The sequence below is a fragment of the Pygocentrus nattereri genome, chromosome 13 (genome assembly GCF_015220715.1).
Source record: "Pygocentrus nattereri isolate fPygNat1 chromosome 13, fPygNat1.pri, whole genome shotgun sequence".
Classification (NCBI taxonomy): domain Eukaryota; kingdom Metazoa; phylum Chordata; class Actinopteri; order Characiformes; family Serrasalmidae; genus Pygocentrus; species Pygocentrus nattereri.
In genome coordinates, this window is record NC_051223.1 from 2,406,956 (window position 1) to 2,477,110 (window position 70,155).

General features: G+C 40.9%; 6 protein-coding genes across 6 annotated transcripts; 3 read left to right on the forward strand and 3 right to left on the reverse strand.

The window, feature by feature from the left end:
• The first annotated feature begins 712 nt into the window (after positions 1–712).
• Positions 713–11,054, forward strand: aarsd1 (alanyl-tRNA synthetase domain containing 1). The gene is made up of 12 exons (XM_017723810.2): positions 713–834; positions 1,108–1,236; positions 2,653–2,812; positions 2,951–3,008; positions 4,191–4,347; positions 5,661–5,777; positions 6,023–6,153; positions 6,246–6,312; positions 9,273–9,364; positions 9,469–9,523; positions 9,624–9,718; positions 10,357–11,054. The coding sequence occupies exons 1-12, from the start codon at positions 796–798 to the stop codon at positions 10,493–10,495; spliced, it is 1,239 nt and encodes a 412-aa protein (XP_017579299.2). The 5' UTR covers positions 713–795; the 3' UTR covers positions 10,496–11,054.
• Positions 11,055–12,092: 1,038 nt separating this feature from the next.
• Positions 12,093–15,139, reverse strand: g6pca.2 (glucose-6-phosphatase a, catalytic subunit, tandem duplicate 2). Its single transcript, XM_017723811.2, has 5 exons — positions 14,846–15,139; positions 14,441–14,550; positions 13,906–14,014; positions 13,668–13,783; positions 12,093–13,315 (listed from the first exon to the last, which is right to left on the reverse strand). Exons 1-5 carry the CDS (start codon positions 15,073–15,075, stop codon positions 12,813–12,815), a joined length of 1,068 nt encoding a protein of 355 aa, XP_017579300.1. The 5' UTR covers positions 15,076–15,139; the 3' UTR covers positions 12,093–12,812.
• Positions 15,140–16,864: 1,725 nt separating this feature from the next.
• On the forward strand, positions 16,865–20,672 carry LOC108443262 (glucose-6-phosphatase-like). The gene is made up of 5 exons (XM_017723812.2): positions 16,865–17,295; positions 17,514–17,623; positions 18,249–18,354; positions 18,477–18,592; positions 18,686–20,672. Exons 1-5 carry the CDS (start codon positions 17,078–17,080, stop codon positions 19,189–19,191), a joined length of 1,056 nt encoding a protein of 351 aa, XP_017579301.1. The 5' UTR covers positions 16,865–17,077; the 3' UTR covers positions 19,192–20,672.
• A 2,776-nt stretch (positions 20,673–23,448) lies between these two features.
• On the reverse strand, positions 23,449–29,586 carry ptges3l (prostaglandin E synthase 3 like). The gene is made up of 7 exons (XM_017723814.2): positions 29,240–29,586; positions 28,899–29,012; positions 28,705–28,771; positions 27,407–27,505; positions 27,011–27,100; positions 24,114–24,173; positions 23,449–24,021 (listed from the first exon to the last, which is right to left on the reverse strand). The coding sequence occupies exons 1-7, from the start codon at positions 29,266–29,268 to the stop codon at positions 24,013–24,015; spliced, it is 468 nt and encodes a 155-aa protein (XP_017579303.1). The 5' UTR covers positions 29,269–29,586; the 3' UTR covers positions 23,449–24,012.
• A 2,936-nt stretch (positions 29,587–32,522) lies between these two features.
• On the forward strand, positions 32,523–42,577 carry kat7b (K(lysine) acetyltransferase 7b). The gene is made up of 14 exons (XM_017723813.2): positions 32,523–32,712; positions 33,553–33,703; positions 36,864–37,109; positions 37,580–37,662; positions 37,756–37,839; positions 38,047–38,145; positions 38,375–38,485; positions 39,145–39,336; positions 39,626–39,715; positions 39,833–39,973; positions 40,136–40,229; positions 40,552–40,698; positions 41,037–41,143; positions 41,653–42,577. The coding sequence occupies exons 1-14, from the start codon at positions 32,698–32,700 to the stop codon at positions 41,749–41,751; spliced, it is 1,659 nt and encodes a 552-aa protein (XP_017579302.2). The 5' UTR covers positions 32,523–32,697; the 3' UTR covers positions 41,752–42,577.
• On the reverse strand, positions 42,573–44,634 carry LOC108443266 (protachykinin). Its single transcript, XM_017723815.2, has 6 exons — positions 44,095–44,634; positions 43,626–43,722; positions 43,410–43,442; positions 43,184–43,234; positions 42,917–42,991; positions 42,573–42,810 (listed from the first exon to the last, which is right to left on the reverse strand). The coding sequence occupies exons 1-6, from the start codon at positions 44,206–44,208 to the stop codon at positions 42,776–42,778; spliced, it is 405 nt and encodes a 134-aa protein (XP_017579304.1). The 5' UTR covers positions 44,209–44,634; the 3' UTR covers positions 42,573–42,775.
• Positions 44,635–70,155: the final 25,521 nt, after the last annotated feature.

Sequence of the window (70,155 nt, forward strand, 5' to 3'; positions counted from 1 at the left end):
GTCACGGGGGAGATTGCTGGAGCCTATCCCAGCGGTCATCGGGCAGAAGGCAGGATACACCCTGGACAGGCCGCCAGTCCATCGCAGGGCAGACAGACAGACACAGACAGTCATTCACACACAGGGGCAAATTTAGCACGTCCAATCGGCCTGACTGCATGTCTTTGGACTGTGGGAGGAAACCGGAGAACCCCCACGCAGACACGGGGAAAGCATGCAAACTCCACACAGAGAGGACCCCGGTCACCCAGCTGGGGAATCGAACCCAGGCCCACCGCGCCAGCCTGATTCATTAGACATAATATTAGACAGTTTATTAGACAGTTTATTTATGGCAGGTTCTGAGAAATGCTTTTGGCCTAAAATTTATGACATTTAAGGCAATATAGTACCCAAAGTTTTATTTATTATTATTATTTATTATTATTATTATTATTATTATTATTATTATTATTGGTTCACCAGTATATTACCATGATCAACATTGAAAGATTAAATATTTAAAAAATAAAATAATTACAATAAAATTTGGAATTGGGACATGACTTGATACCTTCTTTTCTCTGAGTACTGCTTAGCAGTAAGGAGCAGTGTTTCTTGTTTAAAACACTCCCGTCATCTAATGTATGTAACTTTTTGCTAATATGGAGGCGCATCAACACGTGAAGCTACTTTAGAAACGGAAGATACTTTAGGACTTTTATTTTGAAAAGTGACTGGCCATGCCTTAATACGATACCACATCTCCGTATTTAGACCTTTCGTGGCGGATTCGTCTCCGAGGGCAGGGAAGTCATGGCTTTTCAGTGTCAGCGAGACAGTTATATGAAAGAAGTATGTGAACATACCGTATTGACAATATTTACGTCGTACTGAAAAGCTCAGCACGTCTAAATCTCTAGTTATGCTTGGCTAAATAAACGGCGCGCGTGCCGAGTCCAGCTGCCTGGACCTGCTCCTGCGGGCCAGTCTGCCCAGATCTCAATGGCCTGCTTAGCTGACAGTAACTGCTCCGTTAGCAGTACTTGTGCGCACTGGAAGCGCTGGGGTTAGTTAGCCAAGCTGGCCAGCAGATCTCTGAGTGTTTTTATTTCTGTTTCTCTCTAGTTCGTCACTTCTGTCGTGTCCTGTTCTGCGGCGGAGCTGAAGTTGGAGAGCAACGGGAAGAAGGAAAAAGTGAAGGGTTTCAATGTGATATTAAAAGACACTATTCTTTTCCCTGAAGGAGGTGGGCAGGTAAGCTTAACCTCCTTTTGGGACTTGATCTGAGAATGCAGGCTGCCAGCTGGGGTGATGTGCTGTATTGCCAAATGTTTTTGCTCCCCCATCCACATCATTGAATTCAGGTGTTCCAGTCTCTTCCATGGCCACAGGTGTATAAAGCCGAGCATCTAGGCATTTGTGAAAGAATGGGTCGCTCTAACACAGTGGAAGCGATTGGGAACGACAGCAACTCAGCCACGAAGTGGTAGGCCAGGTAAAGTGATAGAGCGGGGTCAGCGGATGCTGAGGGGCATAGTGCGCAGGGGTCACCGACTTTCTGCAGAGTCGATCGCTACAGACCTCCAAACTTCATGTGGCCTTCAGATCAGCTCGAGAACAGGGTAGAGAGTTTCATGGGATGGGTTTCCATGGCCGGGCAGCTGCATCCAAGCCTTACATCACCAAGCGCAATGCAAAGCGTGGAGTGCAGTGGTGTAAAGCGCCGCCACTGGACTCTAGAGCAGTGGAGACAAGTGCTCTGGAGTGACCAATCACGCTTCTCCATCTGGCAATATGATGGATGAGTCTGGGTTTGGCGGTTGCCAGGAGACGGTACTTGTCTGACTGCAAGTGTAAAATTTGGTGGAGGGGGGATCATGACATGGGTTGTTTTTCAGGAGTTGGGCTCGGCCCCTTAGTTCCAGTGAAAGGAGCTCTTAATGCTTCAGCACCAAGAGATTTTGGACCGATTCATGCTCCCACCTTTGTGGGAACAGTTTGGGGACGGCCCCTTCCTGTTCCAACATGACTTGCGCACCAGTGCACAAAGCAAGGTCCATAAAGATGAGTGAGTTTGGTAAGGAAGAAATTGACTTGCCTGCACAGAATCCTGACCTCAACCTGGTAGAACACCTTTGGGCTGAATTAGAGCGGAGACTGTGAGCCAGGCCTTCTCGCCCAACATCAGTGTCTGACCTCACAAATGCGCTTCTGGAAGAACGGTCAAAAATTCCCATAAACGCACTCCTAACCCTTGTGGAAAGCCTTCCCAGAAGAGTTGAAGCTGTTATAGCTGCAAAGGGTGGGCCGACATCATATTAAACCCTATGGATTTAAGAATGGGATCTCACTCAAGTTCATATGCGTGTGAAGCCAGACGAGCGAATGCTTTTGGCAATATAGTGTAGCTAACATTGGTATTGGGTGAAGCTGAACTGGTACGTAGCTGACAGTCTTTCTGCAATGGATGTTAAACTCGGCACATAAACTCTTTTTCAGAGGACGTGCGTTTTAATAGTTTTTGAGGGACTGTAGCTTTTATTTTGCTCTATGGCCACACAAAATTTGTGCCGTCTCCGCCAGTGGGCTCTTTATGTCCTGACGTTTACACTCAAGCCTGTATGAACAAATGAACAGACAGATTCACTCATGTTGTGACCTGTTCTATAGCCTGATGACCATGGGACAATTGAAAATATTCCGGTTCTGCGGGTCACGAGGCAAGGACCAGAAGCGGTGCACTTTGTCCGCTCTCCTCTAGAGGAAAGCCAGGAGGTCCAGTTGAAGTTGGACTGGGAACGGAGGTTTGACCACATGCAGCAGCATTCAGGTGAACATGGAACAGACACTATTTTACTCCACATAAAACACGTCTGCTTTAAACCACTAAAGTAAGCTATTTCTTTAATACGTCAGTGGTTAGTGTTAATAGGGGTGGTGACCTTGTTTTCTGCTCTTTTTTGATTAGGGCAACATCTGATAACTGCCTTGGCAGATGCAATGTTTGGATACAAAACAACTTCATGGTAAAGTTATCTTTGAAATGTAATACACAATATTAGTTAAAACTAATTAACAATTACAATAAGTCATTTTACAAGTACACACCATAGTATATTTATAAAGCACAGTGAGCATAAGGCGGGTGAAAGCTTAAATGATTGATAATTTATTCAATTTGGAATGTCAAATGGCTAAATGAGATGCGATTGTTAGTGTTTATGCGCTGAGCATATCCATAACCATATCCATAACCATATCCATAACCATATCCATAACCATATCCATAACCATATTAGCAGGTGAATGTGTCTCAGCAGTCGGATTATCCACTGTGCTGCCCGTTTGTGTGAGGTGGAAAGAATGGAAATTAAGTTGTTAAATTATGAGTATTTAGGAGTATAATGATATGCAAGCTTTTCAATTTTGCATCACAATATGATAAATATTTGTATATAACTGAATATAACTTTTTTTTTTTTTTTTTTTTTTTTTGGTAATTCCCATTTTTTTCTAAAAGTTTGAAAGACAACTGCCTTTTGCAGGAATAACTGGCACAAGTTATTTTCTTAGTAGGCATCACATAAAAATAAGTGCAATGTCTGTATAAAAATAAGCAAAAAAAATGTAAACTATAAAATTGCATATCAATATTGAATGAACTAAGCATTACTAGTAAAATTGCAGTTTTATGGTTTGGTTCTACCCAAAGTGTGCCTCTTAGTTCTAGATGAAATGAGCCTGAGAGGGGATCCTTGCATTAAGCAATATCAACACGCTGCTGTTTGATCGATATCACTGCCCATCATTACTGTACCCAACTGAGAAACCTCTCCTTTTCCAACAGTTTGGCTAATCAACCCTCCAAATTAGGTCAACCAAAATATTTTTTTTCCAGTTCTGAGAGCTGCTTGTCAGTCTTGTGAGCTCTGTATTGAAAAAAAGTCTATTACCATCCGTATTGTGGCACCCGCAGTTGTAGTTAGGTGATACTTTATTAATCCCACAAACGGGGAAATTCCACCTCCGCATTTAACCCAGCTGTGCATAGGGCTGCCCACCGCTCCGGGCAAGTGTGCTCACTGCCCCCTTGTGTGTGTGTGTGTGTACACAGATGGGTTAGTTTCCCTGTTTATGAACAAGTAAAGCATTGGATGCCAGTGTATTATGCACCCGGTGTATGTGTTAAAGTTTTTGTTGTGTGACAGGGAGTTGGGACGGCAGCGCAGCAGTATTGAGCTGGACACGGTCACGGTGAAGGCAGGAGAGATGGAGGCCTTGGAGGCTGCAGTCAATGAAAATATCCGTGCACATGTTGCAATCAATGTCCAGCTCCTCTCTCTAGACGACCCTGCTGTGGAAAAGGTGTGTGTGTGTGTGTGTGTGTGTGTGTGTGTATATATGTGTGTGTTGTCTTTTGAAACCTAGTTTAATGTTTAGAGCAGTGTCTCTTAGCAACAGTCCTATAGTTCACCATCCCTGTCCTAAACACATCTAGTTCAGCTCAAGAAAATTGTTAGCTAATAACTTAATTCAGATGTAGGGACACTGAACTGGTGATGATAATATTTATAAGGCACAGGTTCAGTTTTTTCACGATTATCACAAGTTTTAACTTTTGGCTGAAAATGTTTGGTGAACTGAGGAATACTGCTCTGTGAAATATGGGGGAACGCTGGTGTTGTGTGTTAAATCCAGTTTGCTTGGATTTTCCTCTGTAGATTGAAAACAGATATGGGCAATATCATTGTTTAGTTTTTAATGATGTTAGGACGGGAAACAAGGTTAAGGTTTAAGTTTGATTCAAGGTTAAGTATAAAGTTAGATGGACTAATTTAATTAAATAAAAATTTATGGTGATATTTAGTTAACTATAATGACTGTGTAAGAAAGCATCTACAGCGGATCATCCAAATAAAGTGTAATGTGCCTTCTTGCCTTCTTAAGGGGAGAGAACTTGCCCCAGTTGGAGGAGTTTAAGTGTCTTCTTAAGTAGGAAGAGGGATGGTGAGATCGGCTGCAGGCTGGGACAGGCGGCAGCAGTAATGCGGTCACTGTACCGGACTGTAGTGGTGAAGAGGAGCTGAGCCAAAAGGCAAAGCTCTCTGTTTACCAGTCGGTCTAGATCCCGACCCTCACCTGTGGTCATGAGCTGTGGGTAATGACCTAAAGAATGAGATCGTGAATACGAACGACGGAAATGAGCCTCTTCGCCGGGTGGCGGCTACACTCTATTTGATAGAGTGAGGAGCTCGGCCATTCGGGAGGAGCTCGGAGTAGAGCCGCTACTCCTCCGCATTGAGAGGAGCCAGCTGAGGTGGTTCGGGCATCTGATCCGGATGCCCCCTGGACAACTACTGGTGGGGGTGTACCAGGCACAGCCTACCGGGATAAGGCCGGTGTCGTCCTAGGACCCACTGGAGGGATTACATCTCCAAGTTGGCCTGGGAGCGGCTTGGGGTCCCTGGGAATGAGCTGGAAGAAGTTGCGGGGAACAGGGTCATCTGGGATTATCTGCTCTCCCAACTTCTACTGCGACCCTTCTGGATTAAGCGGTGAACGACGATGATGATGATGATGATGCCTTCTTGCTGCAAACACAAAATATGTACTTGCAGTTATGAAGAATGAACCAAATAAACCATCAAACTAAAGTCTGTGTCTGTGCCTGTTAACAGGTTAGAAGTAGAGGTCTCCCAGATGACCATGCAGGACCCATCAGGATAATTGACATTGAGGGTATTGATGTCAACATGTGCTGTGGTACCCATGTGTCCAATCTCAGTCATCTACAGGTCAGAATGCTGTGTACTATAATGTGGCATCTGTATAATACGGTGCACTGTAATGATGAAACTGTATAATATTGCATAATTTAACGCTACAGGACAGAATGATATTCAGTAATGGTCAAATAGTCTGTAATGTAATTATACATATTTCAATACAGTGCATTTTAAAAAGAGTGGTATTGTTAATAAGGCTTCTAGTTATGCTCAGTTTATTGCATAAGGCTGTTTTTGCTTTATGTAATCAAAAGGTGATTAAGATTCTGGGGACCGAGAAGGGGAAGAAGAATAAGACCAATTTGATTTTCATAGCTGGAAACAGAGTGCTGAAATACGCAGAGAAGAGCTACAGCACCGAGAAGTCTCTGACAGCCCTGCTGAAGTGAGTCTGTCAACAGAAACCGAACGTTTGATCATTATTTGTGATTCTAGTGCTTGTCAAACACAGTAATTCCGATTTCTGTTGTCTTTCAGGACTGGGCCAGATGAGCATGCTGATGCTGTGGATAAACTGCAGAAAACGGTCAAGCGTCTTCAGAAGGTGGGTTACTGTAGATGCCTGCGTATGATCAAAAAATGTTCAATAAATTACAGCTTTACAAAAATGAGTCTAGATTTGATTGATAAGGTAAACTAAATTACAGAACTCAAAACTTGCTTTTGCAAGTGCTTGTGTAGTTCAGGCAAAAATGGCAGATTATCATATTTTAAATAGGTTTATATAGGTTTTATACAGCATGTGCATCCTGGTTAAACATAGCTTAGTGTGCACAATCACAAAATCTGTGTTTATGACATAAAATCTCTGGAACCGTACAACATACCATGAGTAAAATATGGTTTTGTTTAACCCTTCTGTTATGTTTCAGGTCAAATTGACCCATTTCAGAGCCTTTTCTGCTGGACTTATGATGGTCAATTTGTGAATATTATTGCTGTTCCTTACAGTTGAACATAACAGGACCGTAATGCCTGACCACCATGGTAGATAGCTAACAGGCCTCTGGTGTAATATCCAGAGTAAAGGCTTTAGTGTTGAAGATTACTGGAGCACTGCCACATACAAAGTAAAGAATACATTAACATACCGTATTTTCCGGATTATACGTCGCTCCGGAGTATAAGTCGCACCAGCCAAAAAAATGCACAGTAAAGAAAAAAAACATATATACGTCGCACCGGAGTATAAGTCGCATTTTTGGGGGGGGGGGGGTTAATAAAATCCAAGTTAACGTAACATGAACAGTTATTCAGATAACAATGACAAACTATAACAAAGAACATGCTAACAAGTTTATCAAACCATTTTTATCAAAGTTTATATCACTCCAAATCATCAAATCCATTGAACTCATCCTCAGTGTCACTTATGAACAACTCCGCTAACTCTGGAGGTGGACGAAGCGCCGCTTCCTCTTCTTGGTCGCTTTTGTCAGACTCGTCGTCAGTTACATTTGCAATTATTCCAGCCTTTCTGAATCCCAGCAGGATGCTTTCGGTTTTCACGGAAGCCCATGCTTTGCTGATCCATTCAATGACTTCCGAGAACGTAGCGTGGCGCAGTCTCCCGGTTGCCGTGAAGTCCGTATTTTCCGGACTATAATTCGCTCCGGAGTATAAGTCGCACCCCTGGCCAAACTATGAAAAAAAGTGCGACTTATAATCCGGAAAATACGGTATATGCCTTACAAGCTTCAAATATCCTTGTTAGTAGAGCTGCTGAAAATAGTTTTAAATCTAGTGCAGAAAAGTGAACATACTTTAGAGTCAAGCTAACGGCAGTCTAACATACAATAGCAGTTCCTTTAGAGGTGCCAGTTGAAATTGCTGCATTTTTATGGCTGTGGTAAATGAATAAAAAGAGAGGCTTTTTAATCAGTTGTTCTAAAAAGCAGCAAAATTAGTGGAAGTTCCGGGAAAAACGCTTCCATCATAATGAAATCTAAACAACTGTCTACAGATGACATCGCAAGTGGAGATCATTGGCTTCCAAGCACAGTGTGCCTTATAGAGCCAGCAGAACACACATGATGGGCAACGTCCCCATGTAAATTAGAAACGCCCTTCTTTCCATAGGCGATGGCTTTCTCTCCAGCTGAGCTGCACAAAAGATGTTTGGTTGTGCTGTTTAACAAATGAGCTTCAACGTTTTATGCAGCGGTAGCTGTACGCACACTGTTTATCTGCAAACACGTGCGCATGCAAGTTTAAGCTTGAGGTGTAACTGTTTGTGAACATAAAGGTTGCCTATGTTTCCGAGTGGATAGTTTGCCTTTAGTCTGCAGTAGAAGCAGCTTTTAAAAAAAGTTCTTTTGATGCCCATCAGGTCAGGAAAGAGGATCAGAAAAGGTCGCCAAGAACGTATCAGTTCAGGTTGAATTTTTCCTGTTTTCCAGCTTCCGAAAGCTGGTGAGTAAGGTGGATGCGTCGTTATCTTCGAGCTAACAATGACGCAAATTAAAAATATGCCGCACAGAATCCTGTTAGTTGTGATGAAATGGAAGATCTGGTTAAAAATAAAATGTAATGGCCAACATGCATCAGCTCAGCTTTCGTAGCACACGGGTTTGGCAGCATCAGTGAAAATCCAGCATCGTTTGTTAAATATTAAGTAATGAATGTGTAGAGGGGCGCACTAGTTCACAAAATCACTGAAAACATTCGATTTTCCTAGCACCTCGGTTAAATAGCCATCTAATAACAATCAGAATTGTTCCAAAGTCCTGTTGTTACCAGTTCATCTGTCTGGAAGTGTTAGGAAGTTCTTTGTTGTTGAAGGTGAGTAACCTGTATTCAGCAGTCCGTCCTCTCTTGCCAGTTTACACCTTGTATCATTAATTGAATTTGGTTATTGGAACTTGATGGGATTTAACTTGAATGAGCAACAGACCCGGTGGAAACGCCCCCAGGATGCAGTGCGGTCAGATTATGGTTGAATCACTCAAACCACATTCAGAGGTGGCCAGACAGATCTTGACCACATTTAACACAAGTGTAAATAAAATGTGTTTTTATTGTAACATGGCAGAATAAACAGTGAAATGAAAGATTGAAGATGCGCAAACCAGCAGCCTTTACCGATGGATACTAGCTGATGAGTGTCCAAGCCAAGCTTATTGACTTGTATCATAAAAAAACAACAAACTAAATGAAAGAAAACTGTAAGCAGCAAATACGCTGATGTGCTTTTAACACGGAAGAGTGAAATCGAATCTCGTCTGGAAACACATTTTCGTGTAATGTGTAAAAGGAATCTGGCCAAGCATATCCAGATATATAATATGGGTAAAATCAAGGTCAAACGTAAACAGGCTCTAACAGACGATAGGCTATTAAAAACAAGGTCAGTTAGTCATAAATTAGTGATGAATTTGTGGTCATTGCTAAGCAAATGAGGACAAACCTGGTTGAGGCCTGTTGACCTCTAAACTGGCTAAACTGTAGTTCATATCCGTCACTTTGGTCTGTCTGCATTACACGCTTAATGTGTTTTCTCGGCAGAGTAATCTCACTCTCTTGCGAGACATGGCTGTTCTCATAGCGCAGAACTTCAAGAACCAACCAGACAAAGACGACTTCTTCAGCTTGCACAAGTGTGTATCCACCTGATAACAAGATATCGAACAAGCTTAATACATTTGAAGAGTTTTTTTTACCCTGAAAAGCAAACTAATATTTTGTCTCTCTGTCTTCATAGCAAAGATGGTGACAATGAATTCATGAACATCATTGCCAATGAGATTGGATGTCAGGTGAGTTGTTTAAGTTGTTTATACTGTGTACATAATGTCTTCTCAACATGCATAGTCGGAGCATTAGCTGTGATGGTGTGTCGATGCTCTTTCTCCACAGGACACGGTGATTTTTCTGACGGTGGGAGAAGAGAAAGGACCAGGGCTTTTCCTGCTTGCAGGCCCTGAAAATGTCGTAACTGAACTGGGGACATGGTAAGACAAGTCTTGGTACAACACTAGGGCTGTATCTAGTGTTATAGGTTTCTCCTAATTGATTCATTTTGCTGTTATGTCATCACACAAACTCATGGCGCCAGCCAAATAGGGATGACCTAATTGCTGTGGAGTTGCTTAAGGACAATCAAGACAGGCCTTAGTAGGCTGTGAAGACGCGGAGTAGTTTTGTTATTGTACGACATTCAAAGGATTCTACAAAATGAGATAATGCGGTTGACCTTGGCGTTGTGACACATCTGGTGTTCAGTCAACAAGCAACGAGCTCGAATATCTCCTTTTATAGTGCAGCAAAACAATAGAAGCGATATCACTGCAGCAAGTCATGTAGTGTGGTGCAAAATAGCCATGTGCATCATATGTGGGGGGGGGGGGGGCTCAAACTGTAATCCATTGGTAGACCAGGGTTTGGCACAGTTGAGTAGTTTTCCTGCTCTTAACACATCAGCTTAACCTAGTAATTGACTGCCAGGTCGAATCAGGTGTGTTTGAGTAGGAGAAACACCAAACTGTGTGGAACTCTGGCTCTCCAAGACTGGAATTTGCTACCCTGTTATAGAGCACTGCAGAGTGATTTTTGAGCATTGATGTAGTTGTGCCTATGTATTCACTTGCAGTGTGATGGAGCTGCTACAGGGGAAAGGTGCAGGAAAGAACGGGCGTTTCCAAGGCAAGGCCAACAGCCTGGCTCAGAGAGCAGAGGCCGAGGCTTTACTACGGGAGCACAGTCGCCGACGCAGCGCAGGAGAGGAGTGAGAGGGTTTCACCTTCAGATGGTTCAGACTCACACATAGTGGTGAATCATACAGCAAATAAAGTCATAGGCCCAAGCAAAGGGATGCATAACACAGCAAGTGAAATGGGAGGTAGTTCTAATTTAAGATAATGAGAATTTAATTTGAATAGATTGTTGAATTTGTGGTTTTGTAAACTCCTCATGCTGTTAGTGAATGCAAAGAAAAGCAAGTCATGCCCGTGTACCCAGTCACAGCCATTCTGTAAATGTTTAATAACTACAAGTCTAATTCTGTATGCAGTGTCAGTGAGTAACAAACCTTAGTTAAGGTTCAAGATAAATAATTAATTTTTCAACTTATGCACAGTGTAATGTGTTACAGACAGAATTAACTTTAATTGGAACAGTAATCTGGAGGAAGACTGATGATTTTATCATCACTTTAATGGTAACACAAAGCTACAGTAGCAGCTACTGTAGCTCTTAGGGCTGGGTGATTTACATCGATATTGACAATATTGAAACGACAGCAAGGCATCAGAAATAAATAAAATGAATAAAAATGCTGTCAAACTATGACCGTAATGTTTTTATTTCATGTTTCCAATGCAGCAAATCCATAACATATGCATAACTACTAGTTGCACAGTTGTGCCCCCTTGATAGCCACACTCACAAATTTGTGTGTAATTTATGATCTGCTCAATCAGTTGGTAAATCATTTTATAGTTTTCCATGGTGGCGCAGTGGGTCGCCTCACAGCAAGAAGGGCCTGGGTTCGGTTCCCCGGCCGGGTGTCCAGGGTCCTGTGGAGGTTGCATGTTCTCCCTGTGTCTGCCTGGGTTTCCTCCCACAGTCCAAAGACAAGCAGTTAGGCTGTTTGGACATGCTACATTGGCTCTGAGTGTGAATGTGTGTGTATGTCTGTCTGCCCTGCGATGGACTGGTGACTTATCCAGGGTGCATGCTGCCTTCCACCCATTTTATTTATTTATTTACTTTTTAATCCCACAAACAGGGAAATTCCACTTCCACATTTAACCCATCCATGAAGTGAAACACCACATATGTACTAGTGAGCGCGCACACACACTAGGGGGCAGTGAGCACACTTTCCCGTAGCGGTGGGCAGCCCAATTCACAGCACCCGGGGAGCAGTTGGGGGTTAGGTGTCTTGCTCAAGGACACCTCAGTCATGGACTGTCAGTGCTGGGGATCGAACTGGCAACCTTCCGGTCACAGGGCCAGTTCCCATGACTGCTGGGATAGGCTCCAGCATCACCCCCCGTGACCCTGAGGGAGAAGCGGGTTAGAAAGTGTGTGTGTGTGTGTGTGTGTGTGTGTGTGTGTGTGTGTGTGTGTGTGTGTGTGTGTGTGTGTGTGTGTGTGTGTGTGTTTTCCATGTTGGGTGGAAAAAAAAATCAACATTTTAAATAATTATTTACAATAACTCAAAAGTTATTTTGAGATGATCAGACCCTTTAAAAACCCCTTAAAAATGGTAAACCGATTCAGTAAAGTAGCATCATGGCACTTAGAAAGAGCATAGTGTAATCAGTGTAGGCCTTAACTGGATATTACTAGAAGAAAGACATGGAAGAAGAGAGAAACGTGAAATAATGATTTGTATGTTTTAAATGTTTTATTAAAAATGGAAAAAAAATTCAAAAATAGAATTTGAAGGAATGCACTTGCAACAATCACAACTCTATATACACAGACAAACAAGGAATTTGGAGATGGGGAAGTATTTTCTCTTTGAAGGAAAATACCGTTTACATCTCTGTCAGTTCTTAAAAATGAACCTCCTCTAAAAGCATTCATGCTCTTGGGCTCAAGGCCAAGCCTTTCCTCAACACACCCTAAGGGCACTAAGACATAAGTTATGAGATTAAATAAAACACTAATCTAAATACAACATCGTCCTGAGTAATAAACAACGTCTTAACAGTGCTTAAGTAAGGCTTTCTTCTATGAGGATAGAAATAAAGTCTCTTGAATTCAATGCAAGCGTGTAGAATACCTACAAAGGTCGGCTACACGTTGGTGTTTGACATTGAGCTTGCTACTGTCGGACTATGATGGACTATGAAGAATGAAGCACCTCCAAATACTGCTAATAGTTTGTGTTCAGTGGTTCTCAACCCTGGGCCTGGAATCCTCTGTCCTGTACGTTTTTGTTTTCCCTACTGAAGCACACATGATCCAACCTGTCACTTAATTAAGAAACCCTGACCAGAAGTAGGGCAGACAACACAACATGTGCAGGACAATGACTCTACCTCAGGACGAGGTAGGAAACCCTATGGAAGCCTCATCGTTTGTCCTTCTGAGACTTCAGAGCTGCTTCTTGCTCGGTAAACTCAGGGCTCCGGACACGCAGTAGGGGATTATGCTGACTGTGACCAGAGGAACAGTTGCACTCTTGCAGAAGGAAAGCAAATAGAAGAGGGCGGCTGTGTGGGTAGGGGGCTTGATGGAATCGAAGAGGTGCAGGAGAAGAAGAGAGCTTATGATGCAGCTGATCCTGAAGGGGGCACTGCCGCTCTTCTTGCTTTCAGTGTAGAGTGGCGAGTGAAGCCCAAGTCCCAGGCCAAAGAGGGTGCCCATGTTGCGCAGCAGGCTAGCGAAGGGTGTGGTGTCCATGTGGACCCAAGCTGGGTTGACGCACCATTTCTGGGCCTTTTCCAGGGTCCACAGCAGGTCCACACCCACAGCTTTTAGGAGCAAATAGAAGCCCACAGCGAAAGAGAGCAGGAACAGTGTGATGTTGAAGTACTTCTGCAGACTGGCCCGGTAGATCCACTGCTGTCTGTTGAAGACTTCGGCCACAATCATGCCTGTAAGAATGATAATAAATGGAGTCTTTGCAAAGGCTGTGTATTCCCAAACAGGTCATGATACAGTGCTTGTTGTGATTCATCTGTCACAATGCTAAAGACAAATTTTGAAGTAATGAGACTACAGAAGGAGCCTCACAGGACTAGTAGGTACTTCAACCACATTGAATTACACAGACAGGTAGAAATACACACATCAATAAGCAATTAATTGCTTCAGATAATGCGAAATTATGCGAATGGAGAGGCAATTTCCATGATTGATTGTAGTGTCGGTTCAGATTTAGTGTTACCCTGTTTTAACCCTTCTTTCTACATGCTGTTTTCTTCTTATGTAGTTACTATGACTGACCTGTAATAACGCCGGCAATCACTTGATGAGGGAAGTGGGCACCGATGAATACCCTGGAAAGACAGACGCAAATCTGGACAGTCCAAAAAAGCGCCCAGAGGCTACTTCGCAAGTACCTAAGACAAACAGATGGCAGAAAACCACATAAACATCCTGGGCAAACTCTTCAGAGTTAATCAAAATATAGGATTCGTTATTCATGCCTGCTATGACTGAAATGAATTAAGGGTCCTCTTACAGGGCTGTGCTGGACATGGTCTTCTTGTTGCTCAGCATGATGGCAAGGATAGAGGTGACCATTGCATAGTAGACTCCAGCAGCTCCCATGGCATGTCCAGATGGGCTACCTGCATTGGCAAACCACACACTCAGTTGCAGTTCATTTATTAAAAGGCCCATATTTTTCTTTTTACTTCCCTAATACCTTTGCTAGTATGTGCACAAACAACTTTATCAGTTCACGGTGAATGAGCTGGTCACAGCCAGAGTGAATTCAAAATATCTTTGCAGGCTTCTCATGTGTGCACTGATGAATTGACAGCATAATTAGAAACTTTGACTTCATTGTTTGCACTGTAACCTCCTGTGTTTAAAAAATTAATAATGTTTTTTGCAGCAAAAATTGCAGGAGTTTTCCTGGACTGTATTCAGTGACCAAAAACAATTGGTAGAGGGTGTTCTGTATGGGATAGGAGTGCAGATAAGGTGTGTATTTATATGGAGTGGTGAAGGAGGAGGCCTAGGTTAAGTGTGTTAGTGTGTTTTGGGCACACCTGGTCCTGTCTCACAGGTCATGGGAAACTGCTCGATCTGTGGCTTGGAGGTGTTGCTGTAGTAGGGTGTCTCATGGACCCACCAGTATGGGCGCTCTCCAAAAAGGATCCTGTAGTTCGTAAATGAATAAAAATAGGGGGAATGTGTGTTAGAAATATATGTGCATATAAGGATATATAATAATAAGAAATATATATATAAGAAAGATATATAAGAAAGATATCTCACATACACACACACACACACACACTCACACATATATATATATATATATATATATATATATATATATATATATATATATATATATATATATAAAAACATGCATTACATATTATACTAATTAATCATTCACACATTAATATTTTTCTAAATCTGTTTTTGAAATACGTAATTCGTCGTACCATTTGAAGACCAAGTTAAGCCAGTCTCCCACCACAGCCACCCAGATGAGCTTGATGCCCACGGACTCCCTCAGATGGAACCAAATGGGGAAGAAGACAAAGAAGGTGTTGCGCAGGTCTGCGGCAAAGGAGACGAAGAGGAACCAGCCCTGGGCGTCACTGTAGTGAGTCTGCAGATATTGGGTGGCGCTCACCCCGTAGCCGTGCATAGCATCCATGACTGTATTCATTCAGAAGGTTTTCTCTTTAAAGCAAGCTGTCTTGATTAATGAGACACAACTGACAGTCTGGAGCCTACCTGCCCTGGTTTTTATACCAGTGGGCCCACCACCCAAACGCATGGACAACACTGATCTTTGGACCTTGCACATGTGTAATAAAACGCAAAGGGGGGCAGAAAAGAAGTTAGACGTAGTTAACAGCAGTGTTTGTGCAAAGGAGACAGAACACAAACAAGTCGAGGGAACAGAAACACGTTATGGCAGGGTTCAAACTCGCTTCAGAATCAAAATCGAGGGTTTTGATTTTAAATTGGTTCCCATTTTAACAGACTGCACGCTTGGCTTACGTTCCAGAGTCAGATGACTGCAGCTATAGCAGCTTTTATAGGTCAAATTATACTCATGTAAAGTTTTTATTACAGCATGAATCGTCATTGGTCGGTTTGTGTCTGGAGTTATCCTTTGAGGAATCTATAAATTGGAGTGGATGTATTTACTGATGTATTCCAAATATTACATAAGTGTACCAATCAGAAAACAGAACAAGCAGGCGCTGAGGATAAATCTCTTAACCTTGACCATATGGATCACCTTAAAATAGTAAATAATATTATTGACCATTCAATTCAGTTGAGATGCAGCACAAACACATTTTGTGTCCATACATTTTTTTTTGGATTTGCATTTGAATTCTGCTAGGTTTCCCGATAAATATGCAGAATAATTTGCATAGCGACATTTATTTTATGCAGTTTTTCATTGTTTCGCACCAACGTTTAGCATTTTGCATTTCTGCCGATGGTGCTACTGATTCAAGTTGGTGTTGTCAACCCTATTCCTTCATTTTTTCCCTTATGTTGTTGTGAATAAATGAACATTTTGCTAGAAATTACATTCTGTCTACATATGCAGTTATGTAACTGAAGTTCAACAGAAAGACTGCAGTGTCTGAAACTCCTCCCTCTTAGATAAAATACCTACTCGACACTTTATGGGGAGTTTTCACACCTCACCACCTCCTGGTCTTCTTCCTCTTCTTCATGTTCCCTAAACTCCAAATCTGGGATGTTTAGCCAGATTTCATTTTGGGGGCCAAGCAGAAGCCCCAAAAGGTCTTTAGCCTTCTGCAGTTTTGCATTCACTCCTCAACCCACAATCAAGTAAAACAACAGATTAAATGAATTGATTGTTTTAAAAGCTACTTTATCTGCTATTGACAGCAGTAGTATTCGGCATATTTCATGCAGAATTTGCAAGAGTTCAATTCTCCAAAAAGAATTCTGCTTGGAAGCAAAATGTGTTTTCCATGTGTATTTGCGATAGAACTGTTACAGTTTTCTGTCAATCAGTTACTATTGATTTGTATTCTGGTTAGTTTGAGGGAAGAAAGGATGGGGGCTAATTTCAGTCAAAGTTTAAGAAACCTGTCAACATTCTGTGATGAAGTCACCAGGGCAGTACAGTTTGCAAACAGCATGAAAAAGTATTTCCAATTGAAACTGGGCCCTTTTAACGTACAATAAAGCAGTTTTGAGACCAAAAAACAACTCCTATGGAAAATCGGAACATGTGAACGACACAGACTGATATGTCATTATCTGTCATACTGACCGTTTGAAAGCTGTGAGACATCAGTAACAAAATGTTCTCAGGCTGCGTAATTTAGTGAGTTGTGCCACTTTATGATGGCTGCATTAATGACATCACTTTGTGTGTTTAAGCTCACAACCAATCATAGAGCCCTCTCTTTGGTTATCAGCACTGGCCCCTGCAGTGTCACAACGTGTAAAAGGTCATGGACCCTGAAGAGCCCTGGATACCCCGAGAGTCCATGCAAATAAGGCCGTCCAGCCTTGAATAAAGTCCAGCTTGGGGGGACTACAAGGGGACTATCCAAAAGGTAAAGCCAAACAAGCTGCCCAGGTGCTTCCAGTCTGCTGGCTCATCATCTTTCCAGCCCTGCATCAGTGACCCATTGCTGGGCAATTGCCCTGCAGCTCTTGTGATAGTCATGGATCTGCTCCACAGTTGGGGAGTGAGTCTTGCTGTGCACTTGCAGACAGAGTACAGTGCCTATGAGAGTTGGTTTCAGGTGGTGTCTTCTGTGGCAGACCTCCATACCACCTTCTTCATCTTCTTCCCCATCTGGTTCCATCTGAAAAGGGACGTTGCTATCAAGCTAATCTGGGTGGCTGTGATTGGGGACTGGTTTAACCTGGTCCTGAAATGGTAAGAAGCTCTGTAACTTGGATTTGCTTTATTCCTTGAACTGGCCAAGAACATTTTACAACTGCTTTGATGCACATGGATCTACAGACATATTTTTTTGCTTGAATGTGCACTTTGCAGAAATTATACTCTTTTTCATGAACGCAATGAAAGCCATTCTTACAGAGTTTGGTTAAAATGTTTTAAATACTTAGATAGACCTTGTGTTTTGTTTCCAGGGTTCTTTTTGGAGAAAGACCTTACTGGTGGGTTCATGAGACCAAGTTTTATGGCACTGATGCAGCCCCAGCTCTTAGACAAGTTCCAATCACATGTGAGACTGGACCAGGTATAGTGCTTCAGCAATGCTCTGCAACAGTTGTACAACACTGGGTATACTTTCTTAACTGTGTTCCCATTCATGGAATAAGTCTAGCTGTGGACTAAATTGCAGTGTCAGTAGTGATTCTGTATTGAAAATCCATTTGGATCGGGTCACTGGGGAATAATTTGGGTCATTGGTGGTTCACACTGCATGGTCAGTCAAGTTCTCCTGCAAATCATTATGCAACTAAATTGTTCACGCACGTACTAATCCAGCTGGAAGTTGTCCCTGGGCTATCTTAATATCCTATATCAACGGCTACCTTTGAAATTAAGCTATTGATGATGCATTGATGGGGAACAATTCTTGACCTGATTTATAGCCAGTGTGAGGATATCTCAGCCACGCTGGCCTTTGCCCCTCCTTACTGATTCGTTTATGCCTTACCTTATCTTGATAGACAGCAGCATGAGGCATTTGAAGTCACATTGTTTATCAGGACTGTATTCCCTATATAGAAGATCTGACTCGTCAATGATGCATTCACCCACTTCACATCCTCACTCTGCTTTTGTCTAACCGGTGATGGATATATGCTTACTATTCAGCTCTAGTTTGCAAGAACCTCTTATTAATTTCTTTTCTTAAGGAAGTCCTTCTGGTCATGCAATGGGCTCTGCTGGAGTAGGCTATGTGATGGTAACCGCTGCACTATCCATTGCTGCTCAGAGAAAATGCCCCGTTTTGCTCTATTGGTGAGTTTCAGAAAAGCATGCAAGTATTGAAGCAGTACATCCATAGCATTGCAGTTTACCCAACAGTACTGCCCACACAAATGGTCATCATAAAGACTGCATCTGTTACACATATCTGACAGGTTATTACAGATATTGCTTTGGATGTTGTTGGGGCTGGTGGAACTGTTGGTCTGTATGTCCCGTGTTTATGTTGCCGCCCACTTCCCACATCAGGTTATAAGTGGAGTTATCTCAGGTAGGTGGATCTCATTCATGGCCTTTGTGTCCTATGAAATATAATCATTGTACTTGGTTTGAACTTGGCTAACTCTTGGTTTCCTGCTGTCAGGTATAATTGTAGCTGAGGTGTTCTCCAGACAGCAGTGGATCTACCGTGCCAGCCTACATAGATACTTCAACGTCACCCTGTTCCTCCTTGTTTTTGCTGTGGGCTTCTATGTCCTCTTGAAGGCTCTGGGTGTAGATCTTCTGTGGACTCTAGAAAAAGCTCAGAAATGGTGCAACCATCCCACCTGGGTCCATATGGACACCTCACCCTTCGCTAGCCTGCTGCGCAACATGGGAAGCCTATTTGGTCTGGGACTGGGACTGCATTTGCCAAATGGCTTTGAAAGCAAGTACAGCAGAAGTGCCCCCTTCAGGACTGGCTGTATTGGTGTATCACTGGTTCTCCTGCAGCTCCTGGACTCTCTGACTTTCTCTTCAAATAACCAAGCAATTTTCTACCTTCTTTCATTTGCTAAGAGTACTGCTGCTCTTCTGGTTCCCACTACACTTGTTCCTGGAGGGATATCCTTGCTTTTATTGGGAAAGAAAGATGAAAAGAACTCATAGATTAACATTCCAACAAAATGATAAATGACAACTGCTCGATTCAAAAACCTGAACTACACTCTTAAAAATTAAGAAGCATTTTCAATGCTTCTTTATTAAAGAAAGTGGTTCTATATAGAACCATCAACACTGGAAGGACCCTTTGCATGGGTCTTTGCATTGTGAGTGAGTTCATCAGACTGATGAAGAATATGCTATAGGTGGTTCTATATATAGAATATAGAAGAACCTATTTGATGCTAATGGAACCCTTTTCAAAAAGGTTCTTTATAGAACCTTCTAGAGCATATTCTTCACCAATCTAGAAAAACATTTCACAGTGAAAAGCGCTTTAATCATGCAGAGGGTTCCTTCAGTGTCCATGGTTCAACATATAACCATTTTCATTACTAAAGAACCCTTGAAAAAAAACAAAGACGTAATATTCGGTTTAATAATTAGGTCTTCATGTATTACACTTCCACGTTTGTTGAATATACTTCAGAGCCCACTCACACACACACACACACACACACACACACACACACACACACACACACACACACACACACACACACATTCAGGTCTCTTTAAGATTACTTTAACCCATGATATCATCTTGTCACTGGTATAAACTCCAATTAAGGTGCCTCCATCCATATCTTATCTCTGTGGTTCTGAATGAGAGTGGCCCATTCACAAAAACATGACTCTGCCATTCAGAAAACATGTCCAAAGGTCCTTCTATCAGCTCCTGTACTCTGTACCACACAGAGAAGACGGTGTTCCTTGCTTTGTCCATACTGGATTGTACAATGCTGAGTTACTTATTGTTCCTGAGAAGATGAGCCATCAGTTGCAGCGCCATTCATTGGTCTAGATCCAGAACTACAGATAATGGAAATACTCAGGGTTACTCATAGAGCTTTTATTGTCTTCACATGTTTTTTTTAAGGGTTCAAGATGCCTAGCAATTAGATTTTTCTTTCTTTTTTATTTCCTTATATAAATCCATTATTTTTTACACTGTTGGATAAAACCTGATTTGTAACTGTAACTGTGTAACTGGCTTCAATGCTTTTCAATATTAGTTAGCTCATTCAGCCCGGTACAAATTCTAGATCATTTATGTCTGCAAATGCATGTGTGTGTCTGGATACTGTAACAATGGACTGGCTTATCAGCCATTAAACTTGTACTGCATGTCCATTTTTTACATATAATGATTGAGATTATTTTATGTTTAAATGAGAAAGAGGTGAGACATAGAAAATATACAAAACAGAAGTGCAGACCACTCCCACACTGTCCAGCCATGTGACGTGCTGCATTTCTGTATGGAGCAAATTTAGATTGAATGGGACGGACTGCTTTGTTTTATGGGATTATTAAGAATGGCATTGGTATTACATAAGTGGTCAGTGCCCTTCTGAGAATGTGTTAAATATGAAATTCCACCGACGACTCAGAATTTCTGCATAATTAAATTGCTAAAACATAAACAAAGCCACAGTGGTATTGATGCAAAATGCTCTGTTCTACAGAACTTTGTTTACAGTGGTAGTGATAGGAACCCGACATGCAAAGCGTTCAATACCTCCAAAAGCTACATCACAGAAAGCTACTGCATGAATGTTTTTGTTGTCGGATGCCTGAGACTATAGGTTTTAGCCTATAATGTATTTTTTATGTTTTACCATCATCAACATCACACTTAGAAACTCAGAAGACACATGCAGGTTCACATAAAATGGCTATAACTGTGCTGTGGACATCTTGACCCATGGTTCCTATGACCACCACTGTAAGCGTCTCGACAATGCAACACAATTCATAACCACTCACAAAACTTTGTTTATATCTCAATGACAGAATATTAGTCTGAAGAACAGAAGAACAGTCTGCAGATTTTGCCCTTTCAGGTCAGTGCTATTAGATCTTTGGCTATTTTACTGCTTTTAGATCTTTTGGATCTAAAGACTAAAGACCTGTGACCGGAAGCGCCGACAGTCCATGACTGAGGTGTCCTTGAGCAAGACACCTAACCCCCAACTGCTCCCCGGGCGCCGTGGATAGGGCTGCCCACCGCTCCGGGCAAGTGTGCTCACTGCCCCCTAGTGTGTGTGTATTCACTAGTGTGTATGTGGTGTTTCACTTCACAGATGGGTTAAACGCGGAGGTGGAATTTCCCCGTTTGTGGGATTAAAAAAGTATCACTTAACTTGGTCCATGCTTGGTTTTTCACTAGGACACCTCTCTGCTTAAGATCCATACTTGAACAACCCTTCTGCTCCCACTTCTATGATTTTACTCTCTTGTAAATCCCTCTCCTGGTGCATTCTTATACGAAGTACCACAATTAAATATTAACTAACTTGTTCTCTTCACTCCCTTTACCCCCTCTTCACTGTGCTCTGCTGTAGCCCCCCCATAACGGAGAGAGTGTGTGGCAGAATGGGGGTTGTTTTGGGGATGGGGCTTAGTGGACCAAAGAGCAGCATTTTGTTTGTGGTACTGGTGACCTGGAGGACCTGTTCCAGCGCTGTGCGTCCCATTACCTCGCAGAAAGTGCAAACAAAGCTTATCAGTGTTTTTCACTTCTATGTGAAGGTTACGTGCCAAATGTGAACCACCTTTTTTTCTCTAAAACATACTAAAAGATTATTGAGTATGTGGTAAGTCAAGAGATATGCCAATGAATGTCTTGGTTAGTTGTATTAATAATTAAACCATTGCAGTACAGCATACAATTCCTCATTTAGTTCTGGGCTGTTCCTCCGTATTATATAGTTAGAGTAAGTGTAAATGAGACCAAGGGATGTTTTCGAGGCCACATGATTATATGACCGTCAGCTCTCAAGTCAGGTGTTGTTTTTCCATGGACATGTATGCCTCTTATGGTTTCTTTATCAAGACTGTACTCCCTCTACAGGTCTGTTTACTCTCTGATTTTCATTAAAGGTGTAGTCTGGCATTTTTCAATCTAATCTCTATCATTTGATAATATTTTGATGCATTTCCTTGAAAAAAAAAACAGAAAACATGCTGCAGTTTCTGAAATCCAGCAATCCATATGTAATGTGTAATCGGATTTTCAGAGATCCGAGTAGTTTTGCAGAGGGAAGCATTTGTGGTAATTCATTACCAGTCCAGTAGGTGGAGCCAAAGGGTATTTGTTCTTTTATATGTACACAGAAACATCTAATTCTGTCATGATTTTAGCTGACAATTAATTGTCATATAAATAAGAGTAACAATTTGTCTTTTCTCGTTCATCGTTGTAAGCAACTATGAAAGTATAAGCCTAAAGTGGTCACACAATACACACACATTTTAAGCCGCTTATCCTTCTGGGTCACCGGGGAAGCTGGAGCCTATCCCAGCAGTCAGTGGGCAGCAGGCAGGATACATCCTGGACAGGTCGCTAGTCCATCGCAGGGCAGACAGACACACACAGGGGCAATTTAGCATGTCCAATTTGCCTTTGGACTGTGGGAGGAAACCGTCACCAACAAGGGGAGAACATGCAGAGAGGACCCTGGTCGCCCGGCCCAGGAATTCGTGCTGTGGGATGACAGCACTACCCACTGCTATCTTAGCTATCTTGTTTCCTAGTAATGTTTACGTTGTGGCTGACATTCACTGTTATGACACTACATTGTTGTCAACAGATACACATAATCATGTGTAGAGTTGAGCAACGGTACATTTTTCAATAACTTTTGTTTTCATAAGGGCCCATGACGTGTTCCAATGAATGCATTTACTGCTTTATCTATATTTGTTTGCCCTAGCCCAACACACCTGATTCACATATTGCCTGTTGCAGCTTAAAATGATTGTGAAATCGAACAACTGTGCAAAAATACCGTGCTTAGCTTAAATAATTGCATCATCTCAAATACCTGCAATTAGGTGATTACGTAATAACGGCCGCAATAGAGATTCGGTTAATACAGTCATCAATGGAATCTTCGTGTAGTCATACAGGTAGCTAAACAAAGAAGGTGGGATGGGGTTATGGGTTAAGTTAAGGACTGCTTGACCTGCTTCTGTTGCACTGCACTGATTGTAGGTGTGTAGGTTTAGTGCCCTTCACGCACCCTCATAGACAGACATTAACATCAGCTGGCCTTGTTGTAGTGGGGGTTGGGGGGGTCACTGCTGTGGATTGACGTAGTTGGAAGCGCAATCTAAGAGACAAAAGGGCAGTTGAGCAACCGCAGGCCATGTGTGACGCCACAGGACGCTGAGCACTGCAAAGATGGGACACTGATGTCAGGACAGGGTGTTTTTATTATTATTACAACAAAGGTATGCTCAGTTTTTCAGCTCTACATATGTTTTATGGTAAAACACAGTTCATCTTAAAATGTGTTACTGCCCAAAGAGCAGCACATTTACTTAGGTAGTCTATGTACACGTGAATAACTATTTGATATCAGTGTTTTACACGAACCAAATGTCTCAACATCCTTAAAAAGCATTAGGGTAGAAAAATATACTAAACTAAGTGATCAGATGTGTAAAGCGTAGAAAAAGTAACACTGCATGCGTTTGTTAACCTGCCGTTTTCACAGCAAAATGACCTCTGAGGGGGAAAAAAGAATTTTTAAGCTAGATGAAAACGTTACCAGTTGAAACATTGACCATTCAAACATCTCCTACGGCGACGGTTCAGCCTGGCAATATGTAGTCATTCATCCATCCATCCATCCATTTTCTAAGCCGCTTCTTCGTCAGGGTCGCGGGGGGGTGCTGGAGCCTATCCCAGCAGTCTTCGAGCGGAAGGCAGGATACACCCTGGATGGGTCGCCAGTCCATCGCAGGGCATGTAGTCATTCAGTCACTCTGAAAAGATAAGAGTATTAAAGATATCACACATACTGGATTTAGAGTCACACACAAAAACATGAGTTTCCATGATTTTGTTATATACTTACAAGATCATCTAGGTCATCCATAGAGGGCGGCTCTCCTTTCTTTTTCACATCGGAAAGCATCTGTAATTTCAACAGACAAAAAAAACAACGGGAGGGGTTGCGAGGAAAACACTTTCCCCAAATCATAATCATTTAACTGAACAGCTGAATATATCTGCATTGCAATTTATGTCAAATGTGCCACTGTGTCATGAAAACACAGAAGCATGCGCTGCTGCGCTACCGTTCAAAAGTTTGGAATCACAGTTATCAATGATATAAAACCATATTGGTGTCAGATTAATGTGTAAAATTATTCTAACATGATGCAAACATTCTACAGGTTTCAAACCACTGGTAGGAAAAATGGAATTGAATTGAAGAAATATTGAAGCTTTGGGTAGTGACCGAAAGAACGAGATCGCGGATACAAGCGGCCGAAATGAGCTTTCTCCGCAGGGTCGCCGGGCTCTTCCTTAGAGATAGGGTGAGATGATTCGGGAGAGGCTCGGAGTAGAGCCGCTGCTCCTCCGTATTGAGACAAGCCATTTGAGGGAGGTGTTCCAGACATGTCTGACGGGGAGGAGACCCCGGGGAAGACCCAGGACATGTTGGAGGGATTTTATCTCTCGACTGTCTTGGGAACGCCTCGGTATCCCTCCTGAAGAGCTGGAGGAGGTGGCGGGGGAGAGGGAGGCCTGGGCCTCTTTGTTTAGGCTGCTGCCTCTGCGACCCGGACTCGGATAAGCGGTTGAGGATGGATGGATGGATGGAACTGTTTACATTTTGGTGTCAAATAATAACATTTCAGTCTACAAAAGGGATGCCTCATGGAGGGCTGCGGGAGCCTATCCCAAGGGTCACCTGGCGGAAGGCAGGATACACCCTGGACAGGTCACCAGTCCATCGCAGGGCAGACAGACACACACACACACACACACCGTCACTCACACACCTACGGGCAATGTTACATGTCCAATTGGCCTGACTGCATGTCTTCGGACTGTGGGAGGAAACCGGAGAACCCGGAGGAAACCCACGCAGACACGGGGAGAACATGCAGACTCCACACAGAGAGGACCCCGGTCACCCGGCTGGGGAATCGAACCCAGGCCCTCCTCGCTGTGAGGCGACTGCGCTACCCACCACGCCACCATATATAGCATAATGTTGTAAAATATATTTTTCAAAAAACTTAATTGAAAATCAACCAGCCTTTATTTGTATTTTACTTTGAAGATTTAGCTGTCAGTAAAAAAACATTTCATTTTGGCCACCCAAGACAAAAGTTTGGGCACGCCGATCTACCGTATAAGTTATTAGTACCACTTATTCACACGACAAGTGATTCCAAATATTTGAACAGCAGTCTGTGTGTGATGGTAAATCTGGTTTCTAACTCTGAAGATTAGCTATACTCTTAATAATTAAAGGACAGCTCAGACTCTGATGAGGACCTGAAAGGCTATGGTAAGTTTGCAACTTCACACAGAACGACCTATTGTGTTACCATGGCTGTACATTTCCTTTGCTTTGCTTATTATAACTTAGGAAACCTATACAGTCATGGTTATGGTCACCACAGTCATACAGTCATCTCTCTCACACCAACTCACTCACATTTAACAAGACTGTCCACAAGGGGGAGCCACTGGCACTGTAATAACTACAGTGAAAACAACCTTGTGTTAGCTGCAATAGCTTTGTCTATTGAGCACTGTGCATGCATGCTTTCTAGGACTTTTAGGGTCCTACATGCAGGTGCTCTGCATCAATGACACTTGGTGCCCTTGTTAAATTAGCTGAGGCTCTACGCTGCAAAAAAATGATATCTGGGAAACAGAAATCATCATAAATTTAGTCCATATATCTAATGTTTCTCATTGTTGCAAGAATATGATACATTTTTTCCTTACGTTATTTTATTAGATGAAGTTATCTAATAAGTTACTACACTGACAGATAGTTTGCTTGTTTTAAGAAATATGCTTAAAATAAAAAATCTTATCTGCACAACCAGTGAGATAATTTGGTACAGAGTAATGTAATAAGTAATGAAATATTGTTTTGGAAACAGTAATAACATGACCCCAATACATTTTGGGAGAAGCAATTAGTAACTAGTAATAGATTACTTTCTATGAATTATTACACTGGAGCTACGCATCTCTACTGATATTACTAGCATTACGTACAGGTTGCTGAGCCCTCATTGAGTTAAATTGCTAGCCAAGCAAATTTCATAACGAGCCTTTTTTAATTTAGACTATAGCATACAGTAACTTTCTGAACGACTGTTTTATCTGTCCTTTTTTGTTGTTGTCAGCTATCTAGGAAGCCAGCAGCAACAGAGTCGTTTACTACATTTTGGACACGTTATTGTTTTGAAATATTTAATGAAGAATAAAATGCGTTTTTGGGTCAAAAGAACTGATGTCTGGGCAAGTTGTGAAGTCTATATTGACTCTCTGCTCCAATGGCCTGAACAAGAGGGCCACAGGAACCTAGAATTGTTTCCTAATTCTCCATGAACGAACATAGGGTCCTGGGAATATAGGGCTGTGGAAGTTTTGCTTAGTCATTTGCTGAGCGTGGCTCTCCATCTACTCTTTCAATGTTAGATACGTTTGGACAGACCAGGCTCCATCAAGCATGTATAAAGTGTGGTGTGAAAGCATGTCCTACTTCTCGTTTCCTAGAAATAAAAACAAAGGACCCTCGGGAAATAGAGATGAACGCTATCAATAGGTAATGAAGATTTACATTATGTGGAGCGTCTTTAAACTTTTGCCACACTCACACCTCCAATTTACAGAATGGTACTTGCATGGCATTGCTTCAGAAACACTTCTGACACCATTGTTTTTAAGAATATAGCAAATGTAGTTCGTGTTGCAGAATCAGTGACTGGTACTCACGTCCATGTACTGTTCATACTCAGCCATGCCGTCTTCTTCTTCATGCTCCCAGTCTCTCCAGTTATCAAAGTCTACTGATAACCAGGCTGGCTGTGGGGTTGAGGAATGCATCAGAATGCTTAACAACTTTCTCGAACACTAAATACTCCTCAAACTAGAAGATTCTTTTAGTTAAATTGCAGGATAAGCTAGTAATTTCCCTTCACTTCAAATGTTAATTTGGAGTTTCTGATGTTTTCAAACAATTGCTAATATGAAGAAGCTCCTTAAATGTGACCTAAATGAACCCGACTCCACTGCTTCCACCTCGCTTCGCCCGAATTACGACCAACTGCTTAATATTTCACACCGATACTGGTCAGAAATCTCCATAGGAAACCGTTAGAAACAAATTACCTTGGCTGTGTCTTTGGTGAGCCGAGGCCATGCCACATTGTCCTTCACTTTCCTTATCAAGACGTTAATGGTGCGATCGCCTACCTTCTCCCTGGAGTCCTAAAAGACAGGAACACAGAAAATTGCTTCACATAGCCTCATAGCAGAACACTGTTTTGCAGACGTGGGTAGTAGTTCATCACATTTACTCAGTCAAAAGTACAATTTTGATGGGTGTGTACTTCTAATACTTCTAATATTTCGAATACTTTTACTTCTACTCAAGCACATTTGGGAAATAAATGAATCTACGTTCTACTCGGTTCCACCGAGTTACCAATTCTCTTTCCTGTGATTAATTGGATACTGTGTGTTGGCTTGTCAACTGGCTTTGCTGTTTCTCACACCTCTCACTTTAGCCCTTGTTGAGACCAAAAGGATCCCAAAAGGAAAACAGGTGAGCTTAACAAACTTCGTTTCCTGTGCTAATAGATACTAGATGTACTAAGAAGCTCTACTGCTGTTCTAAGGAAAACATTTTTTGGGGGTCTGATTTATTTATTTATTTATTTAAATCGATTTTTTTCACTAACTTTTTATTCCGCTTGAGTCGATCTGGCATTACATTAACAAGACTTTTTGTCTGGGTTATCTGGGTTTCTACCCACCACTGATCATAATAAATGCAAAGGCAAAACACATACACATGATTTTGTGGACCTGATCAACATTAAAGGACCCAAGCAGCTCATGTATGACTGGCCGCTACAGCCTGTGTGATTTCTATAACTGTGGTTGCAATCAATTGATTTCTGAAGAAAAAAAATGGATATGAAATTCTATCAAGTCACTGCCAAGCATCAGCTAGTGGGATAAAAAGTTCCCCAGCACTGGGCTGTGGAACAGTGGAGCTATGTTCTAGAGTGATGGAGCACCATCCTATAAGCTTAATATGAGTTTGTGATCCTGGAGTAATCATTCAACACCAGTGCCCGACCTCAACAATGTACTCGTGGCTGAATGCAATCAAGTCCTCACAGCAATGTTCTAACATGCAACCTAAAGTCTTCCCAGAAGAGGAGAAACTGTTATGGCATCAAAGAGGCAGCAAACTTCCAATAAATGCCCATTATTTTGGAAAGAACTGTTGAGGAAGCAGGCGTCTACAAACTTTTGGACACTATAAACACCATAGTTTTTAATTGACCATTGGTTATTTTGCTGTGACGGGGTATGCAAGAACATAACTGTACTCATAAAGCATTATTCATATTAAATATTTTACAAATCTGACTTAAAGCAGAGGAGAGAGAACTTACATTTTTGTACACTCTGGCATAAAATTCAATCTCGTTGTAGATGTTGTTATCATCTTCATCTTTACAGCTGAAACAAAGAAGCAAATCAACAGAGAAATTAATCATGAGCTCAACTTGCATTATGGGTTTTGGTGCACTGTTTAAACGGTAAGCTTCAATGTAAAATGATATATAATATAAAAAAACCTTCTCACCTTAAGATGATTTTGGTGTCCTGAATGTCCACTTGAACATCCTTTGGATTCTGAATCAGGAAGTTTATAGTAATGTACTTTTTGCGGTCATACCATACTGTTTTGGCTGGTTGACTATGGACACAAAACAAAAGCAAGTGAAAACCATATATACTTGCAACACTATTAAAGCCTACGCCTAACTAGAGCGTAGGCCTTCAGTTCAGATGTATCATAATATCTTAGGAATTATCTAAAGACCCCCAGTTAATGGGTGTTCTTACAGTTCTCATGACACATGAAAGCACATGGTTAACATGCAGCATGTTCACTTTCAAACCAGAAGCTATGTTAACACTTACCAGTCATCAGGTCTGACGATCTTTGGCATCTTGATTCTACAAAATGCGGCCTTCGTAGTAAAAGGTGTTTTGTCTCTTTAATATGTGATCCAGTAGAAATCTCAGGGCTTTTAAAAAGCACTGATTGCTACAGACTAAGCTTGGTGTGTGTGGGCTATTTTTAGGCCGGATGGTATCAGCTGCTAGGGGAGGAACATGCCTTCTTCACTCCTCAACCCCTGCACTCCCATTTAAAGGCTGCCCGTGGAACACTCGGGAAAAACACAGCATTTTCCCTCTCCCACCAAACCACCCCATCTGCTCTAATGGGTGGGGTTGGGGGATCCACCAGAAGCCTGTTACGGTGGGAACTGTTCACACTTCATGTTGCTTAGAAAAGCACAAAATGCAGGCTCCTTGCGTTGACTGCAGGCCAATCACTGAAATACTTAGTCTCACTACATACAGTATCTCACAAAAGTGACTTTTTTTTTAATTATTATTATTATTATTATCATTATCCCCTTTTTTTTGTTTTTGTTTTTTTGTTTTTTTAAAGCGAAAAAAAAAAGAAGCAATTTTTCATTTATTTATTTATTTTTTCATTTTCTTTTGAATTTCATTTTATTTGTTGCTTTTATATTATTATTACTATTATTATTATCGTTATTATTATTCCTTTTTTTTTTTTTTTTTTTTGACTGGTCTTAGAGGAGTGACTTTTAGATTATTTTATGTATTACTTAAAAGTTGTGTGGTTTTAAATGGTTTTAAATGTTTTGTTTAAAATGTTTATTTTAAAATTAAAATAAACATTTTTTTTTAAACCTGGAAATGATGAAAAGGTATGCGTCACAGCAAAATTGTAAATCCTTTTTCTGATCCAGACAGAAAAAAGAAAAAAAAAAATCTCACAAAAGTGAGTGCACCCCTCACATTTCTGGAAATATTTTATTCTATCTTTTCATGGAACAACACTATAGAAATGAAACTTGGCTATAACTTAAAGTGGTCAGTGTGCAGCTTGTATAGCAGAGCAGATTTACTGTCCTCTGAAATGAACAACACACAGCCATTAATGTCTAAATAGCTGGCAACACCAGTGAGTCCACCTCACAGTGAACACGTCCAGATTGTGCCCAGTTGTGTCGTCGTCCTTCCCTGGTGTCGTGTGACTCGCCAGAGTTTCAAGGTTCCAGGTGTGAATGGGGAGCAGGGCTGTTAAATTTGGTGTTTTGGGTAAAATTCGCTCATGCTGGCCACCGAATATTCAACAGAGCACCTCATGGCAAAGAATCTCTGAGGATGTGAGAAATAGATTTGTTGCTCTCCACAAAGACGCCTAGGCTATAAGACGATTGCTACCACCCTGAAACTGAGCAATAGCACAGTGGCCAAGGTCATACAGCGGGTTCCCAGGACAGGTTCCACTCGGAACAGGCCTCGACCAAAGAAGTCCACATGTTCATGCGTCATATCCAGAGGTTGGCTTCAAAAACAGACACATGAGTGCTGCCAGCACTGCTGCAGAGGTTGAAGAAGTGGGAGGTCAGCCTGTCAGTGTTCAGACCATACGCCGCACAATGCATCAACTCGGTCTGCAAGGCTGTCGTCCCAGGAAGCCTCTTCTGAAGCTGACACACAACAGTTTGCTGAAGACAAGCAGTCCAAAAACATGGATTACTGCAACCATATCATGTGGTCTGATAAGACCAAGATAAACTTGTTTGGCTCAGATGGTGTCCAGCATGTGTGAGGAGCACCAAGACAGCTGTCTCTTGTCTATAGTCTATAGTCAAGCATGGTGGTGGTGGCATCATGCTCTGGAGCTGCATGAGTGCTGCCGGCACTGGGGAGCTGTGGTATATTGAGGGAAACATTAAGTCCAACATGTACTGTGAGCTTCTGAAGCAGAGCATGATCCCCTCCCTTCGGAAACGGTGCCACATGGTAGTTTTCCAACTCGAGAACGACCCCAAACACACCTCCAAAATGCCAACTGCCCTGCTGAAGGTAAAGGTGATGGACTGGCCAAGTCTCCAGACCTAAACCCAAGGTGTCTAACATCTACCAGCTCCATGATGTCATCATGGAGGAGTGGGAGAGGATTCCAGTAGCAGCCTGTGCAGCTCTGGTGAATTTCCTGCCCAAGAGGGTTCAGGCAGTGCTAGATAATAATGGTGGTCACACTAAATATTGACACTTTGAGCACAATCTGGACACGTTCACTGTGAGGTGGACTCACTTGTGCTGCCAGCTGTTTAGACATTAATGGCTGTGTGTTGTTCTTTTCAGGGGACAGTAAATCTGCACTGCTGTACAAGCTGCACACTGACCATTTATATTTGCAGTAATGTGAGGGGTGCACTCACTTTTGTGAGATACTGTACATACATTTGTTCTTCATACTTGTTTTATTATTTTTAAAAATCACTTATTAAGAAGCCCTGCAGTGTAAGATGAACTATCCCCCACTTCATATCTCTCCTGATCAAATGAGGGGACCTAAACTGAGTTCTTTGAGGCAAGAAGCCTTCCAAAGACAGGGAGCAAGAGCATACTGCCCCAGAATGATCCGATCAACAGGAAACGTCTGCTGGTCCACAGTAGTTTGATTGGCTAGCTAGGATTAGGGTTTGAGCGTTCAGGAGTTTAACACAAGTTAGACGAGATTGCTAGATGTAGTTAAAACCACACCTAATCTGTTGGATTAAAATGTCTGAATCATTTGCACTTTTTTGTTCTCAGTCATCACACGTATTTGTTACATTCCATCACCAGCACACTTGATTTAATGTAATGAAGTACTCATTGGCCAAACCAGGCGTTGGATGATGTTACCACAAGTAACGCATGGCTCAAGGAGAGGTCTGGAAAAGGTAATGTGAGCACTGACACACTTAAAATCCCTGCTTACTGGATTAATGTCACTTGTATTTATTCTAATACTGATCATGTATCAATACTTAAATAAATGCTTACCGACCAGATAAACAGCTTTTTAAATCTAATTGTCCCAGGTGCCCAAACCACTTCACCAGGTAAGGGGACATACTGCCCCAGTAGTGGGGCAAGATGACCCCTAAAAATAAGTTGATTTTTGTGGAATAAAACCAAACTGTGCTGCTTTCCCAGTTTATTTGCCCTAACTATGTGATGCATCATCATCATCCAGCACATGCTAAACTCAGGAACAAATACGAGGCAGAATGACCACGGCTGACCACTAGCACTCTTAATAGGATGCTAGGGTACTCAACTACAGCGCCATTTGGAACACAGCCGGGGTCCACTCCCGGGAGCGTCATTTCCTGGCTCGTTTGCAATAGGAAGAAATGTGGCGCGCGTCTCGGTTGTTCTGGCTCGCTTTGCTCTCTCTGTTTTGAAGCCGTTTAAAATCTCGCTGTAATACCGAGTTACGGAGGGACACTTTATTTGCCACTGACGACGGCCGGGAATTAAGTGAAGCGTGTGACATTATGCCTCGTAGAAAGGTAAGAATAGTGGTCGCTGTTAAACAGGGCTGGCGAGCAGGGTCTCATAGCAACCGGTAACCAGGCAGCAGCCCCGATGGCCGTTTTTGAGCAGCTGAACAAGCGTCCAGCGTCCAGCGTCCAGCTTCGGTCCGGTGCTTGACGTTAATTGGGGCTGATATTCAGCAGAGAGACGTCGTATTGTTGCAGACTACCCTGCACTGCCCGGTTCGGCGTAGCGCGCGCTCTCTCTCTCTCTCTCTCTGTCTGTGTCTCTCTCTCTCTCTCTTTCTGTGAGATAAGCTAAAAGCTAACGGCTACCGAGCGCCAGGCGAAGAAAACAGCCGCGCACAAGGTGTTGCCTCGAGTCGTTAATGGGTGAAAACTACCTGGTCAGGTTTGTGGTTTTGGGTAAATTTATTATACTAATAACAGTATTGTGTTGTGCACAAACCTGCCCGGGCAGGACTTTCTGAAAACAGCCTAGGCTAGCTTAGCGTTAGCTCTGCTTGTGTAGCCCCAAACAAAACGGAGTTAGCTGGTTAGCCTGGCGTTAGCTTGTTAGCTAACGCTAACGTCAGGTTAGCTGTGTTTACTGTTACCCAGTTAAGAGTCGCGTTTTCTAACTTGTCTGTGACGGGAAAAAAATGTCCGGATAAAGTTGTAGGTGGATTTAACGTGAAGTGGAATGCGCTCGGAAAGCGTTAGATGGGTTAGCTGGCTCGCTAACGCTAGCGTCGGCGGTGAGAACACGGCTGGCCGGATTACAGGACCGCTTTTATCTGGTCCGTCTATCACGCTCAGTATCTTCGCGCAGACGTTTGGTTTGTTTAGTTATCGCGTTTATTTGTATATTTCCAGAGGACGGCTGGGAGCAGCTCGGACGGCACCGCAGACTCCGACGACTCGGCAGAGCCGGAGAAAGCGGACAGCGGCTCCCACAGCGACCCGACCGTGCGCAGCAGCGCCAGACTGACCAGAACGTCGCTCCGCCTCAGCCAAAGCTCTCACGGTAAAATACCCCCAGAAGGTGGACGAAGTACACACATCTCCAAATATCACTCCAGTCAAAGTAGAAGTTCCTCACTCTAGACTTCAACTTGAGTAAAAGTACTGAAGTATTTGCCTTCAAATGTACTTAAGTATAAAGTAAAAGTACTAAAAGAGTAATTCTGGCTCTGATGTCCTGTTATCATTTTTATAACCAGACTGGCTTCATGAACTCATTTCAGGTGAAAGTCCTCCAGCGTCTCTCTTGGTAAACCAGTCTTTTAATAGAACGTCATTAATTAGTGACGCTGACGTCTATTAAAATGATCAGAAGCACAAAACACTGAAGGTAAACAGTTTCCATCAGGGAGAACCGAGTGGCTCTGAAATCACTTTTTACACACAAGCAAAGTTTCAGTTTCAGATGACTTTGTAAATCAGTTACAAGCTGAATAAAAACTGGCTTTAAACTCAGGATCACAGATAAGTTTTCCTTTACTGTGTTGATCTGTAGGCGTCTGTTCATAAACAGAAACTAACCCAAACTAATTTACTATAAAATGAAAGTGTTTGTATGAATTCAGAAAAAAAGAAACGCGTCAGTCACGACTGCATATGTGGACATATTTCTATATTGTGGCGTTTTTACAGGTTAAGTTAGTTCATCATTGGTGCTCTGGCTTTGCGCTTCTTTTGTTTTGACGTGTTACGTTTTTATACACACAGAAACCAAAAGGAACGACAGATTTCTCAAAATGTAGGAGGAAAAAGTCGGATATTAGACTCTGAAATGTAGTGGAGTGAAAGGAAAAAGTCGCCCGAAATGGAAAAACTTCAGTACAGAAAAAAAATACTTAAGTACAGAAATGTGTTACATTTACTGAGTTACTGTCCACCACTGCCTAGAACCACAATAACACGACAAAAGTAATATATGAGAAAATAACACAACTTTATGAAGCGTATTGTATTCATGAAAACGCGTCTGTATGTGCTGTGAATGAATATGTACTTAAAAAAGTTCAGCACATGAAGTGAGAGCTGTGAGTCTAACATTCAGAGGCCTGTATTAGAGACAGAAGTCAGCTGATCAGTGTCTCTAATATAAAATTAATCATTGGCAGTTATTTCTGACAGTTATTTTATTGCAAGTGAGAAAGTCGTTTCTTTACGTATTCTTTTGTCTTTTTGTCTTTGAAGTTCCAACTCAAAAATAACTAAATTTAGGTTGTATTAAGATTAAATCTGTGCTGTGATGTGTTCTGCATTAACAGTACATGTGCAATTTCAATGTTGCTGTAAAATATTTTGCAAGAAAAATATATTTACACCCCATAATACTTTTATGCTTATTTACATTCGTTAGCCATAAAAATAATTTGCGTCCTCATTGCTATAAAATGAATAGCAAACATCATTTAATTCAAACGCACAAGATGAAGGCTGTTAAAATTTGCTTTTATTAAAAAAAAAAGAAAAAATGAATTAGTTGTTTACATGATCTCTGACGAGACGCATGACATGTCCACCCATCACACAAAATAGAGAGTAAACAGGGCTCTTTTTGTTTTATTATTATTATTATCATCATTATTATTATTATTAATTGATTTTGTTCATTTATTTTTTGCTTCTTTTTTTTTCCTCCTAGAGGTCTAAGCTTGGTAATGGGTAATGTGGCAGCCAGTTGCAAGTTCATTGTCATGAAGCTATAATTATCATTAATTTTTTTGCATAAAATAAAATCATTTCTGAGGTGGGAAGATTTATTTTTGGATAAGAGCAATAAGCAATGGAGACTATGGATGACAAACTGATTTATCATCAAGAATAAAATCGGATTAGTTTGTCTTTTGGCACCAGTCTTGTCAAAAATTTACACAATGTTAAAATAAAATGTTTAATAAAAGTAAAAAAAAAAAAAAAAGCCCAATATGCTTCACGATGATTGTGTAAAACATTACAAATAAGAGGAATTGACATAAGAGACAGGTTTTTCCTTTTTATATAAAGCAAAAAGGTAATCGATACAGTAACCTTTGTAAGGGGGGGCGAGGGGGGGGGGTAAATATTAAAGCACTTAACATCACCTTATTTTTTTATGTGTACACTGTGTTTCGAGATAATGGCTGAAACATCCCATTAGATGGCGTAAGTGAGTTGTTACTGCAAGAACAGCAATGCTATGAGCATTAAAAGCACAGAGCCTAGTTGTTAAGAGTTAAAATCTGTGTCCATTAAATGCACCCAGATGATAAACTGCCAGGCGAAGATCCCTGTTTATTCCTAGCAGGCTTGATTTAGCTTTTTCACACGTTATATTCCTTTTATAACTGGATATGTTCTGCGCTCACTAGTAAGCTGGTTAGCTCTCAGCTACCTGTCCAGCCACATAAGTAAGTAATTAAAAAAAGTATCACAAACGGGGAAATTCCACCTCCGCATTTAACCCATCCGTGAAGTGAAACACCACATACACACTAGTGAGCACACACACACTAGGGGGCAGTGAGCACACTTGCCCAGAGCGGTGGGCAGCCCTATCCACGGCGCCCAGGGAGCAGTTAGGGGTTAGGTGTCTTGCTCAAGGACACCTCAGTCATGCGCTGTCGGCTCTGGGGATCGAACCGGCGACCTTCCGGTTACAGGGCCACGCTACAGTAATAAAAGACAGACTTCAAGCTTTTAAACGAAGTGTTAGACCGACAAAGTAAAGCATGTTGTGTGAGTTACATGCCTGCTACAGGCTTAAAACAAATTCCATATGACTTCCAAATTCCATCCTGAACAGCACTGAGCCAACTCTGCTAACTTGATACTAACATTGCTTACTACTATGGCAAAAATGCAAGGAGCATTACTGAAGCACTGTTTTGAATACAGATGTTTACACTAGACATTGTTGTGTAATGGCACTGCTGTGGTTCTCAGTCTGTACCTGACTTGTGTAAACACAGAAGTTTAAAGGAAGTTACTTTATTAGCCTAGGTGGAGGCTCTGACTGTCTCACCAGATTTGGCTCGATAGGAGTCAGTCGTGTGTTGAATATTTTCCGAGTTATTTTAATTATAAGTTGCAAACCCATAACCGGTGCTTCAAATGTTCAGTGTGTTTTGGTTTAAGTCATAAAGTGCATGCATTTAATTTCTTTCTAAGTTCTCAAATGTCACTGCTCCTCACAGATGCCCCACCAGATGTTAAGCAAGTGGCAGAGAGAGACGAGTCTCCACCCAGGACACCTACAGGGAACGCCCCCTCGTCTGAATCGGACATTGACATCTCCAGTCCTAATGCATCCCACGATGAGGGCGCAGCCAAGGACCAAAAGGACTCGGGCAGCGACCCCTCTCACCGACCAAAACGGCGCCGCTTCCATGAGAGCTACAACTTTAACATGAAGTGCCCCACACCTGGTTGCAATTCTCTGGGTAAGTAAAACGTATTGCTGTTATCCCTACTACCTTACAAAATAGGAGTATGCCAGTTAGTGGTGTCAAAATGGGGCATTAATGTGACATCACCTGAAAATGATCAGTCTGCTCTGTTTTTTGGAATATATGGTATACACACATTTTGGCTGCAATGAAATTCTCTATATTTTTAAGTTTAAACATCCAAAATAAGCATAAATTTTTGTTTAATAGTCTGTATTCCACTACCGAGTAAATAGTCCCCTCAGTGACGTTTGGTGTATTCTTAGAAGTAATTCTCACTTACAGTAATCAGATCAAATGGAGATGATTTCATGATGCGCTGCAGTGTTTCCTAAGTTGAATTGAAGTGTTGGTAAAAGACCTGCACTGCAGTCGCTTATGCTGCACATTCAGTGCAAAGATGTGTTCACAGATGCTTTTAAGGTCAGTGTCTTCATTAGACATCATTTTCTTCTCTTTTACAGGCCATTTAACTGGAAAACATGAAAGACACTTCTCCATATCTGGTTGTCCCCTCTATCATAATCTGTCAGCAGATGAGTGCAAGGTTTGACTAATAGTGTGTGGTGTCTTGACCTCTTATCTTAAATCTGGATCTGGTCTTGTTGGCGTTAACAAGTGTTCACTGTTGTATATGAAGGTGAAAGCCACTGAGCGTGATAAGCAAGAAGAGGAACGAAATCAGAGTCAGAATGAGGACAACAGACATGCTACACGTCATCAGGTGCTTGATCTCTTAACCTTTATTTTTTTGTGTTATCATTAATATCCCAATAATCTAAAACATGATTATTTTATTTCTGTTGAGCAAAGTTATATAAATCACATCATAGCCACAGTTTAAGGATGTCCTTGATGTTATGGGCTTGAATCCTCTTTGGTTTGATATGCAAAAGGGGTCTCAGTTTGTATGGATGTCTCATTCATATAGGCTCCTACAGCGAGGCAGGTGAGGTATAAGGAGAAGGTTCAAGAGATGAGGAAGAGGAGAGACGTTGGACTAACTAAGGAGCAGAAAGAAAAGTACATGGTATGAATGAAGTTCAGGGCTTTATCGTCGTTTCAGCTGTACGCGAGTGCACAGCGAACCGAAAAAACATTCTTCCAGGACCACAAGTGCCATGACTGTTTGTTTTATGTGATGCGCTTGTATAATTTATTATAGATGCTGGCGAAATGACTAAACCGCGGTTACCAAAATGCCAGACTTTGGAGAAATCACTTTCTTTAGATTGAGCTTCTTTGTGTTCCCATTTTAGGAGCACAGACAGACGCATGGAACTTCTAGAGAGCCGCTGTTGGAAAATATCACAAGCGAATATGATCTTGAGCTGTTTAGGAAAGCCCAGGCAAGGGCGTCTGAGGATCTGGTAAGAGCAGACGACGGCTCATTTTGTTTATCTTCTCTTGGTTTTGTTTGGACCCTGTGCTAACCGCAATAATCTGCAAAATAAGCAGAACAGTGTTTGTTTGACAACACAACAGTTTTATTGAAACGGTGGTATTACAGTTTTGCTGTTTTCCCCTTTCTTTTGTTTAGTTTCTTTCGCTTTTAATCATTCCCAGACCTCCTCTTGCATGTAAATACCATTCTGAACTTTGGAGTCATTCAAGTTCTGAATGAGTTATTTCAGTTATGTAAGAACGTAAAAGCATACAGCCATCTGTAATATGTTTATTGCAGATTTGTGATTTGAAATTTGGGATTCTTCTCCTGAGCTCGGAGCTGCAGGGCATTAAGAATGAAGTTATATGATCAGTAAACAGAATGTGTTGACAACCTCATTACGCAGAGATGGTTGTGATATGTTACATATTTATTAAATATTTATTAAATTCACAAAACATATTATGGAAAAAATAGTTTTTGTGCTTATTTTTTATTCTATGTACTATATTATGCATAAAGTCTTAGAATTCTGTTGACATTTTTACTTATTTGTGAATGATTTTGAACTTCCAAAAAATCTCTCTCTATATATTTTTTTCTTTGCCATTTCTCTGTGTGATTCTATGTTGCTTTGTTCAGGAGAAGCTACGCATGCAGGGTCAGATCACTGAGGGCAGTAACATGATAAAGACCATCGTGTTTGGCCGCTTTGAGTTGGACACCTGGTACCACTCTCCATATCCAGAAGAGTACGCCAGGCTCGGCCGCCTGTATGTCTGCGAGTTCTGCCTGAAGTACATGAAGAGTCAGACGATTCTGCGCAGGCACATGGTACAGAGTTCACTCCTTTCTAAGATTAAGATCAATTAATAGATATGTTGAATCACCAAACTATGCTGGAAACCGACCTTTCAAGACCACAGCTGAGCAATGATATAGAGGTTATTCTTGTTTGAAGGGTTCTACATATGCGAAAACTCTTTGTAAAGGTGCCTGCTTGTGTTAATAAGCCATTCTTGACAAAAGGCTTTGGCAAATATAATTCAGACTTTAATATGCAATGCCTTTTGTGCACTGGATAACCTCCTTCGTCCCTTTAATCTCTTTGTGAATCATGCAGGCCAAATGTGTGTGGAAACACCCACCTGGAGATGAAGTTTACAGGAAAGGAGCCATCTCTGTGTTTGAGGTGGATGGGAAAAAGAACAAAGTAAGAGCTTGCTCTTAATAAAGTAAATGTCTGAGCAGCAGCTGGTCTTGCTGATGGTGCCCATATACATTATCTCGTCATGCTTAACAAAAGTCACCTTTGCCTTCCTCTTGGTAGATCTACTGCCAGAACTTATGTTTGTTGGCCAAGCTGTTTTTGGACCATAAGACATTGTACTATGACGTTGAACCCTTCCTCTTTTACGTGATGACTGAAGCTGACAACACTGGCTGTCACTTAGTGGGATACTTCTCAAAGGTTAGTTTCCAGAAACCGCGGTGAAACGGAAGTCATGCAGTTGTTAGCCAATCCACGTCATGCATACTTGTGTATTGTGTAGACGTTTTATGGATGAAAACTAATTATGGAAGAGGTGTTTTACTCTCTGGACCGAAACTCTTTGTTTTCTGTTCCTTCTAGGAGAAGAACTCCTTTCTGAACTACAATGTCTCATGCATTCTCACCATGCCGCAGTATATGAGACAGGGTTATGGCAAGATGCTGATTGATTTCAGTGAGTGCTCACCTGACCTTTTTAATAAACTCAGTTTAGTTGCTGGTTTCTCATTCTCATGCTACCCAGGTCTCCTCTTATTTCTTGAGGCTACCGACATGGAAGGGTGAAGGCTAACACGTTTCACATTTTCAAGCTACCTGCATGTTTTATGAAAACAATGGAGGGAAGATGAGTCAAGGCCACCCAGAGAGCAGGGCCAGTTGTGCTCTCTTAGACTCCTGACTGTGGGATTAGAACTAGAATTCTTATGACCGTGTGGTGAAACATTACAGTTGTGTTTCTCTCAATTTTTAAAAAATTCTTTTTCTGTTTCCCACAGGCTATCTGCTGTCCAAAGTAGAGGAGAAGGTGGGATCTCCTGAAAGACCCCTCTCTGACCTGGGCCTCATCAGCTACCGCAGCTACTGGAAGGAAGTCCTTCTGCGCTATATGTACAACTTCCAGGGCAAAGAGATTTCTATCAAAGGTGAGTGCTACTAAGAGGTCAACGTGAATAAAAGCCTGAGCAGAGAGAGAGTTTTAGGATACACCCGCGGCAACCCATTTTAGTAAGTCGGGTAAGTTAGGGAAGTTCGCCGTCTCAATCAGCAAGAGGAACGAGCTGGCTAGAGAGTTAGAGGCCAACAAGAATTCAGAATGATAGTGCATGGACTCATTCAAGATATGGATTTAGCAAGGGAGGAAAGAAGGCTCCTGTCAAGACCACTAACGGTAAGGAACAGTTCAGTAATGCCTGATGATGCGTAATTGCTCCACGAATGGTTCTGGGTGCTATAATTTTTTATTTTTTTTTGTTCCCCCCAGAAATCAGTCAAGAAACTGCTGTGAATCCTGTGGATATCGTCAGCACACTGCAGTCACTGCAGATGCTCAAATACTGGAAGGGGAAGCACCTGGTCTTAAAGAGACAGGTATAGTGTGATATTCCTGCTTCTTTTGCCAGCATATCTGCATTTTTTTTTCTCCTCGTTTTGATTGTCACGGATTAATATTGTGTGGTTCTTCAAAACCATGTTAATTTCAGAACATTATGCTTGTTTTCAGAATTAAGAAAGGTTAGAAATTTGACCTTTTTCCCTAAATCTGAAAATGTTCATAAACAGTATCTTGACCATCGTCAGTAATATTGAAGTTTGTCCCATTCTTCTTGCAAATCTGCCACGAAAAGAACCGAATTAAGGACTTTATTCTTCATTTATCAGGCATTAGGGGAAAAAAAAGAACTTTTCGAAATGCTCCACCTGATTTATTGTCTGATTCCAGTGCTGCACCAATAGCTGTACTTGTCTCGGCTGGGATTATTCTAATGAAGATATCTGCAATTTAAGAATTGAAAATATTTTTTCTTTTAATATGGCTGTTTGTTTTTTGTTTCTTGTTTACATTAATAACATTTGTCTTGACACATGCCGTCTTGCAGGACCTGATTGATGAGTGGAAAGCCAAAGAGACCAAAAGAGGCACCAACAAGACCATTGACCCTGGTTCCCTGAAATGGACTCCCCCCAAAGGAACCTAAATGTCATTTGTTAAATTGGATATCTTTTTCTCTTATTTCAACCTTTTACACCCTCAGTGACCCCCCCCAATGAATTTTCAGCCTTCAGTGTTACTTTGGTCTCTATGTGGCCTTCTCTCTGTGTATTTCTTCACTGTTCTTTTATGCAGCTGTATTTATTTGCTGATCTTTTTTTGAAAACCTGTTTCTTAATCGAACACACATTTCAGTAGTCAAGAGTTCTTTGCCACAACATAAATATTTTTAAAAAAACATTTTTGAAAAATCTTGTCTAGTCTTTTAAAGCAATGGTTGTTACTTAAATCCTGTTCTGCAAAAAATGTCTTGCCAAATGAAAACATCTTAAATCTTGTCAGTATGTGTTATTTATAGTTCCATACAAGTTTAAGTGTATTTTTATTTTTTATTGAGTATTGTTTCAACAATTTTAAGCATAAAGGAGTGAAAATGTCTAGAAAGAGAGCTGCGTAATACATTCACTAGATGTTTTCACTTGACAAGGTTTTGACAGAAGGACCACAGCACTGCAGTGACCTCCTTTCACAACCAGTTTGACTAAAGAAGGGCTTAGTAAATAACTCATGAATTCAATCCCATTTAAAATCACAGAAGATATAAAACATGGTAGTGCTATGGCCGTTCAAGACTGGAGACCGACACCCAAGCGAAGATTAGGTTATGCCATGAATGTATCAATTTCAAAAATTGGTAGCATTACTGTGAGTAATGTTTTGGCTGTAAATGTCCTTTCTAATAGTTTTTTCCAGAGTTTTTTGATCATTTTGAAATGGATCGGAAATAAAGTACAGTGGTCATTTTTGATAAATCTCTTGTATTGTCACAATTTAATTACTCATGCAAATTTCATAACGGATTCAGTTCGTTTCAGAACGTTATGCCTGTTTACAGTGTGAAGCGATGTTGATAACGAGGCTTTATTGGTCAAAATTTGCAAAGATTAATATTGTGAAATTGAACTTTTCCTTAAAGCGGAAAATGTTCCCAAACAGTATCTTGACCGTCGTCAGTAATACTGAAGCTTGTCCCATTCTTGCAAATCTGCCACAAAAAGAAAACAAAAATAAGGACTTTTTTTATTTGTCAGGCATTGGAGAAATAAAAATGTGGGGAAATAAGATTTTTTTTTTTTTTTTTAATGATCCACCTGATTGCTTGTCCGATTCCAGTGCTGCATCAATAGCTGTACTTGTCTCGGCTGGGATTATTCTAGTGAAGATATCTGCAATTTAAGAATTGAAAAGATTTATTTTTTATTTCTTGTACTATGGCTGTTCTGACATACTATAAGGTAAATACATTCTTGTAAGAGAAATGTAAAAATACAGTCGGCAAACAACAAACGAGTGCATATTTGCGAGGGTTCTAGATAACTATAAACAAAAAATAAATATCATTTAAAACTAAAGCTAACCTCTTAAAGATCGTCTGCCCATGAGTCCCACAAACGTCTCCCCTTTATTTCCTGTAAGGGGGGAAAAAAAGACCAACAATTCAGAAATATTTTGACTTGAATGGTCTGTTGAATTGAAATGTTCTTTACTGGTATAAAGTGGATTTAATGGAAAAATCCTGCTTAATAATTGAATAATAATTTAATGGTTATTGGCAAATGAATGCTGTTAGTGTTCACTACTCACTTCTTCGATCCATCCGTATCGGTTTTGGGTTGTCTAGGGAAGTAAAGGGGGTAAAAGCATGTTGCATTGTTCCCTACTGTTACAATACAAATCCATCTGTTACCATCATTGATTTTATGGTTAGAACCATATAAAATAAAAGCAGTGCAGGGCACCCTCAGACACATGCTTTAACTTTACTCCTCAGGTGTTATTATCGAAGGAATACAGTCTTACCCGAGCGCTTTCCCATGAGTCCGTAAAACTGATGTGCTTTGGATCGCTTGATTAGACTTGCCACTTCACTGGCCAGTCTTTCCCCAAAAGATTCATCCTTGTAACGATATATACATGAAAAGATGCATGTTTTTAAAAAATGAAAGCATCAGATGGTGACAGTGACTTTTTGGTTACTATTAAAACCACAACAGTCCACTTTTTCTAAAAAGGCTCTTTTTCTAAAAGGTTAAAACTGCTTATTAACAATGCAGAGATCAAGCTGAGCTTTGTGTATTGTTTTCCTTTTTTGTTTATTATTACTTCTACCTCATTTCCTCTTTGTTGACTTTAATACTTTAAAGGTACTTTAGTACATTCAAATAACCTGTTGCCTTTTTATGTATCCATTCCATTCATGTAGACATCACAGACAAAAATGAATGAATTTAACATGCAAAGATGCGCATTTAGATAAATGTACACATACCTCCCAGTTCTTGGAAATCCAGTGTTCCTTGTCAAGATTAAAGGATAATCCGTAAGTACTACATGCAAGTGCGATCACGGTGATAATTACAGCCAGCAGTTTCTGAAACCCCATCACTGAGAAGGTTTTTAAAAACAGTGTTAGAATCAGGCTGCAGTTTCAGAATAATTTTTAAAAAATCAGCCGAGAGTACGCTGTACGCCGGTCGAGTGTTCTTGTGTGTTGGTAAGATGTTGTGCCGTCTTTGTCTGGTCCTTCATGTACTGCTGGGTGCATTTATACACATACGACTGCCAGTCCCCTCCCAGCTGTACAATACCAAAATGGCCCTCATCACCACCTTCTCCCCTGTCATAAGATGAGTCATTTTAATGAAACTCACTAGCACTTGTGTTAAGTGATCTGTGATTACGTCTGATTGGCAGAGTTTATGTCAGCTTCTATTTTTCACCAACTGCATGCCATAATGTCACTGATGGAAATCTCAGTGATGGAAATGCGAATATATGCGTGCGACCGTTACCGAAGGTTTTTAGCCTTGTATGCAGCTTTGACATAGACGTAGTCTCCTTCATGGTGGGGTTGCGTTATTGCATCTTGAAAGGAACTTTCTAAGAGTATCATTTGCTTTAATGTGGACGGAGGACCGAATGAAAGTATTTATATTGAGGGAATCTGTATGTAGACCAAATATTGACTTGCTGAGGCGTCTATTTGACTTTCGTTTCTTATTTATAACCCTTTGATCTCTCTGTTCTGTACCTGTTTGTCCATATAAATGGAAACGTTTTAAGCAACCAATAATACTTGTTACTATAGGTCACCTGCTGTCATGGGAGAACTCCCTCTGAAGTCTGTATAGGTCATTGAGCACCAAGGGGAAAGCCATTGATTTCTCCGTCTCTTTGACTTCATACAGTGAGGTTTGTAGCACTGTGACGTATCAGGAATGATCCTTTCCCTGTTGTAAATTACTTCTGGATGACATCCCAGATTTGTCCAAGTTTCTTTATTTTAAGCAGAGCGTGACAGATGCTGCTATCATTGGTAACACATCTATTTTCAAAGTACAAGTTACTGTTAACGGGCTTTTTGAAAGCTAGTCTCAATGTTCATTTAGCTTTTTTGGTGTGAGTTAAAAGGATGGTCCTTTTAGTGCTAGACATCACGAATGGGGGACAGAATATCTTGAGAGAGTAGTCTTTCAGAGGCTTGGAGTGGAGTGGGTATTCTGCCTTGAAAGGTTCTGGGCTCATTGGTGTGCCTCTGATGAGCCCTCATCATAGGATTGATGAGGGCTATAGTGTAGACATACTGAAGGCTTATAGGGAATGGTTTACTGTTGTTAGGGTTGTTGCTGTGTCTTAATTTGAATCCTTTTAGATGATTTTACACGTTCATTGATCAGACATTTTTATTAGGAGTCACTATGTGTGCATGGGTTAGTTTGCATGCCATAATTTGTCCTGTTTCAAAACAAGCACATCGGTCAATATTCTCTATAACAGAGTCTCCCTACTGCGCAATCGTTATTAATTTGATTAAGTCATTTAAAATATTACTGAAAATAAAATATAATGCCTTTGTTTATGAAACGCTCTTGAGCATTGGGGTATATTATTTTTGTTATTCACAGTTAAACCCTGCAAAGTTTCTCGGAAGTGAATGACTAACCTATCAGGCACCGCAAAATCACTGCCCATTGAAATCTAGATGACATATACGCAGTGTGTTCTTTGATCTCACCACAGGTGCTTAACAAAGCAAGAAACCAATTTTCGGTAATTTCACCTGAACGGCACTCGTGCGTTCACAAGCCCACTGAGGTCTAATGTTGAGTGCTGAATCAAAAGGAATCAGAGGCTCTACATTTGCATGTAAAAACAGACTCATTCAAAGGGCCCCCACAATGCTAACACCATATTACCATGCCATATCCAGCAGCGTGGTAGCTTCATGCTTTGGTTTGGGGACTTACTTAAACTGAAATATAGAAATATAGTGTATCCAGTAGCATAATAGCTTTGTGTTTTGGTTTCGGGACTTGCTGAAACTGAAATGCATAGATCGTGTTATAACTAGCCGTATGGAATTGTCTACGAAGAAATTATATTAGACGAACTGTCTGGTTCGATCTGGCTCTCCGGGATGAGCCAAGGACTCTTTACCATCAGATCGGAGAGAGAATTTGTTCCCTGGAGTTCTCTGACAATCATCTCATTGGTGAGAGCTGGGAGCGAGGAGTCGTGACTGAGCACGAGGTGTTCTCCATACGAGTTGATTGCCTCCATGCTGACCCATTGACACCACCTGGGTGTCAGTAAAATGCCTTTATGATTGCCTTCGCTAATCATATCTGTCTTTTGTAGTTATAGCTCGACCTATCCTCGTGTTCAGGTATTGAGGCATTTGGTAAGGCTTTTCTCTCTGATAAGCAGACACTTTCTCCTGTGAAAGCTATTAAAAGAACCACAGGATTTCTAGTGGGGTTTTTTTTGGTAAGCTTGTGGTTTGATGCAGAGACCACAATTGCGATCTTAGCTTTGAGAGGAACAGAACGTCCTGTGCTTGAGTGGGTTTTTTCCTGTTTCACTGAGAAGCACAGGCCATTGTTAGGAACATTTCCAAGGTATACGGTCACGTTCTGGTCTTCATGATGCTGGTTATGTAACAGGAGGGTTTAGTAAGTGGAATCTGCAGTTGAATGTCCAATTATTGCAGAATTACTGCCTGACTTTTTTTTTTTTTTTCCATTTGCTGATCTTCTCTTTGATTGCCTTTTAGAGTGCAGTGGATTACCATATCATGGTCCAACTCAAATATTCCAAATCACAATTAGATAGTAGACAATTATATAGAAGATAGTTACATGGAGCATGGGGAAATCACTTGGAACACATATTTTTGGTTTCAGCATGTAAAAAAAGCCCTGTAATGTTCTGAAAATCATGAAAATGTTATTAATGAATGAACCACCATTTGTCACTAATTAGACCTCTGTATTTAACCCATCCGTGCAGTGAAACACCCACAGACATGCACACTAGTGAACACACACACACTAGGGGGCAGCGAGCACACTTACTGGAGCAGTGGGCAGCCCTATCCACGGCCCCGGGGAGCAATTGGGGGCTAGGTGCCTTGCTCAAGGGCACTTCAGTCGTGGACCGTCAGCCAAGGGGATCGAACCGGCGACCTTCTGGTCACAGGGCTGATTCCCACGACTGCCCCCGCATTAGAAAATTAGCAGCCAGTTATCAAGAGACACTGGGAAGTGGGGGTGTCGGTTATAAAAGATTGGAGAAGTTCTGTGACTCTCTGAAGAGCACTGAGATATGTGGTGTGTTCATAGAACCCAACAAATAAGTTCATGTCAATTGCAGCCTAACTTTTGTTTTATTTTCTCTGTACTTTGTTTTTAAGCTTCCTATAACATATTTTGAAATGTTGATTTAAGGTTATACTGTATATATAAATGAAATGTTTTGTTATTATGGATGTCTGTGAGGCCTTTGCCCAAAATGCTAATCCTAGAAAAATGTCGGTTTTGAAAAGTCTGAAACCTGAGAATGAAAAAGTGGAAAGAACCTTTGTCTTAACTGACGTAAGGCGGCCTTTAATTTCAGTTAAGAACATGAGGCAGTTGGCGCTGTAAAGCGGGTATGGAGCGAGAGAGACGGGTTGTAATCGTCTGGACAGTACACGTCCTCGTAAGAGGCAGCGTGTGTATGTAAAGCGGGTGTTAATGGAACAAAGATAGGATGGACATGTTTACAGTATCCTTCCATGCTGTATAAAGGCAGTGGGCCCTGGAGGCCGGTCCTAAGCTTATTCACTGCTGTCTCTGTGTTATATGACTCTGAATGTTAAATCTTTCCTGCTCTAATCCATCGTTGACAGCTTCTCCACTGTCAGATGGGCTAAGTGCCAGCATGTGTGTGCGTACTGAAAGTACAACTGAAAATGTGGGGCATAGAGATGAGATCGATGCAGTCCTCCCAGGGAAGAGATCCAGCCCTTAAGTCTTTTATGTGCTTATCCAGCAGTCATCTCTGTTATCTTTACGAGAGCAAATTCAGCCACAGATTGTTTAATCTTCTCGCTAACGCGACATCACAATATTACAGATTTATCTGATGGAGAAAGTGGGATTCAGCAAGTGTGAACACTTTGCATCTGACACTGAGGTGTTCTGAGTAATGTGGTGTGTATTAGAGGTGCAAAAATACCTTGCGTTTAATGACTTGGTCTAATGTTATGTTACTGTAGATTAAACTAATATTCACTGTTATGCATGTGTTCATTTGTTTTGGTCAGAATAAAATTCTTGAGCTATTTTCAATACAATATCATGTTTTTTTTCCATGTTTTCAAAAATAAATCTGAATCGAACCAAAATAATTGACTGTCATTTCAGAAGTCTTCATGGTGCCGTCTAATGATTTTGACGTTTACATTTTTACTAGGACGTAAGGCTCGTCTCAAATGCTGCCATTGCGTGTGAAGGCTGCTTGCTAAGCCCATGCTCGAGGACAAATCCAGTCTGACTCGCTGGCTCACACAGTTCCCAACCCTTCAAAAAACCTTATTAGCTCCCCGCCCATACTGCCCCAGGCTCTCCCGCCTGCCACCCCAGGGCAGCCATTCCACAGGCCACCTGAATGGCCCCAGTGCAGTTTTAACTAAAGCCTCTTACCTCAGGTGCATTCTGGTTGGGTGAGGTCGCTCTCTCCCCTCCTCACTCTCTGTCCTTTCTCCTTTGTTCATGTCCTTCATTAATTAGTTATGCATTGTGCCTGTGGAATTCTAGCCTTGCCTCTAAGCACCTTAAGTCTTTAAATGGTTGTAGCAAACTGTCAGTTTAATCTTTCATTCATCTACTCAACTCTACTCAACTCTCTTAATTAACGTTCAGTTACAGTAAGCAGTACCTGATCGACTGTCATTGAGTTTTTTCTAAAGAGTCATCTGTGTCCTGGATAAACTTGGCACATTCCTTTAAATTAGTTAATATACATTATAGTTTAAGTATGGATTGAATTGTATTCTTCCAAAAAAGCTAAGAAAGCCCTGTTTTCAACTGACTCTCGAGGGTCACCACAGAAAGTTTCTGCTTCCGCCACACGAGGGCAGTCTTGTCCTACTTGTGATCTTAAAATTTTGAACTCTTGGCTTGTTGTTGTTTGTCTGAGTGTGACACATTTATTTGGAATTATAGTTCATTAGTTCAAGGCACAGTTATTGCAGCCGTATATCTGCACATGGAGAACATAGTTTAGCTCTACGTACGTTAAGTGTTGGCAATTAAAGCACTGATAATTGTTCGGTATCGTTCTATTTAAGTTAATACTGACAAAAATAAATATTACATTATTGTTTTTTATTGTTGTGAGTTAAGCTCATATCTGACCACATTTCAGGGGCATCTTCCTAAAGCAGGATATCCAGAGCACTGAGATCTTACCAGCTTGTGTGAAACCTATTGCCTCGTACACAGACAGGTTCTGTCTGTGCTCAGAACTTCTGGTTTATTTACTATAAATTTATGAGTTTAATTGCTTGTTAAATGAACCTCAGAACTGAAATGCATGCAGCTTACATTTGGCCAGAATGAACTTGGGCTGGTTGGATGTACAGTTAGTGGTGGCGCAAGGCTTGACTTGTGGTAGTCATATGTGTTGTCAACCTTTATACTTAGTTTTCTTCCTCATGCTCACCTACCAACCATCCCTTGGGCTGCTCTCACATTCTTACTTAACTGCCAGTTTAATGAGCTAAGATATTACACACATTTCAATACCTTTTAACAGAATACGAATAATTTCACTAAGGTTTTTGTATGTATGAAGAAACATGCAGCCGCTTGCTTCTCTGCAGGAGTACTTTAAACCCAAAAGAGAACAGGGTGTCCCGTTTGATTTGGGGAAATCAATCAATCCAGTGATTAATTAATTGAATAGCTGTACCTTCTGAAAGTTGATAGACAATCCAAATAAAGTGTTACTGAACATTTTATATTTCATTCTTCTGCTGGTCGACTGCCTCACTTGATTGCTTTAGGTATCTCTGTCAAAATTGCCTCACTACTGTGTAATATAAGATGTTGGTGATTTAGCATGGCACAGAATTGAAATGAAGTCCTGGTTCGTCACAATAGAGGGCGTAACATCTCGACTCGCATTTGACTGTAAATTATCATGCCGAGTGCCCTGTGGCACACTTGACCCTGTAGATCTTGCTCTCGTGTTCTTCAAGTTGTTTTTCAAGTTCTGAGAACCAAGGCACTTTCTTTAGTCTTCTCAAGAGATCCAAAAAAGGTCCAGACATTTGCAGTCAGGCCTTTCTCTTTGTCTTTTCTTATTTATTTGTTTCTACTCTTGTTTTGTATTGCTTGAACAGCTATTCGCCATCTATTCTTTTGTCCTATTGAAAAGAATCTGTGAATCATGTGAATTGGTTTACGTTTGATGGATATATATGTGGGCATATACATATATAGGTTCTGCTGGCATCTTGAATGATGAACTGATGTCACTTCAAAGTAATGCAAGTTGTAGACATTGCCTCAAAAGGCAAACTCAGACATGGGATAGTGTAATGAAGCCCTAATAATCAGGCACATGCACGTTCAGACAGACTTCACAACCCACGTCAATGCATCAAAGTCACAGCACCATCGGTTTTCGTTCCTCGTAGTCGCTGGCCATGGCCAAGGCAGCTGTTCTCTTCAGGTTTCTCAGAGTAAACATGAAAGATGCTAAAACCAGTTATCTGAAGCGATGCCACACATCACTTCTGGTTCCCTAAAGAATGGTGTAATACTGGCTGCTTAATTGTTTTAGGTTTTCAAATGTACGTCATCAAATTAATGTGTAGACACATTAATGCGTTAGATTGTGATGTATTTGGAGAATTTCCGTGCGGTACTGTCCGGTTAGAAATCACCTATTTTGTCATCAAAAGTACGAGCACGAGACTTTTTTTTAACCCTTGTCTCTGGGGAAGGATACATACTAATCTGGAATGTTGGTAAAGGTGCAAACCATTGATTGCTCAAATGTAATCGTCACAGACTCGTCACATATTGTCACTGGAGTCAGCTTATTATTAAATAAAAAAAAAAAAAAAAAGCTATCTGTGACTGTTAACATAAAACCAGCCCGGAGAGTAAAAGGTACATCATAACCTGAAGCCCCTGCATTGTTGCTACTGTTATTTGTGTTTACTGTTAACACAAGATTTGCGTGAGAAATCATGTGACCACATGAACTCTGCCTACATTCATGGGTCTGTTATATGGTGGGAAAACTTCAGTTTAAATGGTGCGAAAAAGCGCAAAAGCCCGAGACTTACTTGCGTCTTTAGGTGGAGCTGTAAACTGTAGTACAGTTGGCAGTGCAAATGTTTTGTGACTTATGTCGATCATGATCATGAGAACAGATGCTTGTTTTAGAGCTCTGACCTCTGGTGTCATTAACGGACTCACTTTGCCAGGATGTGCTTAGCATGACGATGTATGTAAATCACAGATTCATGAGTTCAGGTGTTTCTTTTGACATAACTATAAGCTCCAGTGATACTTTGGCTAAAGTTGTGGTGCCATAAAAACTCTTTTTTAGAACTTCACAATTTGTCCTGTGCTGTTTCTACTTTTTATTGTTGTTTTTTTAACCTTGATTAGCAACCATCACTTTCACGCTTACGCACACACTCCAGTGCAGTTTGGTGCTGTAGGCTTTTATGAGCCTTGTTTAATACACACTCTGTATTTTTTCTTATTTTTTTTCATGCTCCTCCCCTGCCTGCTGTATTTGCAGGCAGCTTTAGTGCCAGACACCCTGAGGCAGCAGTAGCGCCAGTGAGTCTTCCCACCTCTGTTTTTGTGGTGGGAGATGACATGTTGAAGCTTTGAAGGGCAGGAGAGGGAGGGAGGGAGGGTAGAGGGAAGGGCGGGAGTGAACACATCACTCTGCGAGAGCACCGAAATGTCATGTGGCCTGCAGTCCGCCCAAATTCTCTCGCTGTCTATGTGGGCCGGCAGAAATGGAGACAGGAAGCGCAACACACACACACACACACACACACACACACACACACACACAAACACATGCACGATTCTCTAACAAACATTCAAAATGCCTGAACCTACTCCTCCCTCCTGTTTCGTTCTGATTCCTCTCTACGTCCTGAGGCTTCATGTGTTCTGTTTTTTTTTTCCCCCGGCAACTCATAACACATCAGTTCAGCTTTATGGCGTTCCAGTCAGCTTAAAGCTATGTGCTTCACCCAAGTTGCTGCATGACACTTCAAAGTTCTTCTAGAAACCTCTTTGGAATGTTGAGACACTTCAAGTACAGCAACAAAAAGGGAGACAGTGCATGCTAGACCCAGACAGTTCACCCACCAACAAGCACCTACGTTGAAGTAAATAAAGACACCGTGACACAAACAAAAACATTTTAATAAGTACAGTACAACCTGGTGTGTATGTGTCTTAGTGTGTGTGTAGGTGTTTGTGTGTAGGCGGTGTTTTTGTTACTTTGTCTTCGTTAGCTCTGCAAGCTCAGGTGTGTACTGTGTATGAATATGGCCGTACGAGACATAGTACACAGTGTAAAAGTCGTTTATTTCATGTCCATTAAGTCAGAAAACATTTGGCAGAAAGTTTTACAGAAGCCTCAACAGCTAAATTCAGTGTGTCCACTCTTTGCCTTATTCATCTTCCATTCTTGCAGTCGTTTTAGCATTTTTCCAAAGAAAAAATGGGATATTTTTCCACACCTGCAAAAGTTCAGTCTGAGTTGGTTATGTTTTCTACTTCTCATGATCCATGTAATGCCAAACATATTCAATGGTGTTAAGGTCTTGTATCTGGAGTGGACGGTCCATTGTTCTGAGAACGCCAGCTGATTCATCTGTCTGGTTAAAGGCTCGTCGCGTTTGTCGAACAGAAACCGATCTTTTTCCGATCTAAAGCAAGAGTGGAGCTTAATTGTCTCCTGTCTCTTGAAATGAAATAGTAACAGTTTTGATAGTCCACCAGGTCTTGCACGGCTGTGCAAGTGGATTGTCTATTATCTAATTTCTAATGTCTAATCAGAAATGTCCCCTGAAAAGTGAACAAATTGTGCTTAATGGCCGTTATGACTAGAAATGAAAAAAGGAAAGCGTCCACAGTTTTGCCCCCATTGGATTCCATGGTTGGTCCATTTAAAAGAGTGCGCACATTTGTAATGCTGTTTGTGTGAGAGTGCGTCCGAGGTGGGGCACACTTCCTTATGCTTCCTCTGTCAGTATACAGTGGTGCCACCGGCGAGTCTCCTCCAGTGTTTATGTCCCCGCCGAGCTTCTGTCTGAAGAACTGCCCTTCATTTAGACAGAGAAGATTAGAGAGGAGCCATTCCTCAAACCCTCCTATAGAGATCAAACAGCACCACAGCCATGTCTCTCATGCAACACTGTATCCTAGGTGAGGGGATTTGTGTACAGTCTGCACCCCCTAAACACATATTCCCATGTACATGCTTAGCTCAGCTTAGACCGTTTACACAATTTTCCGGAGATAAAATTAATAGAGGCTAAAGTTTAAAAAAAAAAAAACATGCCACCTGCATGCCTAACTCATTATACACTATGCTTATGTGGTTTCTGGCATATGTATGAGATACTCTTACCTATAAAAGTGGACGATATTTGTCGCCCAGATAACTTGTTTCCATCAAGAGCTTTTATGATATACTTTTCTGCATAAAAACTGATGTCATGTCATGTACAACTTGTGTACCTTTGGCTGTCTTGCCTTCTTCATTGCCAAGGATTTAAGTTAAGTGATACTTTTTTAATCCCACCAACTGGGAAATTCCACCTCCGCATTTACCCCATCCGTGAAGTGAAACACCACATACACACTAGTGAATACACACACACTAGGGGGCAGTGAGCACACTTGCCCAGAGCGGCACACTTGCACTATCCACAGCGCCCGGGGAGCAGTTGGGGGTTAGGTGTCTTGCTCAAGGACACCTCAGTCATGGACTGTCAACACTGGGGATCGAACCGGCAACCTTCCGGTCACAGGGCCAGTTCCCTGATCTCCAGCCCACGACTGCCCCCAAATTTTGTACATGTTATAATTTTTCATAGCGATGTATCAATACCAATAGTGGTATTGGTTATCAGGCCGATACCATGCTCATTTACGCGTACTCGTACATATAAAAAGTCACAGATACCCCGACGCTCACTGATACCATGCCTAGTTAATGTACACTGCCCTGTTAATAAACCAATGACTCAAGCTGGCAGGGAGCGAGGGTATACTGACCCAGAGAAGTGTTACTGGACACAAAGCTGCTGGTAACTTTAAACATTCTGTCTTGGCAAGATCCAACCAGGGATACACTGCGATTTTAGCTTGTGTTTAAACACAGTCAAACACAATCACAGCCACTTCCCCAGTACAGGTGAGGACACGTAGTCTAGCAAAACAGGAAAAAGGCCAACATTTGCTACCAAAGTCTGTATATGCCAACTTTACTTAGTTTAAACTGAGTAGAAATGTGTGGTATAAGTGTTCATTTTTAAAATTCTCTTCAAAATAGGCTGTAGAGAGACTGTATTGTCCTACCGTGTACACCACCGACTGGTTTTAGCTGCAGGTGCGCAGTGGTAGCAGTGCAGCTCCGTTTCTTTGCGTGTATGCTCGATGCGCAGTGGGATGTTTAGAATGAAACAGCTTTGTTTGAAATTGTTCGTAGGCAGAACTGTCTGTAGGGTCGCGGACTGAGTGTTTTCGTACAACATAAGCATGTAAATCGCAGGCTTTGTCTCTACACAACTGACTATTCAAACATACTGTGAGTCACCAAAGGACAGGATTTCTAAAATCACAGTGTATGTCTGTGTTAGAGGACATTGAACTAGAGCTCTGACCAGCCAGACAGAGATTTCGGACGTAAAAAAGCGAGTTCCTGGCATGCTTTAGCCTCAGATGTGATTCCTGCTGTCACTGTGCTACAGAGACGGTTGTTAAAAGAGACAGATATGGAGCAAAACCTGCTTATCTCCACTGTCACAATTCTTGAGCCAGGGTAACTGGTGTGTCATAGCTGGTTAATATATGTTATTTAAAATCAGCTAGATTTTAGTGACTTAACTGTTAAGGTACATTACACTCACACTAACAACTGCTTCATTCTAACTATGTCATTTATTATGATATCAGATTCTATGTCAGCAAGTACCGAAAATATGTGGCGGTGAATCCCTTTTTAATATTTTATCATCTTTTTCCCATTGGAACTGTTCCATCAAATCACATTTCTCTGCTATAAAAGCTGTTTGAGCACTTTGCATGTAGTACGAGTGGGAGACCTGTCATATGACTGTGAATGTATTTATGAATGCATTGTTTTTTTGCTAAAACACTCTCCGATGTAGGTTTTCACAAGTTGACGAACAAGTTAAGTTAAAGATGATGTTTTTATTCAGAACAAATATTACAAAGTTTTAGATGATCAATTGTTTTTGCCAACATTCATGAAATATTCCCCACCATGATGTACACTCCTACCTTTCGTCAGGGAACATAACTGTACCATAACATTTACATTTATGGTATTTGGCTGACGCTCTTATCCAGAGCGACTTACAATTTGATCATTTTACACAGGGAGGCCAAGGTGGTGTTAGGAGTCTTGCCCAAGGACCCTTATTGTTATAGTGTAGGGCGCTTGCCCTGGTCGGGGATTGAACCCCAGTCTACAGTGTAGAAGGCAAAGGTGTTAACCACTACACTATCCCAACCACCGTAATCCATTGAAATGATATTTTCTAGGTTGTATTGACTCCACACACCCCGACCCGTCTGCAGAACTTTTTTTTTACTCTTCTGTTTTAAAACATTAGGTTATGAAGCAGTACAGATATGTACCTTTCACCTGGGAAACATGTACTAAAGGTACACAATTAGACTACAAAACCACTGATGTACATTTGAGGGAACGTTTGCATTGTTTGTACCTTAATGAACACAAATCGTACCTGTGCAGAACCTCTATTTCTAAGACTGTACTTATAGGCATCTGTTAGTTGTTACTTACTTTAGCCTTGTAGATTCAGCGCAGTGCAAAACCTAAGAAGCAAACTTGGGCCAACAAGGTGTCAGGCTGATTGACTTATTGATCTCATTTGGGGTAAGAGGACAACCGTAAATGTGACCCCCCCCCAAACAATTACTTTAAAAACTTGCAGACATCAATCTTTACTTCTGTCCTTAACTTACTCTTCATAGGCAAATATGCAAATATCTCCCAAAAAGAGTGTCATACTTTACGAGTTGCAAAAGTACCTGTTTGATTAGCTGTGGTTTAGTCGTAAGCGCAGTCTGATTTGACAGCGGTGATTTAGGACTTTCTGCTGGATGATCTCCAAAGCAGTCTTAATGAGATTTTGATTGCCATCACTGCATCATGGAGCTGCCAAGGGATAGGCCGCAGGCTTTAGAAATGAGTGTGTCGTGGACTGGTGACGTTACGTTTATCCATGTCTTGTTTGCAAACCAAAAGAGCAGTATAACTCCTTATCTGACTGAATCACTGGGTGACTGACCACAGAATCCCAGACTCTGTTGTCTGCACCTGTAATTAGCATGTGCCTGGACGTACACGTCATTGTGTTTTAGCCATATGAAGTGATCTCATGGATCAGATCAGTGGAGCACCACACAAGCACATCACATTCCCAAGTGAAAAAACTCGGGTGGCTCCGGCTTCCATTCTTCACTGTTAGAACCAGATTACTTACATATTAAACTCTATTCAGGCAGTTTAGTTTTACATGGGGAGCTCAGAGGAGATCTGTAAATATAATCCAGCATCCATAGGTTTACAGCTCTAAGAGTAATTAATCCATTGTTACCTTCTGTAAGTGGCTGAACTTGAAGCTCCTTCTGCATTAGCTGTCTTATCAGAACTTACCTCACAATAGAGTAACAGTATCATGTAAAGCCATATAATTTAATGTGGTGCCTGCCGTCTATTGCAAACATCTACGTCCAGTTTATGACCATTCAGTCTAGGCGACCTCTGGGAATTTGGCAAAATTACACAGATACACACACAAATTGTTCAGTCAAATCCCTTACAAATGACTAATAATTACTAATAACAAAGAATAGTAATAACAAACTGAAATATTATATTAATAGTAAAGTAATGAATAAAATAAAGTTAGTAGTACATTTTATTTATATAGCACATTACACACATTTAAAATGCTTTACAAAGAGAGAAGCAAGTCAACACCAGCTTAAGAGAAGAACAGTAAGTAGATGAAATCAAAACAAGGAAAGAAAAAAAAGATCATACAGAATCCCAAAACATTCTAATAACGATAAAAGCAGGACTAAAATAAGCAATAAAGATAGAATAGTAATTAGAAAAAAAGGAATAAAAAAGGAATTCAGCTCAGCAAAAATATTTAATATTTAATATTTAATGTCTGAGGCTACAGCGAATATAAAAACTACAGTTAAAAGATATAGACAGGTGATGAATTAAAACACTAAACGACTATCGAGGTGTTGGACCAGCCACCAGAAAAGCTTCAATGCACCTTAGCATAGACTGTGTCTGGAACGCCATTCTTCCAAAGGATATTCCCTCAGCATGTTATTTCGATGATGGTAGTGGACAGCACTGTGTCCCATGTCAGGCCAGAATCACCCATAGGTGTTTGATGTTGACGGGTGCCAACTGCAGTCGCTGTAGCATCATTTTCATACTCGTCAGACCATTCATTGACCCCTTGTGCCATGTGGACGTGGCATTTGTCGTCCGTTCAGGACTGTATCATTGTCTTGGTGCACACCACACATCCACTCACACACTTGTCAAGAATATGGGAGAGGACACATCTGGCCACATCACTTTTTTCCACATCTCAGTAGAGCAGGGCCTGTGTTTTTTGTACCACAAAGTTCTCAAATGTGCTTTTGCTTTTGTAATAATGTGACCTCAAATTTGAGGTTAACTGGGACTGCTCAGCATTTTTATATATGACACAGACAGAGCATGGTGGGATGTTAATTATTCTGCATAACGCCTGTCTAGAAGCATCTGCCTATATGTATGCTTTAAGCTGATTTTTAAAACTTCTAGCTGAGGATTCTTACCATATGTCTTGTGGGCTACATTAAATGTAGCCTCAGCACGTCTTCTGTGTTTTGTTCTTGGAACAGAGGGAAACAGTCCTGCGTTTGGTGGTCATAGACATTTTGTGGAGCGTTTTCAGGCATACTAGGAAGTGCTGGTCCAAACAAATCAAAGAGACCCCTTTATGGATATCGTTGGTTTACAGATATATTAATAGCTCAGGGTCAATATTCTGTCATATAGTCTGCATTCCATAGTCCAAATGTAATGGCAGCTCATGTGCTCCTGAGTCTGTATGGTGGCATAGCATCGTCTAAGTGCTCTATCATTACCAGCAAGTGAAAGGCGAGCGATTACAGGTTAAATAAACACATTAGGTACATCATTAGTTGGACAGCCTGTTATTATGCAGTGGAGAATCAGGTGAAATGTCAGAGTGTTCAGTATCCACATGTGCCACTCACAAACTTTCCTTGCCAGGTCAGCGTTGTGTTGTTCTGTGGGATAATTACACGACTCAGAGGAGCTCTATTAACCATGGTAGTATTATCTAATGTATTGTTTCAGTGAAGGCTCAAAGCTGAGTGAGATTTGTTTTTGTTTTTGTTTTGTTTTTTCTGTTGGCACGCTGTGGTTGCTTCATCAATACTGATTATATGTAACTGAGAAAACAGCCAAGAAGAGTGATGAGTTTTACCAGCTCCACAACTGAACTAATTACCCCTAAAAGTCAGTATTGCTGATCCTTTCAAATATGAAATCTCTCTGATTCTGTGGTCGTTTCCCCTCAACGTGTTAAACGCATTAAGAAGTACGCAAGCTGCCACAAATTTGAATGAGCATATGAACTGCACTCCATCCCCACCACCACCACACCTCCCTGGCTCGCTTCTCTCTTGTTGTGTCTAAATTTTCCACGGCATTCCTGCCAGCTGCTGAGAGTGCTGTTCCTTGAAGCCGCAGTGTATTTAGCAACAAGGTCGAGGGAGAGAGCTGAGGCTCCGTGCGGCAAAGCTCTGGCCCTTGAGTGCTGGGCCTGGGCTTGGCAGCAGACTCGACCAGAGGGGGGCTAGCCAACACTCCCTGCTGCAAGTGGGAGCAGGCCAAAGTATGAGCCGAGTGCGCGCACGGGCGAGAGTCTGTCTGCCCGCCCGACGGCAAGAACTTCACTTGGGCTAAAGAACCTGTGCAGCATTTTGTCTGCATGTCTATTACTTTTGTGCGAGTTTGCAAGACAAAAATGTCCTGACTTTAAGAAAACTAGACAAAAACCTACCTTTTCAAGACAGACTTGACAGATTTCAGACCCCTAGGATCGTGTCAGTTTACCGGAAGTAACAATAAACAGCAAAGTATTTTCTTATTCATAGGTTTGCTCGTTCAGAGTGTTAGTTTGTGGCACACACAAAAACTTTTTTTTATTTTTTTATTTTGTTAATCATGTTCTTTTCACATCCGCATCCTGACATTGTGTAGACCTGTAATAAACTTGCGTTTGTGTATTGCATCCCTGATCAGCTTTTCGGCTGCATGATTGTCATAATTCTTCTCTTTACTCTCTATAAGCAATTTTTCCTAAATGCTTTACTATAAAATGATTATTATGCTCACAATGTAAACCTTGGCCTGGTCTTTTATAGGTAAAACACAATCCCAGGGATTTTCATCCCATTAGACCTGTTGCCCTATAGACTTCATGTTTTTCAGGCATGATCATTTGTTTCTTGCTTCGGGCTTTTGTGGTTTCTCAGTTTTTGGTATTTAATCTCAGCCATTCCTGCCCCCCCCACTCCACCCACCATGACATGGAGGAGTTGGCTTGTTTTCGAGCTGGAGGCGGGCCCAGATGTGCACAAATTGGACCAGTGCACACAGGAAGAGAGGGGAGCATTGTTAAATTGATTCCATACGCTTAGCTGACAGTGATGTCATGACAATGGGAGTAGTTTACATGGGTGACAGTGATCTGTGCATTAAAGTGGGGGATATCATATGCTTTGAGGGAAGTAGCTGAAATGTTATAGTCATAGCTTTAACATGTCAGTATTAAATTTAATGAGAGCCTACAAGCCCTCCGTTTCTTATTTACAATACTGTAAAATTATTTTTTACTGTACACAAGACTGGAATTGACATTAGTGCAGTGAGCTCTCATAACAGTGTCGTCAATCATAAAACCCTTGTCATCTGCCCTCATCCTCGTCTCTGATGGGAATATGCTCCCTGGGGTCTGCAAGTCTGGGACACCAAGTGCAAAACCACAGAGAAATATAAATAAATATGAATAAATGAGCTGGATTTGCCTCCTGTGTCTTTGTCCGGCACACTTGGCTTCTTGGCTCGCAGCGCTGGATCTACATTTGGGTTTGGCTGTTCTTGCTAGAGAAAACCACAGGAAAAGGAAATGCAAAGCTCTTAGAAAGGCTGAAAAATGTCACTAACAAAATGGAACAGTGCGGATTTAAAACTAACAAAAGAGCTTTGAACAGAGGATTTCTCATATTTAACACTTTGCAACTGTATTTTTTGTTTTTTACTCTATAAACCGAAAGTATTGTTGCATGTAAGTTCTTGTGGCATGTAAACGAATTCGCTTTTACTTTCACTTGAGATTTGAGCTGAACTTGTGGACGATAAAGTGTAGTTGGGCGTTTTTGAGTCCACAAATGAACAGCAAGTGTAAAACACCTATCTCTTTAAATCTCCCTCATAAGGATGATGATATTCCATGTGTAGAGAGTAGGTCTGTCCAAAGTCTGTGGAGCTGGGGCAATATTTGAAAAAGAACACTGTACCGAGGTGGGCCATATGGTCACTGCTGCCGGCTCCTTGAAGTGTTGTGAGAGAAGCCGCTGCGGTCTGCCGTGGCGACTGGAGGCTTGCAGCACAGCACTTCCATTCCCTACACTGACCTCAGAAAAGGAAATCTGGGTTGGAGAAATAGAAGGGTTGCTCCTGATCTATTTACAGAGCCTCCTGCTTCTCCAGTGCCACCCACGAATGCGCGTGTGTGTGTGTGTGCGCGTGTGTGCACGTGTATGTGCATGCATGTAACACTGTATGTGCCAACGTATGACCTGATCACTCAGCGCACTCAAATTCATTTATATCGCCATCGTCGGATCAAAACCTCGTATCTCCGAAATGGTAACTTTACAGGAGAAGGAAAAAACATACTTTACTTTTAATGTAAGTCAATGGAACCAGAATATCTTCCAAGTCATTTGGGGCCGTTTCTTTTGGTCCATCTATCATAAAATTCACACGCCACGTGAAGGGCAAAAGGCATTTTCAGATTCTGTCAAAAAACAGAAAAGCGACAGAAATGGAGGTTTTGTTCCGACAACAGCGATGTGTGTGTGCAAGTAATTTGACTGTGTATCTTTACTGCGTCTGTGTAGCTTTGGTTGAAATGACCAGTGATTAGAAATACGACAGGGATAAAACAACCAGTACTTTTCACAAAGCCACAAAGCCTCAGTTAAAAGTTGAGCTATTTGAAAAAGAGGATAACAATTAATAACACTGTTGATTTGTTCTAGTTCATGTTTATTGAATTAAGGATACGAGATGAAATTTTTAGTTTGGCTTGTTCAGTTCAATGTTTTCCATTTCTTTCCAGTTGATTGGTGATTAGAACTAAATAAAATGACTAAAATTGATCCAGAACACAGTGTGTTATTACTTTGTTAACCATGTTTTAAAATAAGATAAATGTTGAAACAATATATTTTTTTTTTATTTCTATGAAAAACATTTTTCTTATTCCGTTTTGTTTCCTGTTACCAGTTTCCCACCTCCTATGTTTTGTGGTTGCTTATCTGATTTTCTGGAGATGTATTTTTACACCTTTTTACACCTTTTTTCTAATGGCCCAAATAAGTTTAATGAATCATCGCATGTGATTTCTGTTCACGTCCATCTACCCATCATCACTTGGTGTCTTTAATCACTCTGTCTAACTTTGAGACTGATACACCTTCTAAGTCGAGCAGTTTGAAGTTCTGTCTTCTGCAGTTTCCTGCAGTTATAAAAGCAAACGTGCCTTGACAACAAATCCAATAAGCCCGTCTCGACAAATAACCATAATACATAAATCAGTGTCTTTCTTTTTTTTTTGATGCCACAAACTTTGTCTACATACCTTTGCTGAGATTTGGTGGCTGGTGTTTTCATTTCCATGCCTGTATAAACAGTCTTTAGTCACTACTGCTGATAGATATGCATAAGGAGTGATCATAGGGAGAAATATGGGGATTGCATTGGTAGCGTATCCAGAACTCAGCAAGGGACACTGTAGCATTGGAAACTTTGGTTCAAATGAGATCATAGGCATTTCTGTTTCAATAGACATCATTCACTTTTTGTGGTTTTGCAGCTACAGCTCAAAGCTACCCATTTGCAGTCCTTGATGGAGTCTAAGATTTTGGTATTTAAACATGAACATGAAGTTTTTGATTTTTTTCCCTTCTAATTATTCACTTGTTTCACTCAGAATAGGTTTCAGCATTTAGAAAATCATTACTTTTAAAATCAGTTCAACTTTAAATTTGACTTAAAAATGTAACAGTGTGCTAGGTGGTGTTACACATAATGAGGAGTGTGTAACAATAAGCCTATGTTTCATTCACAGAGAGATGAAGTCATTCCAGTGTAGCATCTCACGCTGACCGCAGAGAACGACAGCTTCCCTTAGTATAGTATAGTAATCAATTACATTATTAATTACATTTACATTCAATTTACCTTCAGTAGTAGCAGCTTCTACATTTCTTCCGGCTGTCGTTTTTTTAAAGAAATGACAGTAACATGGTAAAAATGTATATTGATGCTTAACAAGAATGTTTTATCCTTTGATCAAACAAGGCTGTATGCACAAAAATAATTTTTAATCAAATTTAAATCATAAAAAAAAATTCCATCTTCTATTTAAAGACACAAATGTGTCTTTCCCCACTTGTTTCAATCAACTACATCATGCTATTTAATTGCCATTGATAATTGTGACTTTGTGGCCAAAATGGATTAAAATAGTGATTCTTTGGCCAAATTGTAGTGGCCAGTTTGTCTTTGTCTTTGGCCAGTCTGACACCTGCACTCTCTGATGACAAAGCCACGATAGTGGCTTGGCATTGTCACGTTAAAATAAGTTGCTTCAAAATGTGTATAGATCTTTCTGTGCTCATGGTGAAAGTTATTCATGTCGTAGACACTTGATACACCCCCATACCATGTCAGAACCTGGCTTCGATGCTGGTCCAGATGGCCTTATTTTAACCTCTACGGCATCCAGTACGTCCTTAAACAGCCCTGAAAGCAACAATCTGAACGGTTGTCTCATGAGACCACAATGCTGTGCATCAGTCCATTTAAGATAAGGTTGAGCCCGGAGAATTTGGTGCTGCTTATGGACATTGTTGACATTGGCTTCCACTGTATATAGAGTTAGTTTGCGTTTGTGGATGCAGTGACAAACAGAAACTGAACAGCATTGTATAAAGTTGTATCTTTCAGGATCAATGGCTCCGATCATTTCCAGTCAAATTTCACTCTGAACGTCGTCAGCAGAACGTTCCGCCTATATGACTGCCCGAGAGCTTGTCCCTTAAAGGAGCCCCGTAGAGATTGTTGATGTCTACTTTTCCTCATTTGAATGGATATTAAAAAGTTTGAAGTTCTGTCAGGTTTACTAGATTGGCTTGATTGAGATCCCGTGCTTTCGTTTATAGCTACTGATTTCTAAACGGAATGAATGCATGTTTAGGCTTTATTTATTTTTTTTAGCACACTCCTTGGCTGTGATTTGCCAGAAAGGAATGACAGCCATACCTCAAGAGAGAGAGCTGATTCCAAAGAAGCTGCAATATGAATTTGGGGACTAGGCCAACTGGCACCCAGCCAGTGTTGAAACCATGTCTCTGAGAGCATACAAAGTGTCATATAGTTGGAAAGTGCACCACATGACTGATTTCACATGATCTCTGGCTTTCAGTTTGTACACGATTGATTCTCTTGAATATCCACCATTCCTTGCACTAAAACTGAAAACAGGTACTTCTGTTCATTTGGACATATGTCTGGGTTGTTCGCCGGTCGTTTTCTAAGTCTAGTCCCAAAAACAAAAAGATGGTATAACTGGAGCCGTATTGTTACAGTGCCTTGAATTGTGGCACTGAAAACACAAACCAGATCATTAACAGAACAATTTAAAGCTAAAAACTGTGTCTGGATAATACACAGGACAAGGCTTGCGTAATTCGCATGCTACTAGGTTCTCTCCCCCTTTTAGGTAGTTTGCCCCCTTTGGCCATGTAACACCTGTTGTACTTATGTGGTTGAAACAGATACTATTAAGTTGTACAGTATGTTCTATGCGCTTTCTAACATCTTACAATGCTGGGAAAACCCTCTCTTAGTTTCTAAGCATCCGTAGAGTCCAGTAACTGCCACCTCACTCATCAGGGTGTTCTCACAGGGATCTATGGTAAGTCAGCAAACATTGTCTCCTGTGCAAATGAAACAGAGGAAAACCACCCAGGAGGACCTCCAGGAACTCTTGTATGTATTTTGGTCGGGATTATTAGGTTAAGGTTATTTTAGGAAGCTTTGCTTAAGAGGAAATTACTGCAGTAGTAAAAGGAGGAAAAAGAGGAAAGGCAGTCCATCCAGTGTATAATTTTCCTGTTTCTCTTTCAGAGGGTGAGGTATTCCTCGAGAAGGCTCTGTTAGATTTACGATCCCTCTGGATCTACCCACTGACCCCAGATAAACAGCCTGGGCCTTCATTAAGCTGTGGAGACAGCAATGGGAGAGTGTGCCTGGTTGTGTAACCCTTTCAGCATACTTAACGATGTCTTATCTGCACTCCGTTTTCTGTCGTAAAACCCGTCACCATGAGGCTCACTCCATGGCATGGCTACTAATGTGGGGAGCAGGAAAACCGGCTATTCGCTGTTAACATTGCCTTAGTCTCTTTTACACCGTGATGCTTCTGAAATGCAGTTCTGCTGGCCTGTGCCTAGTCAGTTTGTCTGTTAGAAGACACCAGCAAGACAAGAGAAGACACTTTGAGCTTTCAATGAGAGACTTTTCTGCGCCTATTCCTCAGAGCTTTGAAGTCTCTGTATGATCAGAAAGTGTACTGCTTATTCCACTTCAATTATGGCTCTTAGTGAATGTGAGATTTACCTGGTACCTCTTTCATTAAAAAGCAATGAGCCCACCCGTTCATTAAAAAGAAAGTAGCTGTATTTTGACTCTCTGAAATGGGCAATTTAGTCCTTTGATCTCAGTGATTGCTATATTCAGGATCAGGGGTCTTGTAAGGGGTATCCATTTGGGGTAAGTGAACCTAAAATTTAGACATGGGTAACCAAAGAATGCATTTCTCTCTAATGGAATAGCTGTATCAATGTTCATAGTTATCTCTTCCTCTGATATATCTCGAGGTTTTTTGTTTAACATGTTATCACCTCTTTTTATTCATTTTAGATAGTTCAACTTCTTTATGCATCAGAGCAGCATTATGTGAGTTTGAGGACTGGGGACCTCTTTGGTGTAAATATGTAATTGAAAGTAACTTGCAGTGAAATTTTTTTGTGATTACAGTTCTACTGCGCATCCCCAAGCAGGTTAATATGAGCAACTGGGCTTGCCTTTTTTCCCTTGTTCAGTAAGCGGAAAGCAAATGTAGCATTAGGCGTCTAGACCAACGACTGTTGTGGCATTCTTGCCTGGACAGGGAATTCCAGGAGACAGGAACCTTCAGTCTTCTGTGCTGAGTGAAGATGTTATCCACTATGCTGTCGCTACGCTGGAGCTACGCCCCATCTTATAGGGAATTCAGACCATCCAGCTATAGATTCTTTTGAGCTTAAGATTGTGACGTCTATCCATTAAAACTCCTGGCAAATCTGAGTCAACAGCTCTGACTATTGAATAAATATTCTAACTTTTTAATGGATGACTTGCAGCAGAGCGTATTTTTTGCATAGTTTAGTCGCTACTTCTTTCAGTAAAGAAAAAAAAAAAAAAATTTAAATTATAACAGTAAAATTCTGTAGTACAGCTTTAAACTGCACAGAAGCTCCTCTGCCTGTTACCAACGAGGTGTTTAGCTTGAATATAAAACGTTTTTGAATTATTTTACAATTTGTTTTATGATATTTTCCTACACATTTTTACTCCTCTACAGGCCCCTGCTGTAGTCTTAACAGTGAGCGAGGGGGGGTGTAGTGCGATGTAATTATGGGTCCTGTGCTGCAGCTAAACTGGCCTGGGCGGGCTCTGGAGCCAGTGGGTCTGGCACAGGGAGGTCTGGCCACAGACCCCAGTGGTGACGGCACAGAGTCTGGGACGAGTCGCAACACCAGCCCTGGGTTTGAAGCATTCCACGCATAACCCTCCGCTCCTCCACCTCCTCCTGCTTTTTAGTCTCCCATCCCAATCCTTTTCCCACTCTTCAACAGGCTAGACAGGATCTTGGCAGGGATCTTTTGAAGTACTGTATGTTTGTGCATTTATAGCTCTGTATTGCATAGATTATTGCATTAGATCCTTGCATGCATAGATTGTTGATGTTGTGTATGTTTCATGGCTTTTATGCTTATCTTATGTGTACATACACAAGGAGTGATAATAACTAGAGGCCCCACAATACCATATTATCACAATAATTGATCCATGATACAATTCTATTGTGTACACTTTGTTAATCTCACATCAAACGTTTTCTAGGAAGCCTACAGTTGTACTTTAATGTAGCTTTCTTGATCAAAGATCTCTTATTGGTGAAACAATAAGAGTAATTCTAGACAGGCAAACTAATAATGTGTTTGGGGTTTTATAATATAAGCAAATAATTAAATATGATAGTTGGGCCTTTTTATATCAATGGGCCTCATGCTCCAATATCTTCCTGAGTGTTTTCTTAAATGTGTTCTTGAGAAAAGTCCTATGTCAGATCCATGAAGTGGTCTTAAACTGCAGAACTTTGCGCTCTTGACTTTGTGTAGATCCTCTTCTTACCTAAGAGCAAATCCCAAATAAGAAAACATTTGTGAATGTCAGAATCTTTGTGCATAAGTGGGTTTTAAGAAGAAATTTCTAATGCTATTCCAAAGTTTGCAATCAACGTTTTCAGTAAAATAAGGCCAATTTGGTTGCAAATAATAGTTTATAATTATAAATGACTAAATGATTCTAGTTCATTTATTCGTAAATATCAAATAACTCAAATGGTAGTAGGAAACTGGAAAAAAAACAAATTATGAAAGCTGTAGATGGTTTTACAATAATAACAAAGCTGTATAACGTTGCATAACAATCCTTTATTGTACTTGAAATATTGAGTAATATGCGAAAACGTAATTTTAATATCCAAAACATTATTTATACAACGCCGTTTCTAAAAAATTTGAGATGCTGTGCAGAATGTGAATAAAAACAGAATGCAATGATCATTTAAACCCTTTAAACTTGATATTCGACTGAAAACTGTAGACAAAATATCAAATGTTGAAACTGAGAAATTGCATTTTTTTTAAATATTAGAATCTAATGTTAGCAAGACACTTAAAACAAAGTTATTGACTGGCACATTAACCACTGTCTCCTTTTCCTTTAACAGCATTATGTAAGTGCCTAGGAATTGAGCAGACAAATTGCTGTAGTATTGAAAGTGAAACGTTTTCCCGTTGCTCAACAGTTCAAGGTCTCTTTTGTTGTGTTTTCAATGGGTGACAGGACTGGAGTGCAGGCAGGCCAGTTCAGCGCCCTGCCTCTTGTACTACAGAGCCATGCTGTTGTAATGTCGTCAGACCACAGGAAACTTTTCCATTTCACCTCAGTCCGTTTTAAAAGAGCTCGGGCCCAGAGAATGCGGCGCTGTTTCTGGTTCCTGTTTATCTATGGTTTCTTCCATGCATGGTAGAGTTGTTTTCACGGACAGTGTTACTGAGCCCATACGGTGATTTCTGATTCAGAGTCATGTCTGCTTTGAATGCCTTTTAATGACATTGGAGGGCCTGAAGACCACAGCCATCCAATTTTGGTTTTCGGCTTTGTCCCTTGCGTACCGAGATTCTCCAGCTTCTCTGAATCTTTTAGTTCATTGACTCATGTTCTTTGCTATTTTATGTAGAGAAACGTTATTCTTGAATTGTTAGGTTATTTTCACAGAAGGCTGGACCCCTCCCCAACTTCTGAAAGACTCAGCCTCTCTGGGATGCTTTTTTTAGACTCAATAATGTTGCCAAATAACCTAATTAGTAAGCAGTACACAACTTTACAAGTGTTTTGTTGACCTGTCTCTTAAACTATTTATATCTATAGCTGGGATCATATTCAAAATGGGCATATATTTTTCAAGTTTCAACATTTGATATGGTGTTTCTGTACTATTTTCAATATAAGCTTTAAATTCTTTGCCAATTATTTGGTTTAAATAATTTTTTGCTTTTATTTACATTTGTGGCAGAGTGTCCTAACTATATATATATATATATATATATATATATATGGTTTGGACATGTCTTGAGGAGGAATAGTGGATATGTTGGGCAAAGAATGTTGGAGATGGAGCTGCCGGGCAGAAGGAGAAGAGGTAGACCTCAGAGAAGGTTTATGGATGTAGTGAAGGTGGACATGGAGATGGTTGGTGTAAAAGTAGAGGAGGCAGTGGACAGGACTGCTCCCTTTAGGGGTATATATGATTTGTGATTCATATATATGAATATATCATATATATGATTTGTGGTATTACTGTTGTCATTTCGTACAATAATACAAATACACTTGATGGTACAAATGGATTTAATTAATTAATCTACATGCAGGGCAATTCAATGTATGTGACAGTGTTTGAAGAAAGTTACATTTGTAAACAATATAATCTACAATAATTATATGTCAGTAAATAAGTGTCAAGACTAGACATTGGTCAGACACGTTTCTGTGTTGGCAGTCAATACCGTAGGTAGGCTTTGTTTTTTTTTTGTTGTTTTTTGTGTTTTTTTTATGTGTGTGTGTGTGTGTGTGTGTGTGTGTGTGTACAGACATGAGACAGACACATTAGGAACATAAGGCAGGTGTGTGGGCTGTAGGGAAACCACAGGCATGGTGACATTCTACACACAAAAAACATGGATCAAAGGAAGAAGCCTATCAACAGGTGTGGGTTGTGTGCAGTTTTTTATCAACACCTAACAGCTCTCAGCAAAATACAGATGGAGCATAAAACTAGAGGATTTCCGTTATACTCTGTGTTTGATGTGCGGAAAACAATACAAAAGTCATTACTAAAGGCTCATTACATTTGTCAAAGCGTGGAGACCGAGAAGTCTAAAGTTGTTGTTGTTTTGCTGTTCAAGTAAAATGTAATTTCATAATTAATCACATAGTTATGCAATCAAATAAATTACATTTATGTACAATTAACACTCTGATAGATCAGTGTTCTTATATGTCCATTTATTTTGATATCAAACAATGACAAAGTATTGTACAATAAACATGGCAAAATAAAAATCATTAGTTTTATTTCCACAAAACAAGATTGTATACACAACATGCCATTGTGCTGCTCTAGGTGAAACATACACTGTATTTCCAAAAGTATTCGGTCATCTGCCTTCACATGCATATGAACTTGAGTGACATCCCGTTCTTAATCCATAGGGTTTAATATGATGTTGGACCACCCTTTGCAGCTATAACAGCTTCAGCGCATTTGTGAGGTCAGACACTGATGTTGGACGAAAAGGTCTGGCTCATGGTCTCCGTTCTAATTCATCCCAAAGGTGTCCTATCTGGTTGAGGTCAGGACTCTGTGCAGGCCAGTCAAGTTCTTCTACACCAAACTTGCTCATCCGTGTCTTTATGGACCTGCTTTGTGCACTGGTGCGCAGTC

What these genes read in the sequence shown, in the direction of transcription:
- LOC108443262 (XM_017723812.2), top strand. Translation starts at nt 17,078, where the DNA reads ATGGATCTGCTCCACAGTTGGGGAGTGAGTCTTGCTGTGCACTTGCAG. An exon ending in CACATGTGAGACTGGACCAG is followed by an intron (nt 17,624 to 18,248) that starts GTATAGTGCTTC and finishes TCTTTTCTTAAG; the next exon opens with GAAGTCCTTCTGGTCATGCA. An exon ending in TGCCCCGTTTTGCTCTATTG is followed by an intron (nt 18,355 to 18,476) that starts GTGAGTTTCAGA and finishes CATATCTGACAG; the next exon opens with GTTATTACAGATATTGCTTT.
- kat7b (XM_017723813.2), top strand. An exon ending in ACCTGGTTGCAATTCTCTGG is followed by an intron (nt 37,110 to 37,579) that starts GTAAGTAAAACG and finishes TCTCTTTTACAG; the next exon opens with GCCATTTAACTGGAAAACAT. An exon ending in GACATGCTACACGTCATCAG is followed by an intron (nt 37,840 to 38,046) that starts GTGCTTGATCTC and finishes TCATTCATATAG; the next exon opens with GCTCCTACAGCGAGGCAGGT.
- ptges3l (XM_017723814.2), bottom strand. Translation starts at nt 29,268, where the DNA reads ATGCCAAAGATCGTCAGACCTGATGACTG. An exon ending in GACACCAAAATCATCTTAAG is followed by an intron (nt 28,772 to 28,898) that starts GTGAGAAGGTTT and finishes TCTTTGTTTCAG; the next exon opens with CTGTAAAGATGAAGATGATA. An exon ending in AGTATGAACAGTACATGGAC is followed by an intron (nt 24,174 to 27,010) that starts GTGAGTACCAGT and finishes TTGAAATTACAG; the next exon opens with ATGCTTTCCGATGTGAAAAA.
- aarsd1 (XM_017723810.2), top strand. Translation starts at nt 796, where the DNA reads ATGGCTTTTCAGTGTCAGCGAGACAGTTATATGAAAGAA. An exon ending in TCTCTGACAGCCCTGCTGAA is followed by an intron (nt 6,154 to 6,245) that starts GTGAGTCTGTCA and finishes GTTGTCTTTCAG; the next exon opens with GACTGGGCCAGATGAGCATG. An exon ending in CGGTCAAGCGTCTTCAGAAG is followed by an intron (nt 6,313 to 9,272) that starts GTGGGTTACTGT and finishes TTTTCTCGGCAG; the next exon opens with AGTAATCTCACTCTCTTGCG.
- g6pca.2 (XM_017723811.2), bottom strand. Translation starts at nt 15,075, where the DNA reads ATGAATACAGTCATGGATGCTATGCACGGCTACGGGGTGAGCGCCACC. An exon ending in CTTAACTTGGTCTTCAAATG is followed by an intron (nt 14,551 to 14,845) that starts GTACGACGAATT and finishes TACGAACTACAG; the next exon opens with GATCCTTTTTGGAGAGCGCC. An exon ending in ACCATGTCCAGCACAGCCCT is followed by an intron (nt 13,784 to 13,905) that starts GTAAGAGGACCC and finishes TGTTTGTCTTAG; the next exon opens with GTACTTGCGAAGTAGCCTCT.
- LOC108443266 (XM_017723815.2), bottom strand. Translation starts at nt 44,208, where the DNA reads ATGGGGTTTCAGAAACTGCTGGCTGTAATTATCACCGTGATCGCACTT. An exon ending in GGATTTCCAAGAACTGGGAG is followed by an intron (nt 43,723 to 44,094) that starts GTATGTGTACAT and finishes TATCGTTACAAG; the next exon opens with GATGAATCTTTTGGGGAAAG. An exon ending in GGAATCGGACAAGCAATCAG is followed by an intron (nt 42,811 to 42,916) that starts GTGGATCATTAA and finishes TTTTTGTGGCAG; the next exon opens with ATTTGCAAGAATGGGACAAG.